This window comes from Salmo salar, chromosome ssa28 (genome assembly GCF_905237065.1).
Source record: "Salmo salar chromosome ssa28, Ssal_v3.1, whole genome shotgun sequence".
In the NCBI taxonomy this organism is placed as follows: Eukaryota; Metazoa; Chordata; class Actinopteri; order Salmoniformes; family Salmonidae; genus Salmo; species Salmo salar.
The window spans coordinates 19,061,310-19,133,398 of record NC_059469.1 but is presented as its reverse complement, the minus strand read 5'-3'; the positions used below and the strand labels follow the sequence as shown (position 1 = coordinate 19,133,398).

The 72,089-nt window shown below is 42.0% G+C and overlaps 3 protein-coding genes across 3 annotated transcripts in view; 2 read left to right on the top strand and 1 right to left on the bottom strand.

The window, feature by feature from the left end:
- The window catches only part of tmem101 (transmembrane protein 101), a 9,532-nt gene extending 2,717 nt beyond the window's left edge, over positions 1–6,815 (bottom strand). The window contains exons 1-2 of the mRNA XM_014179849.2: positions 6,526–6,815; positions 1–39 (exon numbers count right to left, since the gene is read on the bottom strand). The exon at positions 1–39 is cut by the window's left edge and continues 142 nt beyond it. Of these exons, the coding sequence (XP_014035324.1) occupies positions 1–39; positions 6,526–6,656 (170 nt within the window). The 5' untranslated portion in view covers positions 6,657–6,815. The remainder of the gene's footprint in view (positions 40–6,525) is intronic.
- An 8,787-nt stretch (positions 6,816–15,602) lies between these two features.
- gngt2b (guanine nucleotide binding protein (G protein), gamma transducing activity polypeptide 2b) lies at positions 15,603–16,913 on the top strand. Its single transcript, NM_001141004.1, is given in 3 exon segments — positions 15,603–15,681; positions 16,001–16,089; positions 16,462–16,913. Coding segments are annotated over 2 exon segments (213 nt in total). The 5' UTR covers positions 15,603–15,681; positions 16,001–16,005; the 3' UTR covers positions 16,591–16,913.
- A 21,578-nt stretch (positions 16,914–38,491) lies between these two features.
- Positions 38,492–51,579, top strand: si:ch1073-13h15.3 (inactive all-trans-retinol 13,14-reductase). Its single transcript, XM_014179847.2, has 11 exons — positions 38,492–38,785; positions 39,016–39,198; positions 46,395–46,636; positions 46,893–47,088; positions 47,325–47,522; positions 48,636–48,755; positions 48,955–49,093; positions 49,305–49,414; positions 49,526–49,692; positions 49,826–49,985; positions 50,421–51,579. The coding sequence occupies exons 1-11, from the start codon at positions 38,629–38,631 to the stop codon at positions 50,585–50,587; spliced, it is 1,839 nt and encodes a 612-aa protein (XP_014035322.1). The 5' UTR covers positions 38,492–38,628; the 3' UTR covers positions 50,588–51,579.
- Positions 51,580–72,089: the final 20,510 nt, after the last annotated feature.

Below are 72,089 nucleotides of genomic sequence, written 5' to 3'. Positions count from 1 at the left end.
ATGTCAAAGTACAGGTAGGGAACCTGGATGTCAGGTTTCCTGGAGATGAAGAAAAAAAGCACATTTATTACAACGCTGAAATGGTTAAATATTCAAAAATCAATGTTCAAATCAACTAATTGATTACACTCATGGTTAACAATAGCTATGATTTCATACCTCCAAAGACAATGATTTGTCTCACTTAGCTACCTTAAAGTGGAACTGACAGCGTTTTAACTACATTGCAGATATGAAACAAACATACAATCATAAATCAGTCAAAAATATCACATTTCCAGTTTATGCTACAAAACCAACTTTATAAGAGGTTATAAAAAGAGGTTATATATGACTCAATTCCATGACGTACAGTAAGGCATTGTTGGCAGTAGTCTCGGGTGGTTTACTGTGTATACACACACCGGGGTATTTGGAAAAAGCCATGGGATGCTTTTCAATACCGTTGAAACTATTTATTTGAAGTTTAATACATTTTGAATAATTGTAGCTACTTTAAGTAAATACCTGCAGTCAACTTGTGCAATATGTTAGGAGATAAAGAACATTGCGTTCTTCATTTCAGCTGTCACATTGTGAAGTTTACGGTAGTCCCCAGTCAAGCACACGACAAGAGACCGGAGCCTTGTGAGTCACAACTGCTTGCCAGCTAGATATCTTAGAACTATTAAATTAACTGTCTAAAATGTGCTAAATGCTCTGCAGTTGTGCATTTGGTTTGCTAATTTAGTAGCTAGACAGTTACGTGTTTACGTTCTTTCAAATTCAAACATTTGCTTGGTAACAGTAATCACCTTGGCTCCTTGCTGCACTCGCATAACTGGTAGTCAGCCTGCCACGCAGTCTCCTTGTAGAGTGCAATGTAATCGGCCATGATCGGTGTCCAAAAATGCCGCTTACCGATTGTTATGAAAACTTGAAAATCGGCCCTAATTAAAATCGGCCATTCCGATTAATTTGGGCCGAATTCAAGACTACCAGACCTAAGGCTCGTATTTCTGTGTGTTATTATATTATAATTAAGTCTATGATTTGATAGAGCAGTCTGACTGAGCGGTGGTAGGCAGCAGCAGGCTCGTAAGCATTCATTCCAACAGCACTTTACTGCGTTTGCCAGCAGCTCTTCGCAACGCTTCAAGCATTACACTGTTAATTACTTGAAGCCTATCAACTCCCGAGATTAGGCTGGCAATACTAAAGTGCCTATAAGAACATCCAATAGTCAAAGGTATATGAAATACAAATGGTATAGAGCGAAATAGTCCTATAATAACTACAACCTAAATCTTCTTACCTGGGAATATTCAAGACTCATGTTAAAAGGAACCAACTTTCATATGTTCTCATGTTCGAGCAAGGAACTTAAACGTTAGTTTTACATGGCACATATTGCACTTTTACTTTCTCTTCCAAAACTTTGTTTTTGCATTTTTTAAACCAAATTTAACATGTTTCATTATTTATTTGAGACTAAATTGATTTTATTGATGTATTATATTAAGTTAAAATAAGTGTTTATTGTTTATTCAGTATTGTTGTAATTGTCATTATTACAAATATAAATAAATATATATATATATATATATATATATATATATATATAAAAAAATAATATTCAGCTTTTTTTGGTCCTCCAATAATCAGTATCGGTGTTGAAAAATCATAATTGGTCGACCTCTAATCCTGAGCCTTGATGGCTAATATTTGCTTCGTGCGTGTAGAAAACTGTAGTTTGAGTTACTTGTGTAGTTTAGGTCAGAAAATATACAAACATTTTCAATGCAGCCATTAGCATTTTCTATGGGATTTGACATGTACATGTTAGCTTTGCTAACCTTCGGATTACAGAGTATCAGTGGGGTATGAAAACAGCGCCCCTTGTGTTCAGTGCCGGTATTACCAATATCCCGGTATGGCTCAAGGTCGGTATGACAATCTGGATACCGCCAAAGCCTAGTTGGCAGAATAGATGGATGCAGTTCAATGCGTGATTAATATAATTCACCAATACATTCCTTGGTAGTCCAAAAAATATTGCTCTCAGGTTGTAAATCACAGCTGGCCTGGTACATCGTTTGCTGACTCCACCCAGTCAGGATGCACTGTTTTAGATTCAATTACTTAATATTTTGGACAAAAACCGACGAATGTAACTAAGACTGGGAATGGCAATACAAATCAATCTAGCAAGGGCAATGATCACAAGTCAGTCAAAATGTTGCTAATAGGCTAGTGTATATTTATATAATTATTTATTTAGCAAGCTAAAAATCACAGCGCATAACGTTAGCTAGCTAGCTGCTGGGAGGATGTCTTGTTATTGGAGGAGTGGGTGAGTGACCTAATTTTTCCCCCTCATCGTTTTTCAGTGGCTCAGCTAGAGTTGGTTAGCTAGCAAGAAATTAGGGATTTTCTTAAAACTGCATGGTTGGTTAAGGGCTTGTAAGTAAGCATTTCACTGTAAGGTCTACAGCTGTTGTATTCGGCGCATGTAACAAATCACCTGGAAATGTGAATTGCTTTGCTAGCTAGTTATGTTGAACGACTTTTCAGGGTGTGTTCGTAAATTCACTCAGGCCATCTACTTCGATTTCAGAGCACTCTCGGTTAAGTGTGCCAGAGCGCAGAATACCTGATGATTTTACAAACGCACAACATCAACTGAATATGACCGGTGTCAGTAAAGTCTGCACAAAAAGTTATTAAATTGTTGCCAGCAGCAGTTGGTCACTAACACTCTAGATAACATGTAAACAGCCTAACCAGCTCTGCCAGGGCGAGTGAAATGGCCAGAATGAGGTGATCTCTCATTTGTGTCTGGAAGGACTGTTGCTCGCAAGCTAGCCAACTTTAGCCAGTTAGCTAAAGTTGAGTGTCCAGTGTGAATTTATGAACAGACACTCTGACGACGCTCTGAACGTAGGAACGAACCAGAGAGCACTGACACACTAAAGGCAATTTACGACCGCACCCTTAGTCGTAAGTCAAATTTATTTTGGCCTCGATCAAAATGGGCGGGCAGGCAGAGAAGTTCCCATTCAGTTGTCAAAATGTGGGTTGGGACAAGCATGCATGGGCAGGCAAGCTGCAGAAGGGCGAGCAGGCTACTATTCCAAATCGTTTATCGGTGCAATTTTAAAGGCAAACTAACTGAAAGAGTTTGAGAGGGTTTATCTAATGTTCGTTTGTTAGATTTTAGCTAATCTCGCTCTGGCTAGCATTAGCACAATTGAGAGCATCCTGTTGGGCTGCATCACCGCCTGGTACGGCAACTGCACCGCCCTCAACCGCAAGGCTCTCCAAACGGTGGTGCGGTCTGCACAACGAATCACCAGGGGCAAACTACCTGCCCTCCAGGACACCTACAGCAGCCGATGTCACAGGAAGGCCAAAAAGATCATCAAGGACAACAACCACCCGAGCCACTGCCTGTTCACCCCGCTACCATCCAAAAGAGACTGAAAAACAGCTTTCTCAAGGCCATCAGACTGTTAAACATCCATCACTAACACAGAGGCTGCTGCCTAAAAACAGACTTGAAATCATTGGCCACTTTAATAAATGGATCACTAGTCACTTTAAAAATGCCAATTTAACAATGTTTACATATCTTGCATTACTCATCTCATATGTACAGTTGAAGTCAGAAGTTTACATACACCTAGGTTGGTGTCATTAAAACTCGTTTTTCAACCACTCCACAAATTTCTTGTTAACAAACTATAGGTTTTGGCAAGTCGGTTAGGACATCTACTTTGTGCATGACACAAGTAATTTTTCCAACAATTGTTTACAGACAGATTTTTTCACTTATAATTCACTGTATCACAATTCCAGTGGGTCAGCAGTTTACATACACTAAGTTGACTGTGCCTTTAAAAAGCTTGGAAAATTCCAGAAAATGTCATGGCTTTAGAAGCTTCTGATAGGCTTATTGATATCATTTGAGTCAGTTGGAGGTGTACCTGTGGATGTATTTCAAGGCTTACCTTCAAACTCAGTGCCTCTGCTTGACATCATGGGAAAATCAAAAGAAATCAGCCAAGATCTCATCCTTGGGAGCAATTTCCAAATGCCTGAAGGTACCACGTTCATTTGTACAAACAATAGTACGCAGGTATAAACACCATGGGACCACACAGCCGTCACACCGCTCAGGAAGGAGACGTGTTCTGTCTCCTAGAGGTGAACGTATTTTGGTGCGAAAAGTGCAAATCAATCCCAGAGCAACAGCAAAGGACCTTCTGAAGATGCTGGAGGAAACGGGTACAAAAGTATCTATATCCACAGTAAAACGAGACCTATATCCGGCATAACCTGAAAGGCCGCTCAGCAAGGAAGAAGCCACTGCTCCAAAACCGCCATAAAAAAAGCCAGACTACGGTTTGCAACTGCACATGGGGACAAAGATCGTACTTTTTGTAGAAATGTCCTCTGGTCTGATGAAACAAAAATAGAACTGTTCTTTGGCCATAATGACCATCGTTATGTTTGGAGGGGAAAAGGGGGAGGCTTGCAAGCCCGAAGAACACCATCCCAACCGTGAAGCACGGGGGTGGCAGCATCATGTTGTGGGGGTGCTTTGCTGCAGGAGGGACTGGTGCACTTCACAAAATAGATGGCATCATGAGGCAGGAACATTATGTGGCTATATTGAAGCAACATCTCAAGACATCAGTCAGGAAGTTAAAGCATGGTCGCAAATGGGTCTTCCAAATGGACAATGACCCCAAGCATACTTCCAAAGTTGTGGCAAAATGGCCTAAGGACAACAAAGTCAAGGTATTGGAGTGGCCATCACAAAGCCCTGACCTCAATTCCATTGAAAATTTGTGGGCAGAACTGAAAAAGCGTGTGCGAGCAAGGAGGCCTACAAACCTGACTCAGTTACACCAGCTCTGTCAGGAGGAATGGGCCAAAATTCACCCAACTTATTGTGGGAAGCTTGTTGAAGGCTACCTGAAACGTTTGACCCAAGTTAAACAATTTAATCGCAATGCTACGAAATACTAATTGAGTATGTAAACTTCTGACCCACTGGGAATGTGATGAAGGAAATAAAAGCGGAAATAAATCTCTACTATTATTCTGACATTTCACATTCTTAAAATAAAAGTGATTCTAACTGACAAGGAATTTTTACTAGAATTAAATGTTAGGAATTGTGAAAAACTGAGTTTAAATGTATATGGCTAAACTTCCAACTTCAACTGTATATATTGTATTTTATACCATCTATTGCATCTTGCCTACGCCGCTTTGTCATTGCTCAACCATATATTTATATGTAGATATTCTTATTCCATTCCTTTACTTAGATGTGTGTTAGGTAGTAGTGGAATTGTTAGATATCGCTGCACTGTTGGAACTAGAAGCACAAGCATTTCGCTACACTCGCAATAACATCTGCTAACCATGTGTATGTGGCCAATAAAATGTGATTTGTTGATGTGCGTAACTGGTTGTTTGAGCAATAGGACTGAAGTTCCCAAATAGAAGAGGACTCCTGTGGTATTTATATATTTGCAGAAATCTATTAATGTGAATGTGTTCTAATGATCTAAAGTTGCTCTGTTGCTACTTCATGTAAACACACAATCCAGTTCAAAGTTAATGGATGGCAGGCCTATGTGGAAAATGGTTTATTTGCATATAGGCCTATTGTAGCTCTGATTGGATATGGCACACTGGTCTGTATAGACTCCGGCCCTGGACAAGACAGGTGTTTTAATTAGGTTTTATTTACTGCAGTGTCTGTTAAATTGTCCAAACAAAACAGCCACTTCCCACTCTATATTGCTATAGAATTTTCACAAATGCTGTACTATACGTAATTCCCAAATATTCTATGAATTTATGAAAATTACCATATAGTGCTGGCTTGTCAGAAAATGTAACAAAAAACAACACGTAATATTATTCCTGGGGGTGTATATGAACAGATTTTAATACGATTTCATGTTAAAATGCTGTTAGTTCCACTTTAAACTGAATACACTAACTGTAAATCGCTCTGGATAAAGCATCTCCTTAATGACTAAAATATTAAGGACTTGGCATTCTTCGAAAAAAAAACAATACATCAATGAATGGCTTATATGCCATGTGAGAAGATAAGCCACGCAGTCACTGTTACTATATATTTACAGTAGTAGACCATATGACTTGATCAAAGTAAGGTAACTGGAGACTCCACCAGCTAGATTACAGGGTGGTACACTCCTATTTAAAGATTACAGAAATATCACCCTGCCATAACTAGAGCCAGATGGCTCACAATCCCGGAAGTTGTAGCTTCTGTAGTTCTATGTTCTTTTACGCTACTAAATAACCACGTTCATAACCCAGAAAACGGTACCTGGCATAGAAAAGCCACACTAGTGTAGTAAATATGTCTGTCAATAATGTAGCTCAACTAACAAGCAAAGTGACGCTGTAAAGCCAACCCTCAGTTTAGCCGATTAGCGGCTAGCCGACGTCTGCAGAAACGTGACCAGTACTCACATACATATCCACCGCGCTTACCTTTTTACATCCGCGCGCTCAGCAAAGAGCATCAGCATTGTAAAGCAGTTCCAGAAACCAAATCGGGTCAAAATAAAGGCGCCAAATTGACAGAGGCGCCGGAGAACTTGCCTACTGCTAGGGGCTGCCATTATTGTTACTACAGTGTTACGCCAGCAGTGGGCATAAACTTCACAACTTCCTGTCTAGAATTTTCGATAATTTTCAAAATAGAAGTTTACCATATTACATTAAAGGTAGACTCCGCGCAACGCGCATGGGCACGTCCAAGCGGATCACTTTTGTCGCCTATCAAAGTGTGTTGCATTATGGGGATACAAATTGTCTGGCTTGTCGACTGCATGAACTTTACAAAAACCATGTCAAAGGTCATGAAGTTGACCGCAGTCGACTGCAAGTTTCTGCAGTTGCTCTTCACCAAATTCATCCTGCAGCAATTTCCTGCATTGTAGGAGGCTATATAAAAACGGCAGTGGACACATCATAATACCCATAAATCTTAGCGGTAGGTAATGGTTCCAATAATGTTTTCCCCATTAATTTGTGCTTCTGGAATTTTAGAACTACTTCACATACAGTGCATTCGGAAGGTATGCCGACCCCTTCCCCTTTTCCACATTTTGTTACATTAGCCTTATTCTAAAATTGATAAAATACATGTTTTCCATCAATCTACACACAATACCCCATAATGACAAAGCGAAAAGGTTTAGACATTTTTGCACATTTAAAAAATGTAAGTATTCAGACCCTTTGCTATGAGACTCGAAATTGAGCTCAAGTGCATCCTGGTTCTATTGATCATCCTTGAGATGTTTCTACATCTTGATTGGAGTCCACCTGTGATACATTTAATTGATTGGACATGTTTTGGAAAAGCACACACTTGTCTATATAAAAGGTCCCACAGTTGACAGTGCAAAACCAAGCCATGAGGTCGAAGGAATTGTCCGTAAAGCTCAGAGACAGGATTGTGTCGAGGCACAGATCAGGGGAAGGGTACCAAAACATTTCTGCACCATTGAAGGTCCCCAAGAACACAGTGGCCTCCATCATTCTTAAGTGGAAGAAGTTTTGGAACCAACAAGACTCTTTCTAGAGCTGGCCACCTGGCCAAACTGAGCAAATGGGGGGAGAAGGGCCTTGGTAAGGGAGGTGACCAAAAACCCAATGGTCACTCTGACAGAGCTCCAGAGTTCCTCTTGGGAGATGGAAGAACCTTCCAGAAGGGCAACCATCTCTGCAGCACTCCACCAATCAGGCCTTTATGGTAGAGTGGCCAGATGGAAGCCACTCCTCTGTAAAAGGCACATGACAGGCCACTTGGAGTTTGCCAAAAGGCACCTAAAGGACTTTGACCATAAGAAACAAGATTCTCGGGTCGGATGAAACCAAGATTGAACTCTTTGGTCTGAATGCTAAGCGTCACGTCTGGAGGAAACCTGGAACCATCCCTACGGTGAAGCATAGTGGTGGCAGCATCATGCTGTGGGGATGTTTTTCAGTGGCAGGGACTGGGAGACTAGTCAGGATCGAGGGAAAGATGATCGGAACAAAGTACAGAGAGATCCTTGATGAAAACCTGCTCCAGAGCACTCAGGATCTCAGACTGGGGCGAACGTTCACCTTCCAACAGGACAACCCTAAGCACACAGCCAAGACAGTGCAGGAGTGGTTTCGGGACAAGTCTCTGAATGTCCTTGGGTGGCCCAGCCAGAGCCTGGACTTGAACCCGAACAAACATCTCTGGAGACCTGAAAATAGCTGTGCAGCGATGCTCCCCAACTAACCTGACAGAGCTTAAGATGAGCTGCAGAGAAGAATGGGAGAAACTCTGCAAATACAGGTGTGCCAAGCTTGTAGCGTCATACCCAAGAATACTAAAGGCTGTAATTGCTCCCAAAGGTGCTTCAACAAAGTACTGAGTAAACAGTCTGAATACCAATGTAAATGTGATATGTTTTTTAAAATGTATAATACATTTGGAAACATTTCTTAAATCCTGTTTTTGCTTTGTCATTATGGGGTATTATGTGTAGATCAATGCGGGGAAAAAAACAATTTAATACATTTTAGAATAAGGCTGTAACGTAACAAAATGGGGAAAAAGTCAAGGTGTCTGAATACTTTCTGAATGCACTGTAAGGTCTGTGTTTCGTGTAGGATTACCCTGGCGTGACGTTTTGCTAGCAATGTAATTCTCTCTCGGACAAAGTAAATTCTCTATATATTCGCCTCAATTTACTCAAAAATTCTAAATGCTAATTAGCAACAGGGAATCTGGGTTTGGCAGATGCCATGTGAATGCTACCTGCCCCAAATGCAGTGCCAACTAACGTTTTTTGGAGGAGGAATAATGGTCTGGGGCTGTTTTTCATTGTTCGGGCTCGGCCCCTTAGTTCCAGTGAAGGGAAATCTTAATCGTTACAGCGTACAATGACATTGTAGACAATTCTGTGCTTCCAACTTTGTGGCAACAGCTTGGGTAAGGCCCTTTCCTGTTTCAGCATGACAATGCCCCCGTGCACAAAGCAATGGTTTGTTGAGATCAGTGTGTAAGAACTTGACTGGCCTGCACAGAGCCCTGACCTTAACCCCATTGAACACCTTTTGGGATGAATTGGATCACCAGGCCTAATTGCCCAAAATCAGTGCCCAACCTCACTAATTCTCATGGCTGAATGGAAGCAATAAAATGGAAGCAATAAAATGCAAATTAATTACTTAAAAATCATACAATGTGATTTTCTGGATTTTTGTTTTAGATTCCGTCTCTCACAGTTGAAGTGTACCTATGATAAAAATTACAGACCTCTACATGCTTTGTAAGTAGGAAAACCTGCAAAATCGGCAGTGTATCAAATACTTGTTCTCCCCACTGTATATAAAGATGAGTCCTCTATCGCTATTGACTGCTCCTACTGGGGAGTCCAATTTGGCCAACCAGTGGCTTCAAAGCCTCTCATTGGCCAATACATAGCATCAGCAATTTTTATTTATTTCACCTTTATTTAACCAGGTAGGCCAGTTGAGAACAAGTTCTCATTTACAACTGCGACCTGGCCAAGATAAAGCAAAGCAGTGCGACAAAAACAACAGAGTTACACATGGGATAAACAAACGTACAGTCAATAACACAATAGAAAAAAATATATACAGTGTGTGCAAATCTAGTAAGATTAGGGAGGTAAGGCAATAAATAGGCCATACTGGCGAAATAATTGCTATTTAGCATTAACACTGGAGTGATAGATCTGCAAGTAGAGATACTTGGGTGCAAAAGAGCAAAACTAAATAACAATATGGGGATGAGATAGTTGGGTGGGCCATTTACAGATGGGCTGTGTACAGGTGCAGTGATCGGTAAGCTCCTCTGACAGCTGATGCTTAAAGTTAGTGAGGGAGAAGTCTCCAGCTTCAATCATTTTTGCAATTTGTTCCAGTCATTGGCAGCAGAGAACTGAAAGGAAAAGCAGCCAAAGCAGGAGTTGGCTTTGGAGATGACCAGTGAACTAAACCTGCTGGAGCGTGTGCCTCAGGTGGGTGTTGCTATGGTGACCAGTGAGCTGAGATAAGGCAGGGCTTTACCTAGCAAAGACTTATATAGATGACCTGGAGCCAGTGGGTTTGTGACGAATATGGACCAGCCAACGAGAGCATACAGGTCGCAGTGGTGGGTAGTATATAGGGCTTTGGTGACAAAACGGATGGCACCGTGATAGACTACATCCAACTTTCTGAGTAGAGTGTTGGAGGCTATTTTGTAAATGACATCGCCGAAGTCAAGGATCGGTAGGATAGTCAGTTTTACGAGGGTGTTTAGCAGCATGAGGGAAAGAGGCTTTGTTGCGAAATAGGAAGCGGATTCTAGATTTAATTTTGAATTGGAGCTACTTAATGTGAGTCTGGAAGGAGAGTTTACAGTCTAACCAGACACGTAGGTATTTGTAGTTGTCCACATATTCTAAAGTCAAAACTGTCCAGAGTAGTAATATTAGATGGGCAGGCGGGTGCAGGCAGCGATCGGTTGAAAAACATGCATTTAGTTTTACTAGCATTTAAGAGCAGTTGGAGGCCACGGAAGGAGTGTTGTCTGGCATTGAAGCTCGTCTGGAGGTTTGTTAACACAGTGTCCAAAGAAGGGCCAGAAGTATACAGAATGGTGTCGTCTGCGTAGAGGTGGATCAGAGAATCACCAACATCACTGATGTATACAGAGAAAAGAGTCGGCCAGAGAATTGAACCCTGCGGCACCCCCATAGACTGCCAGAGGTCCGGACAACAGGCCCTCCGATTTGACACACTGAACTCTATCTGAGAAGTAGTTGGTGAACCAGGCGAGAAAGTCATTTGAGAAACCAAGGCTGTTGAGTCTGTCGATAAGAATGTGGTGATTGACAGAGTCAAAAGCCTTGGTCAGGTCGATGAAGACGGCTGCACAGGGTTTATATACATCATTGTTCAATGCTCTTAGTTGTTGCGGAAATTGGAGCGGCAGTTAACATGCAACCAATATCATGGTTCTATTTAAAGTTCTAGAAGGATCTACTTGAAGAAAAACAGAGTGCCCCTGGAGGCCAGGGGCGTATTCAGTAGTGCACACTAAAGCAAACTGTAGCAAAGCGGTTTGCAACGGAAACCGTTTGTCACGTTAAAACGTTTTGCGACATGAACCGTTTGCTACGCAGTGCACTAATAACTACGACCCATGGGTCAGCCTTGGCATAGTTACCCTGGAGCAGATTAAGGTTTAAGTTCCCTGCTCAAGGACACAACAGCAGGAGAGGGTATCCAGAATGCACTTCTTACCAAATATTCCCAATCAACCTGATTTCACTACCACCAGCAAAACGATAAGCTCTAATTTTATTAACCAATCAACCTGAGAAGTGACTAAATTACAGCCAACGTAGATAGTTTTAATTGCCTTATGGCAGTAATAAACTTGAGGGGAAGCATTATAGTGCACTGTAGCTCTGCTGCCTTTGAAGCAACATAATACTTTATTGCATTTCACACACTGTGTGGAAGAGCAATTTAGAGGTATCCATATGAATAGAATATATCGTACTTAATTTGTTCGGTTAAGACAGAAATTCTTCCTCTGAAATGCACAATGGAATACACAGTCCAATTCAGAACTGGCTCTGCAGCACAGTCCTAGCTAATCGTATGTTGAATTTACAGTAAAGGTGGTCAGTTAAGTGGTAGGCCTATCTTTTGCCTCACAGGTTCTGTCCATTGTTCAACTCTTACCATGTGGCTTATCAGGTGAATGTCTGCGAAAGACAGACCCACCTGTGGCACATTAAGTCCAGAGTGACGTTGGTCGCACTGCCTAATCTGTGATGGGGGGGCAGGGGAGAAAATGAGACTAACCCAGATCCTGAAATGTCATATGGGCGAAACGAGTGCCAGTGAAGGCTTTTCCAGGGATCAGTGGCGAGAAAGAGAGACAGACGCACAGAGTGAGAGAGTGTGTGAGAGAGAGCTAGCGAGCAAAACCAGGCTACACCAGACTAGTGTAATATGTTGACTGTCAACATTAGAATGTATAACATGCCCGATTGGATATTGGCTATTGATTCTGTGTTACATTTGTTCTTGAAAGGCAATGTAGCTTAATTATATACTGCATTTTACAGTTAGTTGTTCCTCACTATTTATCCGATACAGTCAGGTTGGAAGTAGATTTCATTTATTCCTGTTACAGGAACTCTCAGGGGCGTCATGCACCCCAAAAATCTGAGGGGGCACAAAGTACGTAAGGATGGCTGGGGCGTGGTCCGGAGGGGAGCTATGGCCATAAATTAGAGAATTTTGCATTTTTCAAACAACTGAAACAGCTTTTTCCTGCAGTCTGGAGCCATAATCATTATGCTTAATTCTGTCCAAAATATGTTTATCATCTTAGCAAACCTCTTGAGCTGTCTGTGGTTCTTTTTTTAAAAGCTAAATATGCTTCTCTGCTAAAATCTGGGTAAAAGATATATTCCTTTGAGTCTTATTTAGTAATTACTTGCTTTTCTAGTCTACCAACCTTGCCAGCAGGCATGCCAGCTAAGATAGTTAGACAAGCTAGCTACTCTAACTTGATTGATAGCCTGAAATGGCTTCCTGGTAGCTAGTTATGAGTTTGGCAACCTATCTGGGATAGCTAAAGCCAACTTCATAAAATTGCTAGGTGGCTAGTATTATTAGAGAAACAACAACAACAACAAATTTACAGGACAAATCTGAAGGGGCATGTGCCCCAAAGATTTGGATGGGCCAAATCATAGAATCCCTATTGATTCAATAGGATCTCTGTGGGCCTAGTCGTAAAGATTTGTCATTTACTTTTAAAAACGTTCCCCTTTTATTTCCTGTTATTGTGGAATAAACACAACCAGTCATGATTTCATCTGATTGTTTGACAATCACTTCAAAAAGGGCTCCACTCGCAACATATTTCCAGCCTCCAAACACTGGTGAATGGAGAGAGACATCTGTTACACAAAACACCAAAAAGTGTAATGACATTTGGCCACAATTTATGCGTCAGTGTTCTCATCGAACCACATCGTATTTTGGAGCATATACCACCTGTTTACTATGCCTCTGACATGCGGAAATTATAAATAATGGTGTAGTTCTTTTGATATTTTGTTGGAATTATTGCGATAGTGGCGTACCGCCACTATTTGTTTTACCGGAATGCCGTACTGAACTGGCTAACTTTCACCCCTAGATACAGTATGATCAATACTTGTTGCATAACAGTATGACATTTGATTGGAATATGACTTAATGGAGGTGGGCCCATGATTACACGAATTATAGCAGACTATAGGCTACATCAGGGGGATCTGACATCATTTGGTTGGAATGACAGAGAGATGCGGGGAAAGGATTGGATTGTGTATGAGATCAGATCCTCCTCATGTAGACTGTAGTGTGCTCTAATTGGTGTAATCATGGGCTCACCTCCATGTGTGGCATGCCAAGGGCCTTTGGCATTAAGTGAGGCTAATGACTCAGGGACTGCCAGGGATTGTCATTGTTGACCTGCTCTATGGTACTTCTTTTTAATTTCCCTCTGAAAACAGACAAAAAAGTATTATTATTTATGCTATAGCCTATGTGATTGTAGGACCATATTTGAAATGTTGGTTTGCTGAATTAGAATTAAATCTGATAATATGAAATGTTGTATGAAATTATATACAGTACCAGTCAAAAATTGACACCTACTCATTCCAGGATTTCTTTATTTTTACTATTTCCTACATTGTAGAATAATAGTGAACTCATCAACACTATGAAATAAAATGGAATCATGAAGTAACCATAAGTGTTAAAAATCAAAATATATTTTATATTTGAGATTCTTCAAAAGTAGCCACTCTTTGCCTTGATGGCAGCTTTGCACACTTTTGGCCTTCTCTCAACCAGCTTCATCACCTGGAATGCATTTCAACTTAACAGGTTTGTGTTTAATGTGGAATTTCTTTCCTTCCTAATGCATTTGAGCCAATCAGTTGTGTTGTAGTGGTGGTATACAGAAGATAGCCCTATTTGGTAAAAGACCAAGTCCATATTATGGCAAGAACAGCTCAAATAAGCAAAGAGAAACAACAGTCCATCATTACTTTAAGACATGAAGGTCAGTCAATACGAAACATTAAGAACTTTGAAAGTTTCTTCAAGTGCAGTCACAAAAACCACCAAGCGCTATGATGAAACTGGCTCTCATGAGGACCGCCACAGGAAAGGAAGACCCTGAGTTACCTCTGCTGCAGAGGATAAGTTCATTAGAGTTACCAGCCTCAGAAATTGCAGCCCAAATAAATGCTTCACAGAGTTCAAGTAACAGATATCAACATCAGCTGTTCAGAGGAGACTGCGTGAATCAGGCCTTCATGGTCGAATTGCTCCAAAGAAACCACTACTAAAGGACACCAATAAGAAGATGAAACTTGCGTCGGCCAAGAAACACGAGCAATGGACATTAGACTGGTGGAAATCTGTCCTTTGGTCTGTTGAGTCCAAATTTGAGATTTTTGGTTCCAACAGCCATGTCTTTGTGAGACGCAGAGTAGGTGAACGGATGATCTCCGCATTTGTAGTTCCCACCATGAAGCATGGAAGAGGAGGTGTGATTGTGTGGGGTGCTTTGCTGGTGACACTGTCTAATTTATAATTCAAGGCACACTTAACCAGCATGTCTACCACAGCATTCTGCAGCAAAACGCCATCCCACCTGGTTTGCGCTTAGTGGGACTATCATTTGTTTTTCAACAGGAAAATGACCCAACACACTTCCAGGCTGTGTAAAGGCTATTTGACCAAGAAGGAGAGTGATGGAGTGCTGCATCAGATGACCAGGCCTCCACAATCACCAGACCTCAACCCAAGTGAGATGGTTTGGGATGAGTTGGACCGCATAGTGAAGGAAAAGCAGCTAACAAGTACTCAATATATGTGGGAACTCCTTCAAGACTGTTGGAAAAGCATTCCTGTTGAAGCTGGTTGAAAGATTGCCAAGAGTGTGCAAAGCTGTCAAGGCAAAGGGTGGCTACTTTGAAGAATCTCAAATATACGTGTTATTTCATAGTGTTGATGTATTCATTATTATTCTACAATGTAGAACATAGTAAAAAAAGAAAAACCCTTGATTGAGTAGGTGTCCAAACTTTTGACTGGTACTGTATGTACAGTATATACACAGTTGCATACATGTTATGTACAGTTTATGTACATGCACACATTCTACATGATAGCCTATGTACTGTATGACGCCCCCCTGAACTACACAGGACCCAGTTGCTTGTTATGACAATACCACCCACTCAGTGTCCGAATCCTCTAAGATGGTACATACACATTGATTTTATGTGTGTTCGTCCTCATCCCACTCAGGGTGCTAGTGTTGAGGATTCTGAGGTTTACAGCCCATTGATTGTTTAATTAGATCATAGAGGATTGGTGAAAATCCTGTACCGACCTCTCCCCAAAGCAAAGCCTACCTGGATCAGCTTTGCAGCTGAAGAGGGGTGAGGCGGAAACCCATCAGCAAGTCAGTCAATGCAGTTACTGTCTATCAGAAAGCAGCTTACAATAACCAAGCCCCTAGGAGCGAAGACTCTCTCTGTTGGATACCCCACCATTCAACAGGTAAGAGCTGGGTTACTTTAATTCTTGTGTATTCCTTTTATTTCTGATTTACATTGTCTGTTTAGAGTTGATGTAGTCCGTTTTGGTTAGATACAAATATTTATCAGATGAATGTGCAATAATTAGAGCAACAATATAAACCAAAGGATATGGATTGAAAATGTTGAGGATTTGTGTGAAAGAGAAACTTGAATTGATGAGCCTACATTACTTGATTAGTCTACATGACTTATCTGCCAGTGATGCTCTAGCTGTGTAAATACCACATCTATTCCTGTTTCCCTACTAACCTTTTTCTGGGTCCATTTTCCTTTTAAAGGCAAGATGGCTCGTGATATGTCTGATAAGGAAATCCTGCAAATGGAGCTGGCTCAGCTAAAGATTGAAGTTAGCACAACACGTACAGCTGTGAGTATCTCTTTACAATATTACACCATATCTGAAGTGAAATGGTACCAAATCATAGAACATGTATCATGCTAGATGGCAGTGTAACAGTGTTCTATTTGATTTAGATCGAGATAAATCAATATAAGTTTCACAGAAAGATGGTTACAAGAAGTGAAAGAAACATTTGTAAGAACGTACAGTTAGAATAATATTTCACTGCACACAATCTGCATTTGTATTTCCTGTTGTACTGCAGATGAATGAGAACATTTCATTTTTTATGTAACTGAAAGGAACAAAGGCATTTTTCCACAAAACAAGCAAATAAATCATGGAGTATTCTCTTGCATCAGAAAAGTATTCTCATTCTTTTGCTCTTCACATCACCAGGTGTCAGTAAATTGCAAGGAGACAATGGAATGGGTGGAGGCCCAAACGGAGGGCGACCCACTCATAAAGGGCGTGTCAGATGACAAGAACCCCTACAAGGGAGACAAGGGAGGCTGCATTATAACCTAGAATACACAAACCCAGGGAAAAGAAGCCAAACATTTTGATTTAATGAGAAACAGTGAGGTGCATTCAAACAAATATGTAATCTGATATTTGGACAGTCAGAAAGACAGCTCAGAGACAAAGGACAACTGCAACATTTGTGGTGATGTTGTACTGTTACAAGAAGCCAGATTTCCCTTTTCACCATCTCTGGATATTTTCTGTTGATATCATTGTGTCTCTGTCAAATTGTAAATAAACACATCTAGCTGTGTAAGGCTGTTATCTAGATCATCTTGTGGTGTTATTCACTTTACTCTGCTAAATTAAAAGCACCTTCATTGTGATTAGTCTTCTTGCTGCTTATTGAAACGATAACAAATATTGGGGTATATAGTAAGTATAATAATGTACATGTATACTATGTATGGAAAGTATAGTATGAACAGTCTAGGGACTCGGGACAGTTTCATGATGAGACGATTGAATCTCACAGCAACAGTCACACCATGGAGAAACTGTTTCGTCTTACTAAAACAAAAGACTAAACATGCCCTTCACCTTCTTCTGTGATACCTGGCAGTTGTACATGTAATCTCAGTAGTTCTTAATGTAATGTGCAATAGGATCTATGAGTCAGGACAAGGAGGGGGCCTTCTGGGCCTCTACTTTATAGCTGCCTCCTAACCTCCAAGTACTTAGCTTAGTGCTTCAGCACTGTTTTTCATCCACTTAGACCACATTTCACCCTCTAGAAAACTGTACACACACACACCCGTTCAAAAGTTTGGGGTCACTTAGAAACGTCCTTGTTTTTTAAGGAAAGCACATTTTGTCCATTAAAATAACATCAAATTGATCAGAAATACAGTATAGACATTCGGAGAAACGAAGGCTATTCCATTCGAGAAATTGCCAAGAAACTGAAGATCTCATACAACGCTGCTTAGAAGCATCCCGGTGTCGCCTCTTCACTGTTGACGTTGAGACTGGTGTTTGCATGTACTATTTAATGAAGCTGCCAGTTGAGGACTTGTGAGGCACCTGTTTCTCAAACTAGACACTAATGTACGTGTCCTCTTGCTCAGTTGTGCACCGGGGCCTCCCACTCCTCTTTCTATTCTAGTTTGAGCCAGTTTGCGTTGTTCTGTGAAGGGAGTAGTACACAGCGTTGTATGAGATCTTCAGTTTCTTGGCAATTTCTCGCATGGAAAAGCCTTCATTTCTCAAAACAAGAATAGACTGATGAGTTTCAGAAGAAAGGTCTTTGTTTCTGGCCACTCTGAGCCTGTAATCAAACCCACAAATGCTGATGCATTTTTTTTGCTTCTTTAATCAGAACAGTTTTCAGCTGTGCTAACCATAATTGCAAAAGGGTTTTCTTATGATCAATTAGCCTTTTAAAATGATAAACTTGGATTAGCTAACACAACGTGCCATTGGAACACAGGAGTGATGGTTACTGATAATGGGCCTCTGTACGCCTAGGTAGATATTCCATTATTATTATTTATTTTTCATCAACCGTTTCCAGCTACAATAGTCATTTACAACATTAACAATGTCTACACTGTATTTCTGATCAATTTGATGTATATATCTCATGTGTAAGCTGTGATGCTTTACAATTCTTGTATAAAGAGTTTGGAAACTAGGTAACTGATGCAAAAGGTGTGCAAGTCCACCTTTTCACTCTTTAAATGATAATTTGTCTAAAACAATGACATGTGCAGCTCATCACATGAAGATCTCGAATGCACCAGTCAGAGTTTAGAGAACCTGTCTTGAAAATATAGGAAACCACAGTACAAACACATTGCAATATACTCCAAAACACAACCATTGAACCAATACTTCAACCTATGTTATAACCAGTGTTATAATATAAAAAGGGTAAATGGTCAAGTGGTTCACTTCTGAAGCTGAGAACACCTTCAGCTCAACCAGACTAATTGCTTTAACAGCAACACAACACACAGCTTATTGTAAGCTGTGAATCCTCTGTTAGTGTGTGGCAGTGGGTTAAAGTGTATTCTAGTACTTGCACTGCAGGCACAGGCCTTATAGCAGACCAGCCAACATGGAAAAAGTGCTAGATCAAACAATGATGGGGTGTTAAACAAAGTCAGGCTCAATTGCACGTAAAATGTAGATTTTATTAAGGCAAATTTCAACAGGTTAAAGTGAAAATCTGGTGAAAATGGGCATAATGGGAATAGTAGTAGATTTGGGTCAAAATCCTGAAATTGTCAAACGGAGTGGATTAACAAACACTTAGACTATGGAATGGATGAATTTATAGTTACATTTCATATAGTTATGCTTTAAGACAAGCAAATATACAGAAAGGATGACAATTCTGATGATGTAGACCCTCTTAGAAAACTGTGGGAGACCCAACTGAACCAGGATTACTTAACCTTGTAAGAATCTCACTTTCTGGGCCAGAAATATTGAAACTGTAATGCTGTTTTTAAGGGGTAAAACGTACAAGTAGCCAAATAGGATAGTCAAAAATTCTGAGCAAATGTCTGACATTTGTCACGTCCTGACCAGTAAAAGGGGTTGTTTGTTATTGTAGTTTGGTCAGGGCGTGGCAGGGGGTGTTTGTTTAGTGTGTTGCGGGTTTTTTGGGGCGATGTTCTATGTTAGTCTATTTCTATGTCTGTGTCTAGTTATTCTATTTCTATGCTTAGTTTATTGGGTTGACCTTCAATTGGAGGCAGCTGTTTCTCGTTGCCTCTAATTGAAGGTCTTATTTAATAGGGGTGTTTTTTCATTGGGATTTGTGGGTAGTTGTTCCGTATGTAAGCTGTGTGCCTTACAGGACTGTTTTTCATCGTTGTTTTTGTTTAAGTGTTTATTTTGGTTTTCTTCATAATAAAGAAGATGAGTATACAGATTCCCGCTGCGTTTTGGTCCCATCCTCACAACGCACGTGACAGAACTACCCACCACCAACGGACCAAGCAGCGGGCCTAGGAGGAGCAAGGATCCTGGGCCAGGGAAAGAAGGGAGTGGAGGACGTCATGGACATGGAAGGAGGTAATGGCAGGGGACAAGACCCTGCCATGGAAACAGGTGGAGACAGCGAGGGAGGAACGGCGACAGTACGAAGAGCGAGCCCAACGAGGGAAGCACGAGAGGCAACCCCAATATTTGTTTTTGGGGGGGGGCACACGGGTAGGTTGGCTGGGCCAAGGGTGAGCCCTAAGCCAACTCCCCGTGCTTATTATGGGGAGCAGCGGCTCATGAGAGTGCCGGTCTATGCGGAAGTGCGCACGATCTCGCTCATGCGCACGCACAGTCCGGTGCGAGCGATCCCAGGCCCTCGCAAGTGCCGTGCTAGAGTGGGCATCCAGCCAGGTAGGAGTATGCCTGCGCAGTACATCTGGCCACCAGTACGTCTCCTAGGCCCAGGCTACCCTGCGCCTGCTCTTCGCACGGCAGCCATCAGGCCTCTGCACAGCCCAATTCGCCCTGTGCCAGCACTCCACCCGTGCAGGGCTACTGTGACTACCCAGCCAGGACGGGTGGCGCAGGCTGTGCGCTCCAGACCTCCAGTGCTTGTTCATGGCCCGGTGTACCCTGTTCCTGCTCCTCGCACTAGCCCTGAGGTGCGTGTCTCTAGTCTGGCGCCTCCAAAGACAGCACCAGGCCTCCAGTGCGTCAGCCCAGTCCAGTTCGTCCTGCTCCTGCTCCTCGCACTAGCCCTGTGGTGCGTGATAATAGTCTGGCGCCTCCAAAGCCAGCCCCACGCATCAGGCCTTCAGTGCGCAGTCCCCGTCCAGAGCTTCCGACGACAGTTCCCCGTCCAGAGCTTCCGGCGACAGTTCTCCGTCTAGTGCTTCCGGCGATGTCCTACAGTCTGGAGCCTGCAGAGACGGCCCTCCAGTCGGGAACCGGCGCAGCCAGAGTCGCCCTCCAGTCGGGAACCGGCGCAGCCAGAGTCGCCCTCCAGTCGGGAACCGGCGCAGCCAGAGTCGCCCTCCAGTCGGGAACCGGCGCAGCCAGAGTCGCCCTCCAGTCGGGAACCGGCGCAGCCAGAGTCGCCCTCCAGTCGGGAACCGGCGCAGCCAGAGTCGCCCTCCAGTCCGGAGCTCCCAGAGTCGCCCTCCAGTCCGAGGTCTCCAGCGACGCGCCTCAGCCCGAGGTCTCCAGCGGGGGTGGACAGGTTAGGTTGGGGACTAAGGCCAGAGCCTGAGCCACCTCCATAGTAGGAGGATTGGGGAGGGGGGGTGTAGCACAAGAACCGTCGGTGACGGTGGCCACCCTCCCTTCAGTTTGGGATTATTTGTTTTGGGGTTTAATTTTGTGTTTTTTGTTTGAGGTGCATCCGGGGTCTGCACTTTGGGGGGGGGGTACTGTCACGTCCTGACCAGTAAAAGGGGTTGTTTGTTATTGTAGTTTGGTCAGGGCGTGGCAGGGGGTGTTTGTTTAGTGTGTTTCGGGTTTTTTGGGGGATGTTCTATGTTAGTCTATTTCTATGTCTGTCTAGTTATTCTATTTCTATGCTTAGTTTATTGGGTTGACCTTCAATTGGAGGCAGCTGTTTCTCGTTGCCTCTAATTGAAGGTCCTATTTAATAGGGGTGTTTTTTCATTGGGATTTGTGTGTGTAGTTCCGTATGTAAGCTGTGTGCCTTACAGGACTGTTTTTTTCGTCGTTGTTTTTGTTTAAGTGTTTATTTTGGTTTTCTTCATAATAAAGAAGATGAGTATACACATTCCCGCTGCGTTTTGGTCCCATCCTTACGAACGTGACAACATTAACTGAGAAGTGTCCTTGGTGGTGCTACAGTTGAAAACATTTGAATGTTCATCCTTTCTATATTTGCTGTGTAAACTGTATGAAAACATTGTCATGTGTAGTTGTTCAATTTCTGTATCACCCATGTATAGTTCAAAGTCAACATCTACTTGTTTTAGTACTTCAAAGTCCATGAATAGATTATCAGCTCTTTGCATTTTCTTATCCGTTGGATAAGTGGAGGCTTGTGGGCCTCAATACATAACAATGGAGTGATTTTAGTGTCACCAGAAATTAAATATGAATTTACTCATTCTGAATTGAAATTGTATTCTAAATTCATTATTTTATTGCAATCATTAAATTGAACAATTTAATTCATAAATTGAACTTGAATGAATATTGCATTCAGTTTTCAAACTCAACTTTAATTGAATGTTCAAATTTAAACACACATATATTCAGTTTCAATATGGTAGGTATTTCATTCATTGTCTGTGTATCATTTTAGGCTGGGTTTCTGTACAGCACTTTGAGATATCAGCTGATGTAAGAAGGGCTAAATAAATACATTTGATATCATGTTTACAAATGATCATTTCAAGTTTATCAAAGTATACATTTGAAGTCGGAAGTTTACATACACTTAGGTTGGAGTAATTAAAACTCGTTTTTCAACCACTCCACACATTTCTTGTTAACAAACTATAGTTTTGGCAAGTCGGTTAGGACATCTACTTTGTGCATGACACAAGTAATTTTTCCAACAATTGTTTACAGACAGATTATTTCACATATCATTCACTGTATCAGAATTCCAGTGGGTCAGAAGTTTACATACACTAAGTTGACTGCCTTTAAAGAGCTTGGAAAATTCCAGAAAATTATGTCATGGCCTTAGAAGCTTCTGATAGGCTAATTGACATCATTTGAGTCAATTGGAGGTGTACCTGTGAATGTATTTCAAGGCCTACCTTCAGACTCAGTGCCTTTTTGCTTGACATCATGGGAAAATCAAAATAAATCAGCCAAGGCCTCAGAAGAAAAATTGTAGACCTCAACAAGTCTGGTTCATCTTTAGAAGCAATTTCCAAATGCCTGAAGGTAGCACGTTCATCTGTACAAACAATAGTACACAAGTATAAACACCATGAGACCACGCAGCCGTTATACCGCTCAGGAAGGAGACGCGTTCTGTCTCCTAGAGATGAACGTACTTTGGTGCAAAAAGTGCAAATCAATCCCAGAACAACAGCAAAGGACCTTGTGAAGATGCTGGCGGAAATAGGTACAAAAGTATCTATATCCACAGTAAAATGAGTCTTATATCGACATAACCTGAAAGGCTGCTCAGTAAGGAAGAAGCCACTGCTCCAAAACCGTCATAAAAAAGCCAGACTACGGTTTGCAACTGCACATGGGGACAAAGATAGTACTTTTGGAGAAATTTACTCTGGTCTGATGAAACAAAACTAGAACTGTTTGACCATAGTGACCATTGTTATGTTTGGAGGAAAAAGGGGGGAGGCATGCAAGCCGAAGAACACCATCCCAACTTTGAAGCACGGGGGTGGCAGCATCATGTTGTGGGGGTGCTTTGCTGCAGGAGGGACTGGAGCACTTCACAAAATAGATGGCATCATGAGGATGGAAAATGATGTGGATATATTGAAGCAACATCTCAAGACATCAGTTAGGAAGTTAATGCTTGGTCACAAATGGGTCTTCCAAATGGACAATGACCCCAAGCATACTTCCAAAGTTGTGGCAAAATGTCTAAGGACAACAAAGTCAAGGTGTTGGAGTGGACATCACAAAGCCCTGACCTCAATCCTACATAAAAGTTGTGAGCAGAACTGAAAAAGCGTGTGCGAGAAAGGAGGCCTACAAACCTGACTCAGTTACACCAGCTCTGTCAGGAGGAATGGGCCAAATTTCACGCAATTTATTGTGGGAAGCAAGAGGAAGGCTACCTGAAACGTTTGACCCAAGTTAAACAATTTAAAGGCAATGCTACCAAATACTGTTTAAGTGTATGTAAACTTCTGACCCACTGGGAATGTGATAAAATAAATTAAAGCTGAAATCAATCATTCTCTCTATTATTCTGACATTTCACATTCTTAAAATAAAGTGGTGATCCTAACTGATGTAAGACAGGGAATTTTTACTAGGATTAAATATCAGGAATTGCGAAAAACTGAGTTTAAATGTGCTTGGCTAAGGTGTATGTAAACTTCCGACTTCAACTGTATATTCATATATTAAACTTATCAGATGCGTTCAGATGTAGTTTTTAAATTCAGCTCAAGGTAGAGGAAAATTGGGAAACAGAAGCTAGTGATACCAATGGAGTGGTTTCTAAAGCCAATGTGGCAGGTTTAATAGTTCCCCCCCCTATGAATTGGCTGTAGCATTTCAACAGTTAGAGCCTTACTTTTATGACCCCATTTCTGAACGCTATAGAACATGTTTGTTCCCTCTGTTATGCTTATAAGCCGCATGATGCTCACAGGACTGTCCCAATCCCTTCCAATTTGGCATTATCAAAACACTCTGTTGTAAACAGAAGCTTTATCTCATAGCCCCTCCAGCCTTTCCAATCGATGAAATCTTACGCTTGTGACTGACTGGGTTTAACTAGGTCTCCTGCATGTCACAAGACTGTGTTAGCCCTGTTACTAAACCACATTACTAGTCTTCAGATACTGCTACACTCATTAAGTCTAGGGGTCCTAGGCCTAGCTAAATGGTCTGTAACCTGATTTAATGTGTTTGTTTACCTGAGAAGTCAGGTGTGGTATGCACTTGCCCCAGAAGACAGCAAACTTACCTGGATCCAGGGCGAGCTCCATCTTGACTCTTTAGTTATTGATGTTCAAAGTGATTACCAACAAATAATAGTAACAGCTCTGCAAGCTGCCACACCCTGATCAGCCACACCTGTGCACAATCAATACTTAACAAGACTTCTTTGCAGAGCACAGCACCTGACCCAGTTGCTGGCAACTCTTTAGGTCTCAGACAAATTACTCCTCATGCGAGCGTGGTCACTGAACCACCTGTGTTACACTTCACCCCCCTTTGACCTCTTCCTTGAAGAGACTGATCCATGTCACAGCACCTTGCTCAGCAAGCTAACACATCTTTATTCTATGAAGGAACACAGTCAGTCACATGTTATCCTTATAATGAGTAACCTTACCAGACTCTTGAATACTTGTGTTAGCTCCCCAACTGTATCCCCTAGGGATTTAGCTAAGTGGGCTAACACGGTCTTGTGACATACAGGTGACCTGGTTCAAACCCAGTCAGTCACAAGAGCAATATTTAATAAGGAGTGGAAATGTTATCTTAGGGATATCAGCGAGCTTCTGTTTCCCATATAGAGTGTTTGAGTCTATTAAATCAGCTAATGCTGAATTTAGTTTTTTTTTGTCACAGTCACTTCTTGGAATAGGGACGTAATATTTTTTATAGCTCAAACCATTCAAACAGTAGAGCCCATTCATAGGAAGAAAAATAATTCAACATGCCAAATTGGCTTTTGAAACCGCTCCGTTGGTACTGCTAATTTCTATTTCCCACAGAGAGCGTTTAATTCCATCTGTTCTCCTCTAATTCTGTCTAAGGAAAATGAAGTTATTAAAACCTCTACAGGATCTGTGTCCCGACCTCGGGACGGTTGAGCTAACGTAGGCTAAAAAAAAATCCCAGGACATCTGATATACTTGCTTCAGGTCCTGAGCTACAGGCAGTTAGATTTGGGTATGTCATTTTAGGCAAATTTTAAAAAAAAGGGTCCGATACATGTTGAAGTTAAAATAATGGATATACTGTATTGTATTGTAACGTTATATATGGTGGATTAGGCGCTACAATCTAGCATCCTCTTGGATCGTACTTATGTCATTGGGCCAAAGTTTTAATGAATAAGTTTACAAGTGATAAGGTTGTAATAAGGTTACAATAGGTGACAACCTTATATTTAATTAGTTTACAATATGTGGGTTGGAAGTTATCACAGATACTGTGCCATACCAAACCAGTCTTGATCTTTTCTGAATCTCCCTAAACCAATTCCAACTTGTTCTTCTCTTCAAGCAGGTAGATAAGCATTTAGAAAGGTAAACCCATTTGAACCTGTAGTTGAGGTAATAATAAAGTACATTCAGCAATTTGACTCCATTATTATGTAAATGCTATAGGCCCATAGGCGTATACGATGGGTGTAGTGAAGGTAGCTAGCCTTGCATCACCACTTGGAATACTATAAATTACGTGTCCAAGATAACTTTTAGGCAGTTATTAAGAAGCTGAGAGACAAAGAGATAATATCTTGCAATCAATGTCCTAGTATTAAATTATTGAGTTAACCTTAGCTCAGAGCTGCACGTTTAAAGGCCAAGCATAATACAGTGCATTCGGAAAGTATTCAGACCCCCTTACCTTTTCCACATTTGTTATGTTACAGTCTTATTCTAAAATTGATTCAATTATTTTTTCCCCCTCATCAGTCTACACACAAAACCCCATAATGACAAAGTGAAAACAGGTTTTTGGAAATGTTTGAAAATGTATTACAAATAAAAACATAACTTATTTACGTAAGTATTCAGACTTTGCTATGAGACTCCAACGTGAGGGGGGAGAAGGGCCTTGGTCAGGGAGGTGACCAAGAACCCGATAGTCACTCTGACAGAGCTCCAGAGTTCCTCTGTGGAGTTGGGAGAACCTTCCAGAAGGACAATCATCTCTACAGCACTCCACCAATCAGGCCTTTATGGTAGAGACGGAAGCCACTACTCAGTAAAAAGCACGACAGCCCGCTTGGTGTTTGCCCAAAGGCACCTAAAGGACTCAGACCAAGAGAAACAAGATTCTCTGGTCTGATGAAACCAAGATTGAACAATTTTTTTCTTTTTCTTCTTTTTACTTTTTACCCCTTTTTCGTGATAGTTTTGTCCCATAGCTGCAACTCCCATACGGACTTGGGAGAGGTGAAGGTTGAGAGCCGTGTGTCCTGCTTCTTAACACACTGCTCTCTTAACCCACTGCTCTCTTAACCCGGAAGTCAGCCACACAAATGTGTCGGAGGAAACACTGTCCAACTGGCAACCGTGTCAGCGTGCACGTGCCTGTCCCGCCACAGGAGTCGCTAGAGCGCGATGGGACAAATACATCCTGGCCGGCCAAACCCTCCCCTGACTCGGACAATGCTGGGCCAATTGTGTGCTTCCTCATGGGTCTTCCGGTCGCGACCGGCTGCGACACAGCCCCAGATCGAAACCGTAGGGACGCCTCTAGCACTGCGATGCAGTGTCTTAGACCACTGTGCCACTCGGGAGGTCCAAGATGGAACTCTTTGGCCTGAATGCCAAGTGTTACATCTAGAGGAAATCTGGCATCATCCCTACTGTGAAGCATGGTGGTGGCAGCATCATGCTGTAGGGATGTTCTGCAGCGGCAGAAACTGGGAGACTAGTCAGGATCGAGGGGAAGATGAACGGAGCAAAGTACAGAGAGATCCTTGATGAAAACCTGCTCCAGAGTGCTCAGGACCTCAGACTGTGGCGAAGGTTCACCTTCCAACGGGACAACGACCCTAATCACAATGCCAAGAAAAATGCATGAGTGGCTTTGGGACAAGTCTCTGAATGTCCTTGAGTGGCCCAGCCAGAGCCCGGACATCTCTCGAGAGATCTGAAAATAGCTGGGCAGTGACGCTCCCCATCCAACCTGACAGAGCTTGAGAGGATCTGCAGAGAATAATGGGAGAAACTCCACAAATACAGGTGTGCCAAGCTTGTAACCTCTTACCCAAGGAGACTCAAGGTTTTAATCACTGCCAAAGGGGCTCCAACAAAATACTGAGTAAAGGGTCTGAATACTCATCTAAATGTGTTATTTCAGTTTTTATTTGTAATACATTTGCTAAAATGTCTAAAAACCTGTTTTTACTTTGTCATTATGGGATATTGTGTGTAGATTGATGAGGATTATTATTTTTGAAATCCATTTTAGAATAAGGCAGCAATGTAACAAAATGTGGAAAAAGTCAAAGGTTCTGAATACTTTCCGAATGCACTGTATGATAAGTGTAGTGTAAACAGTTATCAATAGACCTACTAAATTACGAACATATTGTCAATCAAATAATTATTCTGTTAAATGAGGAATGCATTTACTCAATTCAACTAATAGGATTGATTAGACACTAAATAATTAACACTCAAACATTTACAGTGTACATGAAATACACGATACATTACAGAATAACACAGAGTAAATTACTATCACCAATAGCCTAAGACTTCAGTTCAGAATTAATCTCTAAGACAAAAAACGGTGTGTCTGATACACACAGGAGCACGCTAACAAGTACTCAATTAAACCATTCTTCTTCTTCTTCTTCTTCTTCTTCTTCTTCTTCTTCTTCTTCTTCTTCTTCTTCTTCTTCTTCTTCTTCTTCTTCTTCTTCTTCTTCTTCTTCATTGGGGCGTTATGGTGGTGAGCATACCAATATTAGGTGCATTACTGCCACCTACCGGGCTTGAGTGTGATGGAGATAATAGTCAAAAATGGTTTTAACTAACCCAAAATGTTTCCAATGGGAGCAAATTAGTCATAGTGGGCAGAACAAGCAAGGATGTGGGTAGAGCAAAGCATGAGCTAACAAGATCCTATTGGCGCGTTCTAGCATGTATTTGCATATTTCCATTAAGGAACGCCTACTCTGTAAAGTGCGCATGTGCAATAACTCAGTTTGCCCTTGCACTCCTTCTAAACAACACACTTTAAATTTTTGGGGGGCAAAGAGTAAAGTCTACAAAACCTTGCCCTCTCTGTTCATAACATATTCTGTTATTTCTTTATAACTAAAAATAGTCAATGAAGTTGTCTCTTTTAGTATGGGGGTCAATGGGAAAGAATGTTTGTTTTCCCCAATTTGTGGATGTGGTCAAGGGGAATTCCTTGTTATGATGTGAATATCGACTCGGAGTATGGAGGTGTTCTAGATTCAGGTCTAGTCTACATAAATGGAGGAAGGAAATTATTGCTCTCTGAATTACAATTTGTTCTGGACAGGTTTTGAGTAAATTGGGGAGGGTGAAGCTTATTCCCAGTGATGTGATTGTTCATCTGAGCATTTGCCTTTGATGTCCGTAGGTTTGACAGTGAACGAGGACATGATCTGTAAGTTCTGCTGCTGGACAGTTGGGTCATGAGGCTGTGTTGTGTTTTCCAATCTATTGGAGAGAGTGGTTGAGGCCGTTGTGTCCTATTTGCAGCTGATGGATTAGGCACTGCCATAAAATGTTATAATCTAGGATCCTCTTGGATTGTATTTATGTCATTGGGCAAAGTTTTATTTAATTAGGTTACAATAGCTTACAACCTTATATTTAATTAGTTTACAATATGTGGGTTACCAGTGATCATAGATACCGTGCTATACCAAACCAGTCTTGATCTTTTCAGAAATGCTTTAACAACTGAAGTGCTGTCATAAATGAATAAAACAGAATACTTTGTGTTTAAATGACCTTTTCTGATAATGGAACATTATCTCTCTAAACCAATTCAAACTTGTTCTTCTCTTCAAGCAGGCAGATAAGCATTTTGAAAGGTAAGCACATTTGAACCTGTAGTTGAGGTTAAAATTGCGTTTAATAATAAACTTCATTCATCAATCTGACCCCATTATTATGTGAATGCTATCGGCCCACATGCATGTCCGATGGGTGTACATTTTTACATTTACATTTTAGTCATTTAGCAGACGCTCTTGTCCAGAGCGACTTACAGTAGTGAATTTCATACATACATGATAACGGAATTTTGTATCTTAATGATAATAATCAACAATCAATAAGCCTTGACTAATTCCCAAGGTTTGTAAGACAATGGGTTAAATAATTAGGCAAGGACTCAGCTTTCTGCAAAAGGTTCATTCGGCTTTATTCATGAGAACGTTCTGAGGTCCGAATAACAAAGATGTTCATTTTATCCTCTATCTCCGATACGCACACACATCCACACGTAGATAACCTATGCACACACATACAGTAGGTGAACAGTAATCTCTTCCTTGACCTGCTACCACTGTTCCAGCACTACCTGTTCCTTTCCCCATAGATTAGGAGGACCTTGAAGTTGTTACTCCCAGTATCTCTAAATACACACAAACATCCAGCCTCTACTAGACCTTTATGAGACTAATGTTCAGTACATTAATTATTAATGCTCCATAACTACTAATTAATGATGGATTATTGATTCATTTACCCTTATTGGATAATTCTCTTATCAATACATTTCATTCATTTTTTTTTCTCCCTACTGGTCCCCCTTGGGAATCGAACCCACAACCATGGCGTTGCAAACACCATGCATGCTCTACCAACTGAGCCACACTGGTTTTGTAGTCAAGGTAGCTAGCCTTGCATCACCACTCGGAATACGTTACAGTACGTGTCCAAGATAACTGTTTTGCAATTATTAAGAGGCTGAAAGACAAAGAAAAAATCAAAATGTCCTAGTATTATGTGATTGAGTTAACCTTAGTTCAGAGCTGCACAGTTAGAGGCTAAGCATATATGATATGTGTAAGTTACCACAGTTACCAATAGACCTACTAAATGATGAATGTATAGTCAATCATAGGTGGCTCCCGAGTGGCGCAGCAGTGCTAGAGGCGCCACTACAGACCCTGGTTTGATTACAGGCTTTATCACAACCGGCAATGATTGGGAGTCGCATAGGGCAGCGCACAATTGGCCCAGCGTCATCCAGGTTAGGGTTTGGCCTGGGTAGGCCGTCATTGTAAATAAGAATTTGTTCTTAACTGACTTGCCTAGTTAAATAAAGGTAAAAAAAGATATACTCTGTAAAATGAGGAATGCATTTACTTAATTCAACTAATAGGACTTATTAGTCACAAAATAATTAACACTCAAACAATTACAGTGTACATGAAATACACGATACATTCCAGAATAACAAAGAGTAAATTACTTTCACCAATAGGCTAAGACTTTACCAGTGGAGGCCCCTCAGAGGAGGAAGAGGAGGACCATCCTCCTCAGTGAATGTCATAAAAATAGTGAAACATTTAAAAAGTGATCAATTTCAGATACAACGATACTAAGTATATTCACATGTCACCAATAATTGATTAAACACGCTGTTTTGCAATGAAGGTCTACAAGTAGCCACAGCAGCACTCTGTAGGGTAGCACCATGGTGTAGCCGAGGACAGCTCCTTTCTGTCCTTTTCTGGGTACATTGACTTCAATACAAAACCTAGGAGGCTTGTGGTTCTCACCCACTTCCATAGACAGTAATTATGATAACTTCCGGAGGATGTCCTCCAACCTATCAGAGCTCTTGTAGCATGAACTGACATGTTGTCCACCCAATCAAAGGCTCAGAGAATGAATAAAGTACTGAATGCATAAGCTACAGCTAGCTAGCACTGCAGTGCATAAAATGTGGTGAGTAGTTGATTCAAAGAGAGAGAAGGACAATAGTTGAACAGTTTTTAACAAATTAATTTCTTCAAAAACGAGAGAGAGAGTGAGATATTTTGTTGTCTTTTTTCACTTTCACCCACTTAGCTAGCAAATGCAGGTAGCTAGTTTAGCCTACTCAAACACCCGGCTCAAACAAAGAGGGATGCTATGTTAGCTAGCTTGCTATAGCTATCCAACACTTGAACTCTTCCAAGTCAAGGTAAGCTTTTGATTTTCTTAATTTTGCCAGTGTAACTGCTAAACTACTTGCTGAGTATACATTGTAGCGGGTTTACTAGTTTACTAGTGCGTTAGTTCTAGTAGCTATGTTGACGTTGTAGGCTGTCTGTAGCAGTTAGCGGTTATGACATGAAGGTTTGGCTTGGAAAGATTTTTTTTCCTGGTCACAGACAGCTGATGTGTTGTGCCCTGAAGACCTCAAGTGAAGAGAAAAGGATAGAGGAGGAGAGTGAGTAGATGCAGGAAGGAATTATACAACGATCAAAGTGATCAGGCTGTTTGTATGTGGCTGCTATGAAAATGAACTGTGTTTGAGTGTGATCAGGGGTGTATTCATTCTGCCTATTCGGTTGAAAAACATTTCTTAAACGGAAGCAAACGGGGAAAAATATACTTGAATTTGTCCAATAGAAACTCTTGTTTGAAACTGTTGGACTAATTATTACACCCTAGATCAGCTAGGTCCAGGCATGAGTGTGCAAGGCAGTATTGAATGTGCCAATGTCTGTCACCATTATTACTCAAATTTCTCTCGACCTGTACCCCTACATTGTAACATTTAATTCATAGGCTAGGTTGTAGCAACCTCATGATGGGTGTAGGGAACATTTTAGTATCATGTAGTAGCCTAAACTTAGCAATGGCAGGCGTCACAAACACCAGGAATCTTCAACTTCAATTTCTCCACCTCCACACTTAACGCTACCCCAGAAATCACTTCTCTCAATGGCACCCTGTTCCTAAGACCAAAGCAAGATACAGATCCTGAACCAAGTTGCGTCGCACGGAGCGCATACTTCCTCTGGGTGGAAGAAACGCAAACAAACATCACATGCCACATGTACCTTCACCGACTCAACAGCACCAAACATATTTTCCATCCAACCTAATACTACATATGGATCAGCCAAAAGGCCTGGATCCCCTTTGTCCAAAAGCCTCACTACCACTGAACCAAATATTTCTTTATCATAACCATGTCCCTCGATGCAAGGCTCGGCCTCCAATCCCCTCACCACACCTTGCACCTCACTTAAATCTCCCTCATTCACTTCCATTTCATCTCCAGAACTCGGTCTGGCGTCCAGCTCACTATGTTTGCACTTGACCATAGTCTTCTTCGACACACCATCTCCCCCTCTATCGCTATCTCACTGGCTCCAGGTCATCTACAAGACCCTGCTAGGTAAAGTCCCCCCTTATCTCAGCTCACTGGTCACCATAGCAGCACCCACCTCCAGCAGGTATATCTCTCTGGTCACCCCCAAAGCCAATTCCTCCTTTGGCCGTCTCTCCTTCCAGTTCTCTGCTGCCAATGACTGGAACGAACTACAACAATCTCTGAAACTAGAAACACTTATCTCCCTCACTAGCTTTAAGCACCAGCTGTCAGAGCAGCTCACAGATCACTGCACCTGTACATAGCCCATCTATAATTTAGCCCAAACAACTACCTCTTCCCCTACTGTATTTATTTATTTATTTTGCTCCTTTGCACCCCATTATTTCTATTTCTACTTTGCACTTTCTTCCACTACAAATCTACCATTCCAGTGTTTTACTTGTTATATTGTATTTACTTTGCCACCATGGCCTTTTTTGCCTTTACCTCCCTTATCTCATCTCATTTGCTCACATTGTATATAGACTTATTTTTCTACTGTATTATTGACTGTATGTTTGTTTTACTCCATGTGTAACTCTGTGTTGTTGAATGTGTCGAACTGCTTTGCTTTATCTTGGTCAGGTCGCAATTGTAAATGAGAACTTGTTCTCAACTTGCCTACCTGGTTAAATAAAAGGTCAAATAAAATAAATACAAATCTCCATCAGACTCAAACTCAACCTCTGCTTCCCTCATTCTCTTCAACCTATTTTTCCTCTTCCTCCATTCCTTCTCAGAAACCCACCTTTCCGTAACATTGTCCCAATATTCATCTTCTCCATACTCTGGTACTGCAAAGTCTTCACTTGTCGATACGAGACTTTGTAGATTCCTCGCTTGGGCTGTTCAGCTGCTCTAGGGTGGGCACCGGCATCTTCTCAACCTTAACGCACACGCTCTTCTTCGTCCCTCCCATACCTCCACTAACCATTTTCTTGTCCACCTCTGTGTTGAATGCTTTTCCCAAGGGGCTGCGCCCTTATAGGTTCATCACTTTTAATTCCAGTCAAATGTCTCTGTGTACACTTTTATTCTCCCGTGTGTCTCTTCCTTGTTTAGGTGTGTCATCACTTCCTTGTTTGGTCATAGATAGCTATTACCAGCTTATTGCCCTCTACTGTCCCAGGGTTATATTGCTCTTTTTTTGGTTTTTCAAGCAAATGTCTTTTAAGGGAGTATGTGAGCATAGGCGCCAGATGAACTGAAGCATGCTGACGCCTTTAATAATTTATTTGTTTGCAACTTAGTAGTTACTATATTCATATGTGATGGCTTTATAGGTTACTTTTGTTTGATGTACAGTATACAGTGCTAGACAAAATGTAATGGCTCTTGGTAAGACACAAATAATAGTTTTTTTCCTATGCATAGTGCATATGGCTTAGTCAATCTGAATGTATAGATGTGTGTGTGTGCTATGAGTAAAGTCATTGCTTTGTTTCTCACAAAATGGCTATAGAACCTTCACCATTGGTATGCTAATGTTGGGTGCTGTAAACTGCTTTTCAAATTGCTTGTGAAACCGTTCTTACCCTATCATATTAAATACAGTTGAAGTTGGAAGTTTACATACACTAAGGTTGGATTCAATAAACCTTGTTTTTCAAACCACTCCACAAATTTCTTGTTAACAAACTATAGTTTTGGCAAGTCGGTTAGGACATCTACTTTGTGCATGACACAAGTCATTTTTCCAACAGACAGAATATTTAACTTATAATTCACTGTATCATAATTCCAGTGGGTCAGAAGTTTACATACACTAAGTTCACTGTGTCTTTAAACAGCTTGGAAAATTCCAGAAAATTATGTCATGGCTTTAGAAGCTTGTGATTGGCCAAATGACATCATCTGAGTCAATTGGAGGTGTACCTGTGGAAGTATTTCAAGGCCCACCTTCAAACTCAGTGCCTCTTTGCTTGACATCATGGGAAAATTAAAAGATATCAGCCAAGACCTCAGAAAAAAATTGTAGACCTCCGCAAGTCTGGTTCATCCTTGGGAGCAATTTCCAAACACCTGAAGGTACCACGTTAATCTGTACAAACAATAGTACGCAGGTATAAACACCATGGGACCACGCAGCCATCATACCGCTCAGGAAGGAGACACGTTCTGTCCCATAGAGATGAATGTTCTTTTGTGTGAAAAGTGCAAATCAATTCCAGAACAACAGCAAAGGACCTTGTGAAGATGCTGCGGGAAACAGATGCAAAAGTATCTATATCCACAGTAAAACCCGTCCTATATCGACATAACCTGAAAGGCTGCTCAGCAAGGAAGAAGCCACTGCTCCAAAACCACCATTAAAAAGCCAGACTACGGTTTGCAACTGCACACGGGGACAAAGATTGTACTTTTTGGAGAAATGTCCTCTGGTCTGATGAAACAAAAATGGAACTGTTCTTTGGCCATAATGACCATCGTTATGTTTGGAGGAAAAAGGGGGAGGCTTGCAAGCCGAAGAACACCATCCCAACTGTTAAACACAGGGGTGGCAGCATCATGTTGTGGGGGTGCTTTGCTGCAGGTGGGACAGGTGCACATCACAAAATAGATGGCATAATGAGGAAAGAAAATTATGTGGCAATATTGAAGCAAGATCTCAAGACATCAGGCAGGAAGTTAAAGCTTGGTCGCAAATGGGTCTTAAGGACAACAAGGTCAAGGTATTGGAGTGGCCATTACAAAGCCCTGACCTCAATCCCATAGAAAATGTGTGGGCAGAACTGAAAAAGCGTGTGCGAGCAAGGACGCCTACAAACCTGACTCAGTTACACCAGCTCTGTCAGGAGGAATGGGCCAAAATTCACCTAACTTATTGTGGGAAGCTTGTGGAAGGCTACCCGAAACATTTTGTTAAACAATTTAAAGGCAATTCTACCAAACACTCAATTAGTATATGTAAACTTCTGACCCGCTTGGAATGTGATGAAAGAAATAAAAGCTGAAATACATCATTCCCTCTACTATTAATCTGACATTTCACATTCTTTAAATAAAGTGGTGATCCTAACTGACCTAAGACAGGGAATTTTTACTAGGATTAAATGTCAGGAATTGTGAAAAACTGAGTTTAAATGTATGTAAACTTCCGACTTGAACTGTATATTTTGAGTTGCTCGAAAGTTGTTTTGATTTAACTTCAGGAATTGTTCTTTGGAGAGTTTTTTGGAGAGTTTTATTTTCCTTATGATGTAGTGATCTTTGATATCTTTTGTATTCATCTGACTGACTTGATAAAAACATCTGAAGTTATCCAATCGGATAAACAGACTATTTTCAAATCAAATCAAATGTTATTGTCACATACACATATTTAGCAGATGTTATTGTGGGTGTAGCGAAATGCTTGTGTTCCTAGCTCCAACAGTGCAGGAGTATCTAACAATTCACAACAATACACACAAATCTAAAAGAAAAAGATTTGAATTAAGAAATATATAAACATTATGACGAGCAATGTCGGAGAGGCATTGACTAAAATACAATAGAATACAGTATGTAAATATGAAATGAGTAAAGCAGTATGTTAACATTATTAAAGTAACTAGTGTTCCATTATTAAAATGACCAGTGATTACATGACTATGTACATAGGGCAGCAGCCTCTAAGATGCAAGGTTGAGTAACCGGGTGGCAGCCGGCTAGTGATGGCTCTTTAACAGTCTGATGGCCTTGAGATAGAAGCAGTTTGTCAGTCTCTCAGTCCCAGCTTTGATGCACCTGTACTGACCTCGCCTTCTGGATGATAGCGGGGTGAACAGTTCGTGGCTCGGGTGGTTGATGTCCTTGATGATCTTTTTGGCCTTCCTGTGACTTCGGGTGCTGTAGATGTCCTGGAGGGCAGGCAGTGTGCCCCCGGTGATGCATTGGGCAGACCGCACCACCCTCTGGAGAGCCCTGTGGATGAGGGTGGTGCAGTTGCCGCGGCTAGGGATGCTGTCTGGGCTGGCAGCCTTGCGAGGGTTAACACGCTTAAATGTCTTACTCACATCGGCCACGGAGAACGAGAGCCCACAGTCCTTGGGAGCGGGTGGCACTGGGTTATCCTCAAAGCAGGCAAAGAAGGTGTTTAGCTTGGCCAGAAGCAAGGCGTCGGTGTCCGCGACATGGCTGGTTTCCCCTTTGTAATCCGTGATTGTCTGTAGACCCTGTCACATACGTCTCGTGTCTAAGCTGTTGAATTGCGACTCCACTTTGTCTCTGTACTGACGTTTTGCCTGTTTGATTGCCTTACTGATGGAATAACTACACTGTTTGTATTCAACCATATTTCCAGACACCTTGCCCTGGTTAGATGCGGTGGTTCGGGCTTTACATTTTACGTAAATGCTGCCATTTATCCACGGTTTTTGGTTTGGGTAAGTTTTAATAGTCACAGCGGGATCAACATCCCCTATACACTTCCTGATGAACTCAGTCACAGTGTCCGTGTATACGTCAACGTTATTCTTTGAGGCAACCCGGAACGTATCCCAGTCCGCGTGATCAAAACAATCATGAAGCATGGATTCTGATTGGTCAGACCAGTGTTGAATATACCTTAGCACGGGTACTTCCTGTTTGAGTTTCTGCCTATAGGAAGGGAGGAGCAGAATGGAGTCGTGATCTGATTTGCCGAAGAGAGGGCGGGGGAGGGCCTTGTAGGGGGAGTAACAATGGTTGAGAGTCTTTGAAGCACAAGTATTACAGTCAATGTGTTGATAGAACTTCAGTACCATTTTTCTCAAATACCTTTGTTAAAATCCCCAGCTACAATAAATGTGGCCTCAAGATATGTGGTTTCCAGTTTGTACAAAGTCCAGTATAGTTCCTTGAGGGCAGTTGTGGTATCGGCTTGAGGGGGAATATACACGGCTGTGACTATAACCGAAGAGAATTCTCTTGGGAGGTAATACGGTCTGCATTTGATTGTGAGGTATTCTAGGTTGGGTGAACGAAAGGACTTGAGTTCCTGTACATTATCACATTCACACCATGAGTAGTTAATCATGAAACATACACCACCGCCTTTCTTCTTCCCGAAGAGTTCTTTATTCCTGTCTGCACGATGTACTGTGAACCCAGCTGGCTGTATGGACGTGGACAGTATATTCGGAGATAGCCATGATTCCGTGAAACAGAGTATGTTACAGTCCCTGATGTCTCTCTGGAAGGAGATCCTCGTCTACTTTATTGTCTAGGGACTGAACGTTAGCGAGTAATATACTCGGAAGTGGTGGATGGTGTGCACGCCTCCTGAGTCGGACTAGATGTCCACTCTGAATAACTCTTCTCCATCGGCTGCATCTTGGAGCAGCCTCTGGGATAAGTTCCATTGCTCTGGGGTCGTATTTTTGGTAATAATGCTGATGAGTTACCGCCGATCTGATATCCAAAAGTTATTTCCGGCTGTATGTAATAAAACAAAAAACGTTCCGTTCTGGACTAATGTAAAAAAGAACACACAAAAAAACTAAATATTGCAAAGTTGCTTAGAAGCTAGAAGCAGAGCTACCATATCTGCCAGCACTTACTATTTTATCTTAATTGAAATGTTGAATTCATTTGTGATTCATTTTTGATTTTGTGATGTACCTTCAGTTCTGGGTTTTTCTCTTAAAGAATAGAGCATTCCTTTCTAGCTTGCATGCAGGAAGCTTTTACCTAAGGTCATTTGCATGTCTAATGAAGGACAATGGTTTGTGTTGTCTCAGGAATGCTGCTCTCCAACCCACATTGTTTCACCTCTCTGGGTAGCTAAGGTTCTGTTGTGAGAACACCCTGTAGATCTGATATCTGAGTGGAAGTTAACTCAACAGTAGTGATATTGGTCAAAACTCAGTTTTGAATCCAAACAACTCAGATGTTATAACAGGCTCTTAGATTCATTGTCTCTTTCTATTTGTTCCTGACCTGCGCTGGTGAGATTCTCTCTTTCTCTCTCCACCCGAGGGACTCTTCCAGGCTATGACTTCTCTCCTCTCTGATCATGCCTAGAGTAATGCCTTGCAATGCTTGTTAATGCTTTGTAACGTATGCCTTGCATGTGATTTTATTTGTTTTACAAAGTAATTAAATACACTTGTTTTTAGAATTCCATTCTCAGACCTTTCTTGCATATTGCTAAATCATCTTTATGGTGTGGCGGTACAGCCCTGCTCCACCACAGGGTCTTTCACATCTTGATCTTTATTGTCAGTCATAGTCATAACAAGATAATTGAATGTTGCACAAACTCATTTGCTTATCACTTTCCATCTCAGACCTTTAGCACTTCCCTCAATAAAAGGGTCCTGTAAATGGTATATGTGTTTCAGAAACGTCAAGACTCTGCTGTCAACTCTCCTTCCTCCTGCCTTATTGACAGGCAGAGAATTCAGTGCTTGATTGCTCTGTGCAGTCTTTATCATGTGGTTATTGATATTCTTAGCCTGGTTGGTGATATGGGCTGGAGGGACGTACTGGTATCTTTTCAGCAAGCCAAGCCCTTTCTCTCTGGAGTCAGTGAGGCCTCTGGGACCCCGGGAATTTGACCAGAGGAAGAGGGACAAAGTCATCAAACAAGGTAAGGTAAAGCTCTGGGTTGATTATTTGACTATGACTGTGATTGTGGGAGCATTCTACTCAATATCTGAGCGATAGAAGAGATATCATGTATGTATTGTCATCTAGGAACAAAGACAAGGAATGCCCCAATGAAAATGAAATTTAGATGCCTTACGTTTATGACCGTTAGAGGAAGATGGGTAATTTATGACAAACACTTTTTGATCTTGAATTTGGTTTTCTGTCCAGGTTTCAGTGTTGACAAAGTGCCCCAGAACCTGGATGCCATAGTGATTGGTAGTGGCATTGGGGGCCTGACGGTGGCGGCCACATTGGCCAAAGTGGGGAAGAAGGTCCTGGTCCTGGAACAACATGACCAGTCAGGAGGCTGCTGTCACACCTACGTAGACAAAGGATTCGAATTTGATGTTGGTAAGACAGAGTTCTTGTTCATTTGTATTTGTATTTATTAAGGATTCCTGGGGTCCAGCAATATTAAGGCAATTAGAGTGCATTCGGAAAGTATATAGACCCCTTGACTTTTTCCACATTTTGTTACGTTACAGCCTTATTCTAAAATGTATTAAATTCATATTTTTCCTCATCAATCTACACACAATACCCCATAATGACAAAGAAAAAAAAGGTTTTTAGAAATGTTAGCAAATTTATTTAAAAAAACCCCTGAAAAATCACATTTACATAAGTATTAAGACCCTTTACTCAGTACTTTGTTGAAGCACCTTTGGCAGCGATTACAGCCTTGAGTCTCCTTTGGTATGATGCTACAAGCTTGGCACACCTGTATTTTGGGACTTTTTCCCATTCTTCTTTGCAGATCCTCTCAAGATCTGTCAGATTGGATGGGACGCGTTGCTGCACAGCTATTTTCAGGTCTTTCCAGAGATGTTAGATCATGTTCAAGTTCGGGCTCTGACTAGGCCACTCAAGGACATTCTGAGACTTGTCCTGAAGCCCCTCCTGCATTGTCTTGGCTGTGTGCTTAGGGTGTCCTGTTGTAAGGTGAACCTTCGCCCCCAGTCTGAGGTCCTGCTCTGGAGCAGGTTTTCATCAAGGATCTCGTGATGAAATTTACTTTGCGCCGTTCATCTTTGCCTCGGTCCTGACTAGTTTCCCAGTCCCTGCCGCTGAAAAACATCCCCACAGCATGATGCTGCCACCACCATGCTTCCCCGTAGGGATGGTTCCAGGTTTCCTCCAGACGTGAAACTTGGCATTCAGGCCAAAGAGTTCAATCTTGATTTCATCAGACCAGAGGATCTTGTTTCTCATGGTCTGAAAGTCTTTAGGTGCCTTTTGGCATTCTCCAAGTGGCTGTCATGTGCCTTTAACTGAGGAGTGGCTTCCGTCTGGCCACTCTACCATAAAGGCCTGATTGGTGGAGTGCTGCAGAGATGGTTGTCCTTCTGAAAGGTTCTCCCATCTCCACAGAGGAACTCTAGAGCTCTGTCGGAGTGACCATTGGGTTCTTGGTAACCTCCCTGACCAAGGCCCTTCTCTCCTGATTGCTCAGTTTGGCCGTGCAGCCAGCTCTAGGAAGAGTTGTGGTGGTTCAAAACTTTTTCTATTTAAGAATGGAAGGCCAATGTGTTCTTGGGGAGGCCACTATGTTCTTGGGGACCTTCAATGCTGCAGAAATGTTTTGATACCCTTCCCCAGATCTGTGCCTCGAAACATTCCTCTCTCGGAGCTTTACAGACAATTCCTTCAACCTCATGGCTTGGTTTTTGCTCTGACATGCACTGTCAACTGTGGGAGCTTATATAGACGTGTGTGCCTTTCCAAATCATGTCCAATCAATTGAATTTACCACAGGTGGACTCTGTCATGAACTGGCTCGAAGTTCGTAACAAAAGGGAGACAACGTGGAGATAAAGAATAACAAAATATATTTATTAACTGAAGTAAAGTAAATACAATTAACAATGATGTGTGTAATCAGTAGTGTAAGTGAGTGGTTGCGTGTATACATATGATAATGAGGGGTGTTGAAAGCTGCCAACGCAAACAAACAAAACATCCACAAAAATGCCACAACCTAAATCTGTAAGTGTGTCTGCATGGAGAGAGTCTCCTCATTGAATGGGGAAGAGGTGCATTTATCCTGGTGTGTCCCATTTCGCTGACGACCCTCCCAGCCCCGCCCACTGACATCCTATCAAGGAAAACAAGAGCAAAGAGAAAGAATTCGGCAGACAGAGTGGGAGGGTCGTCACAACTCCAATCAAGTTGTAGAAACATCTCAAGGATGATCAATGGAGAACAGGGTGGAAAACAATGGCAAAGGGTCTGAATACTTATGTAAAGAAGGTATTTCTGTTTTTTATTTTTAATACATTTGAAAAACCTGTTTTCGCTTTGTCATTGTGGGTAGATTGCTGAGGATTTTATTTATTTAATCCATTTTAGAATATGGTTGTAATGTAACAAAATGTGGAAAAAGTCAAGGGGTCTGAATATTTTCTGAAGGCACTGTATATACAATTTAAAATATTACATGACATTGCATTTCATAACACTTTTCACAACACATTAAGTGTGTTCCCTCAGGCCACTACTTTACTTCCATAAATCTACAATACAAAATCTAGGTGTACGTGTGAGTACAGTCTTATCATGTGTATGTGTGTCTGTGCCTGTGTGTGTCTTCCAAGTCCCTGCTGTTCCATAAGGTGTATTTTTATCAGTTTTTACAAATCTGATTCTACTGCTTGCATCAGTTACCTGATGTGGAATAGAGTTCCATGTAGCCATGACTCTATGTACAGTAGTACTGTACGCCTCCTATAGTCTTTTCTTGACTTGGGGATTGTGAAGAGATATTTGGTGGAATGTCTTGTGTGGTATGCATGCGTGTCCAAGCTGTGTGCTGGTAGTTTAAACAGACACCTCAGTGCATTCAGCAAGTCAACACAGACTTCTCCCCATCTTAGCTACTATTGTATCAACATGTTTTGAACATGACAATTTACAATCCAGGGTTACTCCAAGCAGTTTAGTCACCTCAACTTGCCTCAATTTCCACATTATTTATTACAAGATTTAGTTGAGGTTTAGGGGTTAAGTGAATGATTTGTCCCAAATACAATGCTTTTCATTTTAGAAATATTTAGGACTAACTTATTCCTTGCCACCCATTCTGAAACTAACTCCAGCTCTTTGCTAAGTGTTGCAGTGATTTAACTTGCTGTAGTAGCTGACAAGTATAGTGTTAAGTCATCCACATACATAGACACACTGGCTTTACTCAAAGCATGTCATTAGTAAAGACTGAAAAAAGAGAGGGACCTAGACAGCTACCCTGGGGAATTTCTGATTCTACCTAGATTATGTTGGAGAGGCTTCCATTAAAGAACACCCTCTGTGTTTTGTTAGACAGGTAACTCTTTATCCACGATATAGCAGGGGGTGTAAAGCCATAACACATACGTTTTTTCAATCAGCAGACTATGATTGATAATGTCAAAAGCTGGGTTTCTGTACAGCACTTTGAGATATCAGCTGATGTAAGAAGGGCTATATAAATAAATTTGATTTTGATTTGAAATTTGATTTGAAAAGCTGCACTGAATTCTTAACAGGACAGCCCCCACAATAATTGTATCATCTATTTCTCTCAGCCAATCATCAGTCATTGTGTAAGTGCCGTGCTTGTTGAATGTCTTTCCCTATAAGCGTGCTGAAAGTCTGTTGTCAATTTGATTACAGTAAAATAACGCTGTATCTGGTCAAACACAATTTTTTCTCAAAACTTTACTAAGGATTGGTAACAGGCTGATTGTTCAGCTATTTGAGCCAGTAAAGGCGGCTTTACTACTCTTGGGTTGCATAATTACTTTTGCTTCCCTCCAGGCCTGAGGGCACAGACTTTCTAGTAGGCTTAGATTGAAGATATGGCAATATTGTCCTCAGTAATCTTCCATCCAAGTTGTCAGACCCCGGTGGCTTGTCATTGTTGATAGATAACAATACTTTTTTCGCCTCTTCCACACTCACTTTATGGAATTACAATGCTTGTCTTTCATAATGTTATCAGTTATACTTGATTGTGTAGTGTCAGCATTTGTTGTTAGCATGTCATGCCTAAGTTTACTAATCTTGCCAATTAAAGAAATGGTTAAAGTAATTGGCAATATCAGTGGGTTTTGTGATGAATGAGCCATCTGACTCAATGAGTTTGAGTTTGCTTTTTTGCCCAAAACTTCATTTAAGGTGCTCCAAAGCTTTTTCCTATAATTTTTTATGTAATTTATCTTTGTTTCATAGTATAGTTTCTTCTTCTTTTTATTCAGTTTAGTCACATGATTTCTCAAATCACAGTACATTTGCTAATCGGTTGTGCAGCCAGACTTATTTGCCATTCCCGCTCAACCATAAAATGGTTCAATTCCTCATCAATCCACTGGGATTTAACAGTTTTACAGTAATTTTCTTAATGGGTACAAGCTTATTAGTAACTGAAATAAGTAATTTCATGAACGTGCCAAGGGCAGTTTCTGGTTGTCATCATTACAAACCACAGACCAACAAGTATCCTTAACATCAACAAGATAGGAATCCCTACAAAACGTATGTTTGACCTCTTATGCACTATATAAGGCCTAGCCTTTCCTAAATATGGCTACTATATTGTGATCACTACATCTGATGGATTTGGATACTGCTATAAAGCAAATTTCTGCTACATTAATAAATATGTGATCAATATATGTTGTTGATTTCATTATGATCCTATTTGTAACTACCCTGGTAGGTTGACTGATAACCTGAACCAAGTTTCAGGCACTGGTTACAGTTTGAAGCTTTTTCTTGAGTGGGCAGCTTGATGAAAGCCAGTCAATATTTAAATCACCCAGAAAATATACCTCTCTGTTGATATCACATACATTATCAAGCATTTCACAGATGTTATCCAGATACTGACTGTTAGCACGTGGTGGTCTATAGCAGCTTCCCACAACAATGGGCTTTAGGTGAGCTTTTACTTCAACAGTATTTAACATGAGATCCACTCTAAGCTTTACAGGAATGTGGTTATAAATATAAACAGCAACACCTCCACCATTGGCATTTCTGTATTTTCTGTAAATGTTATAACCATGTATTGCTACCACTGTATCTTCAAATGTATTATCTAAGTGAGTTTCAGAGATTGTCAGAATACGAATGTTATCTGTTACTAGCAAATTATTGATTTCATGAACCTTGTTTCTTAAGCTACATATGTTAACGTGGGCTATTTTTAGCACTTTTTTAGGATGCTTGATTGTTTTCATTGCTTTACTGGGAAGCTTAGCAGGAGTAGACATGCTCATGTTATTTATGTTAGTGCAGGGTGAGCTGCACACAGTGGACTTCCTACTAGGTCACACTGCCTCAGTGCTAACAGTATAAGTCTTGTTCATAGGCACATGATTACTGCATACAATAGCTGTAGGATCAGCAGAGGCATTCAGTGCAGTTAGATTACACTGCGTGCACAATTATTAGGCAAGTGAGTATTCTGATCTTATTGTTTCTATTCACATTTTTGAACTCCAAACCATATAACCTTGAATGCTTATTGGATTTAATCATTTTTCAGGTGATATGTATTTGTGTAATGAGGGAGGGTGTGGCGAAAGTGAATAACACCTTATATCAAGGTGTGCATAATTATTAGGCATCCTCATTACCTCAGGTAAAATGGGCCAAAAAATAAATTTAACTGACACTGAAAAGCCAAAAATGTAAAATGCCTTTCAGACGGATGCGACGCTCTTTAAATAGCTAAACTATTGAGGTGTGACCACCGGACATTCAAACATTTTGTTGCGAATAGTCAACTGGGGCGCAAAAAACGCATGGGGAAGAAAAGGCGCAAATTAACTGCAAAAGACTTGAGAAGAATTAAGCGTCAAACTACCAGGAACCCATTATCCTCCAGTGCCACAGTATTCCAGAACTGAAACCTACCTGGAGTGTTCAGAAGTACAAGGTGTCAAGTGCTCAGAGACATGGCCAAGGTCAAGAAGACTGAAACAAGACCACCACTGAATAATATTCACAAGTTGAAGCGTCAAGATTGGGCAAAGAAATACCTGAAGACAGATTTTTCAAAGGTTTTATGGACAGATGAAATGAAAGTGACTCTTGATGGACCAAATGGATGGGCCCGTGGCTGGATCAGTAATGGACACAGGGCACCACTTTGAGTCGGGTGCCAGCAAGGTGAAGGAGGGGTACTGGTATGGGCTGCTATCATTAGGGATGAGGTAGTTGGACCTTTTCGGGTTGAAGATGGACTGAAATTCAACTCCCAAACCTACTGCCAGTTTCTGGAAGATTCTTTCGTCAAACAGTGGTACAGGAATAAGTCCTCAGCATTCTAGAAGGCCATGATCTTTATGCAGGACAATGCTCCATCACATGCATCCAAGTACTCCACTGCTTGGCTAGCCAGCAAGGGCCTCAAAGATGCCTGAATAATGACCTGGCCCCCTTCCTCACCTGACTTAAATCCTATTGAGAACTTGTGGGCCCTTCTCAAACGTGAAATTTACAGTGATGGAAGACAATACACCTTTTTGAACAGCATTTGGGAGGCTGTGGTTGCTGCTTCAGCGAAAATTGATCGTGAACAGATCAAGAAACTGACAGACTCCATGGATGGAAGGCTCATGGCAGTTATTGAAAATAAGGGTGACTATATTGGTCACTGAATATTTTTGAAAGGCCAAAAATGTTATATAATTGTCATTTTGTGTTACTTATCTGTTACACTTACTCTAAAAATTGAGAATAAACAAGTGAGTTGAGAGAAATTATTTTTGTAATTTAGTTGCCTAATAATTCTGCACACTAATAGTTGCCTAATAATTGTGCACACTTATATTTCCCTGAGAAAGACAAAACTCACTTTTCCTATGTTAAACATTCAGGTTTGAGGTTCAATAACATTTTGGATTGACTGAGAGCATTGTGTTTGTTCAACAATAAAATGAATCCTGAGGAATACAATTTGCCTAATAATTGTGCACGCAGTGTAGTTTACTTACATTACTTACATTTTGTCTACCAACGCTCATGGGATAATGTACATTTGCTGAATCATTATGACAACTCAGCGACACAATGGTAGGGATTAACCAAGCTGGGCTTCGGTCATTGTTTTGGCATTCTCACACTGATATTCAATAGACTACATGTCATAGAATGTTTACTATGACATATTCCAAGTATTCAATGTATCATGCATTGCTTTGGAGTGAACACATTTGAAATGAGCACAAATGCCATCTAAATGTAATTCATTCACAAACAAGAAGCTGTGTTGAGAATAAGGGCCTGCTTCTTTCTCTAAAAGCTAGATGGGCAAGTGGCAAAGTAAAAATTGGCTATATCATGAAAATGTACATTGGTCTTAATTTAAGGTTAGGATTAGGCTCATGTTTGCTTAGCAATGTGATTAAGGTAAGGTTTAGGTTTAAAATCTTTAAGAAGATTAATTGTAGAAATAGGCGGGTTTGTTTTTGCCACTTGCCCAGATAGTGGCGACCCAGTCAATGGCTTTGTGACCTGATGTAACATCTTATTGGAGCATGATTTATCCCCATTGTCCCATCCAGGTCTCCACTTCATCGGCCAGCTCCATGAGAACAGTCTGCTGCGTATTGTCTTCGACCAGATCACCGAGGGCCAGTTGGAGTTTGTGGAGCTGGACCAGCACTTTGACACCATCCAGATCGGTGAGGGAGAGGACAAACGCGAGTACACCATCTTCTCTGGCAAGACAGAGATGGAGGCTCACCTGAAAAATCAGTTTCCAGACGACGTCACTGCCATTGAAACTTTTTTCAATATCATGAAGGTACTTTCTTTTTTTCAGTTCAGGGGTTTTGTTGGTAATGAGAACACTGAAGTGATCAAATGAGTATCAACAGTATGGTAGTCACCTCAACCCATCACCTAGCGACCTCATCAAGAGATTTGGATCTCTTGGTGTAACAGCTGAGGCGTTTGGTTGACAGTCCTAAGGTCTTAGGTTCAAGCCCTGGTTGGGACTACCCTCTCTTCACTACAGTATAATAACTTTTTACCTCAAATGTCCTTTAATATCATGCCAGGTGTCAGCCAAGAAGACTCACTATCTGGCCTCTCTGAAGCTGATCCCCCAGTGGCTGGCTCTGTTTTTGCTGAAGTCCGGCATCACAAACCTCTGCTCCTCCATCTTTACCCTCTCTGGTACTGGAGCTACAGACCTGGTGAGCACCTTGACCACCAACAAGGACCTTCACGTCATCTTCAGTTACCTCTTCTACGGTACTTGGTCTTAACGTTCTAGATTCTATTGTATTGTATTCTATACTAAACTATACTATTCCATTCCATTCTACTATTTCAGTATTATTCTATATATTCAGAATGATATTCTATGCCTGGAAATAGCCCAAGACAAAATGAGCCACAACTGTACTATGGCAACCAGGGAATATCTGTCATAATTCATGAAATAGAACTGAGGTAGCTAATAGTTTATTTTCTGTCCCCCCCCCCAGGTGTCCCCCCCAAGGATTCCAGTGTTATGATCAATGCTCTTCTGTTGCACCACTACAAGAGAGGAGCGTACTACCCTAAAGGAGGAGCCAGTGAGATCTCCTACCACATCATCCCTGTCATCCAGAAGTCTGGAGGCAACGTCCTGGTCAGAGCACCTGTCACTCAGATCCTGGTCAACAATGACGGGGCAGCATATGGTGAGAATACAGATATCGTCCATATCCGTTTCACAATGGACAAGTTTTAATACTCACCACTGCATCAAAAGGTTGGATGGTCCTCATTGAAGTCCTGTAGATCACTTCATTACTTCCTTTCAGTTTACAAAGCTCTACTACACAAGTTTCCAACTGACTTAACTTCATTGCTGAAGTATAAAAGAATGAGCTACCAAACCCACTTGCAGGGTTGGTTAACTCTTGAGGTCCCTCTGGTCTTGACCAATTTAGGTAAATTCTCCTTTAGTTTTAGTGCCCCCCACCTGCAAAATTCCTTGCATCTTGATTCCCTGGTGCCACTAGGGAAGTTTAGGACTCTGGTGTTAAATGAATTAATTGAGGATTGCAGATGTTTTGATTGATTGTAATGGTTTATTTGTTGAAATTGTAGTATTGTAATTCTACCTTGTAGGTTTTTTATTCTTGTTTTATTTGGAATGTTCACTTTCTTGATTGTAAATATCTTTGTACTTAGGGCACCATTGTGAATGATACTCTGGTCTCAATTGGGCTCCCCTAAAAAAATTAAAGTAATTTTTTATTTATTTTTCCTTTATTTAACTAGGCAATTCAGTTAAGAAAAAATTATTATTTACAATGACGGCCTACAGCGGCCAAACCCGGATGACGTTGGGCCAATTGTGCACCGCCCTATGGGACACCCAATCACAGCCGGTTGTGATACCCTGGTTCGATTCCAGGCTGTGTCTGTACTAACACCTCAAGCACTGAGATGCAGTGCCTTAGACCGTTGATCCACTCGGCTGACAATCACGATATGGTCCATATCCGTTTCACAATGGACAAACAGAGTCCTATTGTATTGATTCAGTCCCTAAAACATAGGACAGATGTGAAAACTCTATAATAACAGCCCAAAGACAAATGACATGCACATTCCACACAGTCTCCCCTTGTTGTGCTGAGAGAGTAAGTGTCCCATCGCTTATTTCCGCATGCAAGAATTACGAAGACTTAAAGAAGCTTGTCCTATTTCTAATCACAAAATATATTTCCATGAGGAGATCATGTTGATATTTCAAAGGCATACCATGTCTTTCTGAGTCTTCTCCTGTTTGTTTCCATTGCCAGGTGTAAAGGTGAGAACGATACAGCAGGAGGTGGAGGTACATGCTCCTGTGATCATCTCCAACTGTGGTGTGTTCACCACCTTCCAGAAATTACTGCCCCCTGAGACCCAGACCAAGCCAGGTGAGTTACACTGACAAACTAACAGTATATAGGATTTCAATCAGTTGATTGATTGATTGATTGATTGATTGATTGATTGATTGATTGATTGATTGATTGATTGATTGATCAGTCGATATGAGTTGCCTTATGATGTTCTATCTTACTACTGTAAAGTCTTGCTATGGGTTGATGGTAAAACACTTTTTTTTGCTAACAGACATCCAGGAACGTTTGGACATGATGAAACATGGCAGAGGATCATTATTGGTCTTCTCTGGCTTTGATGGAACCCAAGAGGAGCTGGGTATTGTCTCCACCAACTTCTGGCTCTTCAAAAATAATGATATGGATGGCTCGTAAGTACCAGGCACCGAATCCTCTTTCAAAATTGAAATGAGATGATTTTGCCCTCTGTACTCACAAGGTGGCGCTGCTACATAAACAATGAGTAACAGCAGTTACTATGGCATCACCACATAGCCTACAGTCGTATATGGAGATTAGTTTCATTGATGCATCATCACTCCAGCATTCTTCAGATGTTTACAGCCTTGTTGTTTTGTGTAGAATGGAAGGGTTCTTTGCCATGAGTAAAGAGGATGCACCTGATAACATCCCTATGATGTTCATCACCTTCCCCTCTGCCAAAGATCCTACAGCCAAGACGAGACACCCAGGTAGGATAATGTACCAATGAACATCGAAGATAATGTAGCGAAGAGTGTGTACTTCTTTGTGCCACAAATACGCTGCAGATGTGTCGGATGTATACCATGTTACATTTCCAGGGAAATCCTGCATGACGATATTGACCATGGTGAAATACGAGTGGTTTGAGGAATGGGCAGATACCTCAGTAAGGAAAAGGGGAGATGACTACACCAACTACAAAATGAAATTCGCAAACAATCTCTTTGACTGGGCATGCACCCTATTCCCCAAGCTGAGGGAAAAGGTATGAAGAAAGGTTTTTCAATTAACATATGGTAGTGTATATTGTCTCTCTCTCTGTGTCTGTCTGTGTTTGGGGCTTTTTAGAGGTTAATCCATGTTAATTGATAACGTCTCTATGCTCTGTTTGTTTCCAGTTGGTGTTCCAGGATGTTGCGACCCCCCTGACTAACATGCACTACCTGGGAGCCCAGCGCGGGGCCATGTACTCTGCTGAGCACAACCTGGACCGCTTCCATGCTGAGGCTGTGGCCAGGAACCGCTGCTCCACCCCTGTCAAAAACCTCTTTATCTCAGGTAACACTCCTGGAACTTCTCCTCTAATGCTTCTCCGTCAAGATTAAATCATTTATAAAGTGAGACAAAATGTGCATTAGCCGCAAAAGTCTATTTTGTATGAGCTATATAGTCAAATTTTGTGAAGAATATTTACAGTTACAAACTCTTGTTTGATTTTTTTTTTTAAATGTACTGGGTGGAAGATAGCCTACTGGTTTAGTGCATTGGGCCAGTAACTGAAAGGTTGCTGGTTTGAATCCCCAAGCTGACTAGGTGGAAAAAATATGTTGATGTGCCATTGAGCAAGGCACTTAACCACAATTGCGCCTGTAAGTTGCTCTGGATAAGAGTGTCTGCTAAATTATGTTAATGTACTGTATGTGAGGGAGCTTGCATGTCTTCAGCCAATTTTTCCCTTATCTTGTATAGTTTGTGTGGATGTACCTTTTCCAGGGCAGGATGTGTTCAGCTGTGGGATAGCAGGAGCGTTGCACGGGGGTCTCCTGTGTGCCTCCACGGTCCTGGACCACATCGTCTACATCGACCTCCTCTTCCTCAAGAAGAAGCTGAAGAAGCAGAAAGCCAGAAAGATGGCCAGGCTGGTTAAGAAGCTCGAGTGAGGAGACTGCACTCCATTTCTACGCTCCGGAGCGAAGTCTCCCCTATAATTGAACTTTCCCCTCCCCCCAATCCTAACCTAAATCATTAGTTGGGACAATTTAAAACTGACTCAAGATCAGCGTCTAGGGCCAGCTTCACCCTACACACTACTTCTACAGTAAGGTAGGCTATGCAGGGTCGAAAAAGAAGAAACCGTTAACATCCGGTTTTCAGGGATACAGCATCTTCAACATAGCTTCCGTTTCCTCTGAAAACCACATGTAGGGACCACAGGAGGTTGGTGGCACCTTAATTGGGGAGGACGGGCTCGTGGTAATGGCTGGAGTGCAATAGGTGGAATGGTATCAAACACAACAAACACATGGATTCCATGTGTTTGATGCCATCACATGCGCTCCGTTCCAGCCATTATTGTGAGCCGTCCTCCCCTCAGCAGCCTCCACTGGTAGGGACTGCTCAAGAGGTTCTTTTACGCTTGCTAGGTTAACAGTAAGGCTGCTCTCTACTTCCTCCGCAGGACTAAGTCTGAACTGCAGGTTTCATTCTGATACTATGACATCATAACAAGCTGAGGAGATGGAATCCCAACAAACCATTTCTGGTTACCTCTTCATTCCTAGAACATTAGTATGAATGTTCTAAGAGGGGTAAAATGGTTAAAACATTTGACAGAGTTTCCCAGGGATATATACATATTGTATGTCATTTTACAATTACAGATTGATTTGTAAATACAGAATCTGCCAATGGAAAGTAATCCTTGAATATGTATGCACCACTTACACTGTGTCAAAGTTTTTAATGTTTTAATGTGAATCATTTAATATTGTATTATTGTAAACATGTAACATGGTCAGACCAGGTGCCAGCATAAAGTGACTAAGGGGACAGTTGAAATCGGTTATCGGGCACAATTTTTGGGTTCTTGCATTGGAATTATATTGAATTCTGCTTATATCAGGTTATACCACAATAAACAGTTCAAAACCGACACTCTGAGTTCAGAGTGCTATTGAAGTGACAGGTTGGCGCGAAATCTGTAGCCTATCTCAGCTGTGCTGTATCAGCACAATGGACAGCGCCCTAACACACTAAAGCAAGGCCGTTTTGGTAATGAATATAGGCTACAAGATAGACAGGGTAATTCACCTATTACAAACAGCCTATGTGAATGCAGTCTTACACACCTCTGTCTTAACAAAATAATGCTAACTAAATGCTGAAAGTAGTAGCTTAGTTATTCATGCATGCATGCAAAAACACTGAACAGCAGTTTGGCTTAGAATACCGACACAACTGCGAATGCGAACGAATGAATGAGAACTGAACAAAACAGCGGTACCAAGTAGTAGGTCTAGAAAACTAAATATCAGATCGATAAAAAACGATCGGAGTTCCGGAACTCCAATTTGAGCAGCAGCAGCTGAAAAATGAGCTCCTACAAATATTGAAATTTACATGGTTTTTAGAGTGAAGTACATCGGAAAAAAGCAAAAGAAAACTGCAAGACTGAATAGGAGAAAAAACAAGCAACAAACAAAGAAGATAGGCTTTTGAAAATAACTATTTTTCATAAAATTGTAGTTATCTTAGCAAGCTGAATTGTTTACCAGTTGCTAAGCAGTTGCTAGGGACTCTTTTGGAAGAAGCTAGCTAGCTAACGAAGAACAACAAAGAATATCTAGTTAACAGAAGAAAAGAAAGAGAAAATCAGGACAGAAGAAAAAGGATATCAAAGTGAAACAGTTCTCTAAAGACACAGGCGACAATAATACAAGAAACAACACTTCTGTAGCTTGTCAACTATGTGTCTGTCTATCCCTGTTCTCTCCTCTCTGCACAGGCCATACAAACGCTTCACACCGCGTGGCCGTTGCCACTCTAACCTGGTGGTCCCAGCGCGCACGACCCACGTGGAGTTCCAGGTCTCCGGCAGCCTCTGGAACTGCCGGTCTGCAGCCAACAAGGCTGAGTTCATCTCAGCCTATGCTACCCTCCAGTCCCTAGACTTCCTGGCGCTGACGGAAACATGGATTACCACAGATAACACTGCTACTCCTACTGCTCTCTCTTCGTCTGCCCACGTGTTCTCGCATACCCCTAGAGCATCGAGCCAGCGGGGTGGTGGCACTGGAATCCTCATCTCTCCCAAGTGGACATTCTCGCTTTCTCCCCTGACCCATCTGTCTATCTCCTCATTTGAATTCCATGCTGTCACAGTTACCAGCCCTTTCAAGCTTAACATCCTTATCATTTATCGCCCTCCAGGTTCCCTTGGAGAGTTCATCAATGAGCTTGACGCCTTGATAAGTTCCTTTCCTGAGGATGGCTCACCTCTCACAGTTCTGGGTGACTTTAACCTCCCCACGTCTACCTTTGACTCATTCCTCTCTGCCTCCTTCTTTCCACTCCTCTCATCTTTTGACCTCACCCTCTCACCTTCCCCCCCTACTCACAAGGCAGGCAATACGCTTGACCTCATCTTTACTAGATGCTGTTCTTCCACTAATCTCATTGCAACTCCCCTCCAAATCTCCGACCACTACCTTGTATCCTTTTCCCTCTTGCTCTCATCCAACACTTCTCACTCTGCCCCTACTCGGATGGTATTGCGCCGTCCCAACCTTCGCTCTCTCGCTCCCGCTACTCTCTCCTCTTCCATCCTATCATCTCTTCCCTCTGCTCAAACCTTCTCCAACCTATCTCCTGATTCTGCCTCCTCAACCCTCCTCTCCTCCCTTTCTGCATCCTTTGATTTTCTCTGTCCCCTATCCTCCAGGCCGGCTCGGTCCTCCCCTCCTGCTCCGTGGCTCGACGACTCACTACGAGCTCACAGAACAAGGCTCCGGGCAGCCGAGCGGAAATGGAGGAAAACTCGCCTCCCTGCGGACCTGGCATCCTTTCACTCACTCCTCTCTACATTCTCCTCTTCTGTCTCTGCTGCTAAAGCCACTTTCTACCACTCTAAATTCCAAGCATCTGCCTCTAACCCTAGGAAGCTCTTTGCTACCTTCTCCTCCCTCCTGAATCCTCCTCCCCCTCCCCCCTCCTCCCTCTCTGCGGATGACTTCGTCAACCATTTTGAAAAGAAGGTTGACGATATCCGATCCTCGTTTGCTAAGTCAAACGACACCGCTGGTCCTGCTCACACTGCCCTACCCTGTGCTTTGACCTCTTTCTCCCCTCTCTCTCCAGATGAAATCTCGCGTCTTGTGACGGCCGGCCGCCCAACAACCTGCCCACTTGACCCTATCCCCTCCTCTCTTCTCCAGACCATTTCCGGAGACCTTCTCCCCTTCCTCACCTCGCTCATCAACTCATCCTTGACCGCTGGCTACGTCCCTTCCGTCTTCAAGAGAGCGAGAGTTGCACCCCTTCTGAAAAAACCTACACTCGATCCCTCCGATGTCAACAACTACAGACCAGTATCCCTTCTTTCTTTTCTCTCCAAAACTCTTGAACGTGCCGTCCTTGGCCAGCTCTCCTGCTATCTCTCTCAGAATGACCTTCTTGATCCTAATCAGTCAGGTTTCAAGACTGGGCATTCAACTGAGACTGCTCTTCTCTGTGTCAAGGAGGCTCTCCGCACTGCTAAAGCTAACTCTCTCTCCTCTGCTCTCATCCTTCTAGACCTATCTGCTGCCTTTGATACTGTGAACCATCAGATCCTCCTCTCCACCCTCTCCGAGTTGGGCATCTCCGGCGCGGCCCACGCTTGGATTGCATCCTACCTGACAGGTCGCTCCTACCAGGTGGCGTGGCGAGAATCTGTCTCCGCACCATGCGCTCTCACCACTGGTGTCCCCCAGGGCTCTGTTCTAGGCCCTCTCCTATTCTCGCTATACACCAAGTCACTTGGCTCTGTCATATCCTCACATGGTCTCTCCTATCATTGCTATGCAGACGACACACAATTAATCTTCTCCTTTCCCCCCTTCTGATAACCAGGCGGCGAATCGCATCTCTGCATGTCTGTCAGACATATCAGTGTGGATGACGGATCACCAGCTCAAGCTGAACCTCGGCAAGACGGAGCTGCTCTTCCTCCCGGGGAAGGACTGCCCCTTCCATGATCTCGCCATCACGGTTGACAACTCCCTTGTGTCCTCCTCCCAGAGTGCTAAGAACCTTGGCGTGATCCTGGACAACACCCTGTCGTTCTCCACTAACATCAAGGCGGTGACCCGATCCTGTAGGTTCATGCTCTACAACATTCGCAGAGTACGACCCTGCCTCACACAGGAAGCGGCGCAGGTCCTAATCCAGGCACTTGTCATCTCCCGTCTGGATTACTGCAACTCGCTGTTGGCTGGGCTCCCTGCCTGTGCCATTAAACCCCTACAACTCATCCAGAACGCCGCAGCCCGTCTGGTGTTCAACCTTCCCAAGTTCTCTCACGTCACCCCGCTCCTCCGCTCTCTCCACTGGCTTCCAGTTGAAGCTCGCATCCGCTACAAGACCATGGTGATTGCCTACGGAGCTGTGAAGGGAACGGCACCTCCATACCTTCAGGCTCTGATCAGGCCCTACACCCAAACAAGGGCACTGCGTTCATCCACCACTGGCCTGCTGGCCCCCCTACCTCTGAGGAAGCACAGTTCCCGCTCAGCCCAGTCAAAACTGTTCGCTGCTCTGGCACCCCAATGGTGGAACAAGCTCCCTCACGACGCCAGGACAGCGGAGTCAATCACCACCTTCCGGAGACACCTGAAACCCCACCTCTTTAAGGAATACCTAGGATAGGATAAAGTAATCCTTCTAACCCCCCCTTAAAAGATTTAGATGCACTATTGTAAAGTGGTTGTTCCACTGGATATCATAAGGTGAATGCACCATTTTGTAAGTCGCTCTGGATAAGAGCGTCTGCTAAATGACTTAAATGTAAATGTAAATGTAAATAAAAGAATGACACAATCTAGATTTAGGTTAGTTACATTAACAGTAAACAAAAGGCTAAATGGAGATCCAAATAACCAAAACCTAGCCTACAACCTACTATAGTTAGATGTAGACATGCACAGCTGTCTTGCCAAATAAATAGGCCTATAGGCCAGCTTCAAACATGGAAAATCATGCCGATCATGAGTTTAGCAGCACCTTGTGAAATGGCACAATACACTTCAGTGAATCAAATTTGACCCATATAATCAATTAAACAATGCCAGCCTACCATAAACACGTTTCCAATACTACAGTTCCATTTACAACCACGAAAATCAATCAAAACCATAATAGAATGTATCTATTTCTATGATGAAACATACCAAATGTAGCTATTCCCAGGGGCGTCATTTGGGTCATTGCAATGGAATTATATGCAATTCTGCTTATATCATGCAATAAGCATACATTCAAATGCTTTTGGCCAAGAAGTGACAAGATTTTTATGAAAACCAACCAGCTAGATTGTTTCTTACCTTTTCAGAAGAGTTGCGGCCTCCTTGATGCTCTGTGGAACTTCCTGAGTAATCGATCATTCCGTTCCGTTCCCATTGCCAATAAATTGTTTAACTTGGGTCAAATGTTTTGGGTAGCCTTCCACAAGCTTCCCACAATAAGTTGGGTGAATTTTGGCCTATTCCTCCTGACAGAGCTGGTGTAACCGAGTCAGGTTTGTAGTCCTCCTTGCTCGCACACGCTTTTTCAGTTCTGCCCACAAATTTTATATAGGTTTGAAGTCAGGGATTTGTGATGGCCACTCCAATACCTTGACTTTGTTGTCCTTAAGCCATTTTGTCACAACTTTGGAAGTATGCTTGGGGTCATTGTCTATTTGGAAGACCCATTTGCGACCAAGCTTTAACTTCCTGACTGATGTCTTGAGATGTTGGTTCAATATATCAACATCATTTTTCTTCCTCATGATGCCATTTATTTTGTGAAGTACACCTGTCCCTCCTGCAGCAAAGCACCCCCGCAACATGATGCTGCCACCCCAGTGCTTCAAGGTTGGGATGGTGTTCTTTGGCTTGCAAGCCTCCCCCTTTTTTCTCCTAACATAACAATGGTCATTATGGCCAAACAGTTCCATTTTCTTTTCATCAGACCAGAGGACATTTCTCCAAAAAGTACGATCTTTGTCCTCATGTGCAGTTGCAGACCGTAGTCTGACTTTTTTTAATGGTGGTTTTGGAGCAGTGGCTTCTTCCTTGCTGAGCGGCCTTTCAGGTTATGTCAGTATAAGACTCGTTTTAACGTGGATATAGATACTTTTGTACCTGTTTCCTCCAGCATTTTCACAAGATCCTTTGCTATTGTTCTGAGATTGTGTCACGCCCTGACCTTAGAGATCCTTTTTATTCTCTAGGTCAGGGTGTGACTAGGGTGGGTACTCTAGTTTTGTATTTCTATGTTGGCCTGATGGTTCCCAATCAGAGGCAGCTGTATCTCGTTGTCTCTGATTGGGGATCATATTTAGGAAGCCTTTTCCCACCTCTTGTTTGTGGGATCTTATTTTGAGTCAGAGCATGTAGCACATCTGTCACGGTTTGTTGGTGGTTTCTTTTTTTTTTTGGTTGTAAAGTTTCAGTAAAATAAAATGTGGAACTCAGAGCACGCTGCGCCTTGGTCATTCTCTACACACAATCGTGACAGATTGATTTGCAGTTTTCGCACCAAAGTACGCTCATCTCTAGGAGGCAGAATGCGTCTCCTTCCTGAGCGGTATGATGACTGCGTGGTCCCATGGTGTTTATACTTGCGTACTATTGTTTGTACAGATTAACGTGGTACCTTCAGGTGTTTGGAAATTGCTCCCAAGGATGAACCAGACTTGTGGAGGTCTTGGCTGATTTCTTTTGATTTTCCCATGATGTCTGGCAAAGAGGCACTGAGTTTGATGGTTGGCCTTGAAATACATCCACAGATACACCTCCAATTGACTCTAATGATGTCAATTAGCCTATCAGAAGCTTCTAAAGCCGTGACATAATTTTCTGGAATTTTACAAGCTGTTTAAAGGCAGTCAACTTAGTGTATGTAAACTTCTGACCCACTGGAATTGTGATACAGTGAGTTATAAGTGAAATAATCTGTCTGTAAACAATTGTTGGAAACATTTCTTGTGTTATGAATCCAACCTAAGTGTATGTAAACTTCCGACTTCAACTGTACATAAAATGATAGGGTAAGAACGGTTTCACAAGCAATTTGAAAAGCAGTTTACAGCACCCAACATTAGCATACCAATGGTGAAGGTTCTTTAGCCATTTTGTGAGAAACAAGGCAATGCACAAAGAGGATGTCCTAACCAACTTGCCAAAACTATAGTTTGTTAGCAAGACATTTTTGGAGTGGTTGAAAAACAAGTTTTAAAGATTCCAACCTAAATGTATGTAAACTTCTGACTTCAACTGTAAGTCCTCTTATGGGGTTAGGATAAGATCAGAGGATAGGATCATATCACCTCCACCTTACCTGCCACCCTAGACCCACTTCAGTTTGCATACCACCCCAACAGGTCCACAGACGATGCAATCGCCATCGCACTGCATACTGCCCTATCCCATCTGGACAAGAGGAATACATATGTAAGAATGTGTTCACTGACTACAGCGCAGCATTCAACACCATAGTACCCTCCAAGCTCATCATTAAGCTGGAGGCCCTGGGTCTCAGCCCCGCCATGTGAAATTCGGTCCTGGACTTTCTGACAGGCCTCACCCAGGTGGTGAAGGTAGGAAACAACATCTCCACTTCGCTGCCCCTCAACACTGGGGCCCTACAAGGTTGTGTGCTCAGCCCCCTCCGGTACTCCCTGTTCACCCATGACTGCATGGCCATGCACACCTCCAACTCAATCATCAAGTTTGCAGACGACACAGCAGTTGTGGGCTTGATTACCATCAACGACGAGACAGCCTACAGGGAGGAGGTGAGGGCACTCGGAGTGTGGTGTCAGGAAAATAACCTCTCACTCAATGTCAACAAAACAAAGGAGATGATCATGGACTTCAGGAAACAGCAAAGGGACCACCCCCCTGTCCACATCGAAGAGACAGTAGCGGAGAAGGTGGAAAGTTTTAAGTTCCTCGGCGTACACATCACGGACAAACTGAAATGGTCCACCCACACAGACAGTGTGGCGAAGAAGGTGAAACAGCACATCTTCAACCTCAGGAGGCTGAAGAAATTTGACTTGTCACCTAAAACCCTGACAAACTTTTATAGATGCCAATCGAGAGCATCCTGTCGGTCTGTATCACCGCCTGGTACGACAACTGCACCACCCTCAACCGCAAGGCTCTCCAAAGGGTGCACAACGCATCACCGGGGGCAAACTACCTGCTCTGCAAGACACCTACAGCACCTGATGTCACAGGAAGTCCCAACAAATCATCAAGGACAACAACCACCTGAGCCCTGCCTGTTCACCCCGCTACCATCCAGAAGGCGAGGTCAGCACAGTTGCATCAAACCTGGGACCGAGAGACTGAAAAACAGCTTCTATCTCAAGGCCGTCAGACTGCTAAACAGCAATCACTAACTCAGAGAGGTTGCTGCCTACATAGAGACTCAAATCACTGGCCACTTTAATAAATGGATCACTAGTCACTTTAAACAATGCCACCTTAATAATGTTAACATATCTTACATTACTCATCTCATATGTATATACTGTACCTTATACCATCTATTGCACCTTTCCTATGTTGCTCGGCCATCACTCATCCATATATTTATATGTACATATTCTTATTCCATCACTTTAGATTTGTGTGTATTAGGTAGTTGTTGGGAATTGTTAGATTACTTGTTAGATATTACTGCACTATCTGAACTATAAGCGCAAGCATTTCGCTACACTCGCATTAACATCTGCTAACCATGTGTATGTGACCAATAAAACGTGATTTCATTTCATTATAAGTGACCATTTTAAATTCATTGTAGCCTACTGTCAAAGTGGATATTTGTTTCAGCATAAAACAGAATGTATCTCTGTATTACCAATACAATATCATATAATAACAATGAAACTGAACACAAATCCATTTATTTTCTACAATGGACATGATCATATTGAGATGAAAATAGACATGAATACATAATGGTTCACTATGGGACATTTACAGGTCAGAGGACAAAGCTATTGAGGAAAATCCACACAATTGCAATACTATATGTGAATTGAGACGTTTAGAAAGATTTTGAAGTTCAACTGCTTTGGCCTTTCAAACCAAGGAAATATTCACTTCAGAAAATACTTAATTTTCCTCCTTCAGTGATGTCATTGTGACATTTCACCAAATTCCTCTACTAATGACAACATCGGTCAAAGTTGAACAAAGTTGAACATGCTAGTGTCTCTCTCACTACACACTCGTCCCTCCATCCATCTATGCTTACTGTATGTATCCCTCATCTGCATCTAGGCCTGCTGTTCAAACCTAGAGTAAATGATATTTATTGCAGAAAAATAAAGTGAAAATCACTCTAAAAGTGCCCAAAAACAAAGCAGAAAATATGCAATTGGGTTTGAATTCTGGCCTTATTGCTTCAATTCAAACCTGAGAATCACATTTTAGGACTTTTAGGAGTGTAAACTCCCCTCAACCCGGGACACACTGCTGTCCAAATCACTTCAGAAAATACTTAATTTTCCTCCTTCAGCGATGTCATTGTGACATTTTACCAAATTACTCTACTAATGACAACAAAGTTGAACAAGTTATTACACAAAAAAAGCTATTAGATTGCATCCCAAATGACATTCTCTGTGTAGTGCAGACAGTTTGACCTTGGCCAATATGGACATATGCTAACTTAGGACCCAAAACAAACCGTCACTACAGCAATAAATACACCTGAAAATTCACTGTGGTTTTGGGAGCCATTGCATTGGTACAGTAACAACTCAACCACAGAAGACAATTAAGTTCTTTAAAAGGTAAATTATGTTAAATTTATCTTGTAGACCCTATTCGGCCTACCACTACTATTCTCACCTATGTTGTTATAACCTGTGCAACAACCCGTTTTTTTGGACTAGACCTGGGCTTAATCCCAAGTGGCATCCTATTCCTTATTTATTTAGTGCACCACGCTTGACCAGGGCTCATAAGGCTCTGGTCAAAAGTATTGCACTATATAGGGTTCCATTTGGAACGCATTTCTGAACTCCAAGGTGTGGGAAACCACAGACTTCCTGGACTAAATTAACATTTCCTCCCCGACAGATTGGTGGGCATGCTGTGGGTTGGTAATGGAGGTAATGGCGGACTGGGGAATCTGACCCAGAAGGACAATGCCTTCTCTGTTAGGGTCGGCTCAGGCTGTGGGATGCTAGTGCCTCTCTCAATTCACACTCGTCCCTCCATCCGTCTATGCGTACTGTATGTATCCCTCAACTGCATCTAGGCCTGCTGTTCAAACCTAGAGTAAATTATATTTATTGCAGAAAAATAAAGTGAAAATCACTCTAAAAGTGCCCAAAAACAAAGCAGAAAATATGCAATTAGGTTTGATTTCCTGCCTTATTGCTTCAATTCAAACCTGAGAATCACGTTTTAGGACTTTTAGGAGTGTAAACTCCCCTCAACCCGGGACACACTGCTGTCCAAATCAAACACGCATTAAAATGCATTACCCCAAATGTCAGATGTGTTAAGATTGGATTCCATCCTGAGTGTCAGGATACAGGAGTCTGGACAGAGGACTGGGAATGAGATATGTTACATTTACATGTAATTCTTATTTTCCTAAAGAGCACTAGTCTGAGAATTAAAATAGGCAGGTCAGTTGAGGATGAAACCTACCATAAAGAATATGGTTTGTGTGTGCACAAATGCATTTTTTTTTAGTAAGGAACAGTGTCTTCGGGAAGTGTTCAGACCCCTTGACTTTTTCCAGATTTTGTTACGTTACAGACTTGTTCTAAAATGGAGAGAAAAAACGAATTCCCTCCTCAATCTACACATGATATCCCATAATGACAAAGCGAAAGCAGATTTTTAGAAATGTTTGCAAATATATTAAACAGCAAAACAGAAATACCTTATTTACATAAGTATTCAGACCCTTTGCTATGAGACTCAAAATTGAGCTCAGGTACATGCTTTTTCCATTGATCATCCTTGAGGTGTATCTACAACTTGTTTGTCCACCTGTGGTAAATTCAATTGATGGACATGATTTGGAAAGGCACAAAACTGTCAACATAAGGTCCCACAGTTGACAATGCATGTCAGAGCAAAAACCAAGCCATGAGGTCAAAGGAATTGTCCGTCGAGCTCCGAGACGGGATTGTGTTGAGGAATAGCTGTGCAGCAACGCGCCCCATCCAATCTGACAGGCCTTAAGAGGATCTGCAGAGAAGAATGGGAAAAAGTCCCCAAATACAGGTGTGCCAAGCTTGTAGCATCATACCCAAGAAGACTCCTGGCTGTAACCGCTGCCAAAGGTGCTTCAACAAACTACTGAGTAAATGGTCTGAATACTTTTTTTTAATATATTTGCAAACATTTATTAACACCTGTTTTTGCATTGTCATTATGGGGTATTGTGTGTAGATTGATGAGGGGAATTTAAAAAAAATCTATTTTAGAATAAGGCTGTAACGTAACAAAATGTGGAAAAAGTCAAGGGGTCTGGATACTTTCCAAAAGCACTGTATACTTAAATGTAACGCCCCCACTAAGCCACGCCTCTAATATTTTCCCAGTATGTCTTGCCTTTTCGATTGAATTGTAGAGTTACCACCCATGACTGTATTTGTCACTTCTCGAAGTGTGTTCCTAGGCCAATATTATCATTATAATTTAACCGTTACATATATCATAAGGTCTTATACAGTGGCCTTAAACTCATAGTTTACAGGCCACATCAGGCCTTCTAGTAGGGTTGCAAAATTCCACAAACGTTCCCCCAAAAAATTCCAGTAATCTTCAAACCAGTATTTCTGGAAAAACCTGGGAAATTGACCAGAATTTGGCAACCCTAACTGTAGTTCACATTATACTGGCTTGCAAAGTGATGTGTAATTCCTATTGGAATCTAGTCAGCGTTAGGCTATCCAACAGTTGAAATTTGGATTCAACCGCAACCGGCATTTATAATGACTGCCAGGGTAAAGAGTAGTGGGAGGAAACTACCTAAGCCATTTAAACTGGAACAACCATTTCAGTCATGGGTGCAAAAATTAAATGATTGGATTAGTTTAGAAAAAAAATATTTATCTTTGTGTAGCATAACATTTAATCAGTCAATGTACGTGCAAAAATACAGATATTAAAAACAATTCCACAAAAATCCACCTGTTGTCACGTCCTGACCATAGTAAGTTGTTATTTTCTATGGTAGAGTTGGTCAGGGTGTGACAGGGGGTGTTTGTCAGTTTTTGTATTTCTATGTTTAGTTTCTAGTTTTGTATTTCTAGGTTAGTTTTTGTTTGGCATGACCTCCAATTAGAGGCAGCCGGTTGTTGTTGCCTTTAATTGGAGGCCATATTTAAGTTGATGTTTGTCTCACTGGTGTTTTGTGGGTGATTCATTTTGTGAGTAGTGTATGCCTGCTCTGCGTCACGGCTTTCTTGTTTTTGTATTTCAAGTTTATTGTTTATTGCATTAGTTTCACGACTTAATAAAAGATGTGGAACTACGATCACGCTGCGTATTGGTCCGATCCTTCGGAAAGCCCTGACACCTGTAGTAGAGCATGCTGGGATTTTCATCATATCTTAAAATAAATGAGTTGGTGTGACTTCTCATTTAGTCTTGAGTCAGTACCACAAACATTTTAAGTAATAATGATGTTTCATTAACTTTGAGTTCAACTTACTAGAAGTATTTGAGTTAAAAATGCCTTGGGGTTTTCCATATGCGTGTGGTATTACTCTCGAGAAGAAGTCTTTTAAAACTGTAAAAGTAATCAACTCTGTAGGAAGATAATTGGACACTAACTTTTTCCAGGCCATGTATGGGGCAGAGGAGGCAGTACAGTGTGGTAGTAATTAAAGATGAATTAAACGTCCTGAATGAATAAGCTTGAACGTATTCATGAAGGCAGTGATACAAATAACTAATTTGGTACTGTACAGCACCACTTTATCAGAGTATTATTGGATAGGCAGACCTCTTCTATATCCTCTGCCCCATTACTGCTATGGGCTGTAAGCGATATGTCGAGGCACGCTCTTGTATCAAGGGAGAGCAGTGGTGTGGTTTCTCTTCAATGGGCACTGTCCATTGCTATGGTTGGTCAAAGACCTAACAGATTTTGCCTACTGTAGACATAGGGATATCATCCGAATTATGATTGGCCTCTATTGTTTAGTTAATTATTCAATGTTGTTGAGAAGTAAATCCCTTCTTTGAAAATGTTGAATAATGGAATAGACCCCAACCCCCAACCCCTTTACAGAATTCAATTTAATAAGTTCCCAGAATTTATTTTCGACTCCTCCTTCTGACTAACTCGGCAACATGGTGATCTCCCATTGGCTCAGAGCAGCAGCAGCGGACAGAGAGAACAGACTTGTTGCTGGGGTCTCTTTTGTTTCACCACTTCACTTTCTCCTTCCTTGGTTCTAGAGACTTGACTCCTCCCCTGGGCTTGCCAGACCCAGCCTCTCTCTCCGCAGCACTGTGTGTGTACGTGTGTTTCTCCTCAGCGCTGTACTGCAGCCAGCATCCACAGCTGGTTCCAATCTGAGGGCCCTGAGCAGACAGCCGAGACGAGAGGAAGGCTCAGTCAGAGCAGCGTGGAGAGGACACCAATGGATTACAGACCCAAGTAGAGGATCAACCAGTCGTAATAATGATGGTTCTAAAGAGTGGGGAGTGTCACATCCAAACTGACAAGCCTTTTCACCTATTCCCTCCATCTCTCAGAGCAGTCTCTTGGGATTTCACATCTCAACCATTTACCCGCTTTTTGTGTGATTCTGATTTTCCAGACATTGAGTGGGTGTGTGCGTGCATGCGTGCGTGCGAGTGCGTCTACATTGTTCTGCCAAACCATGTAAATCTGTAATAAATAAAAGTGAGCAAACACATTTTTCTCCATGTCTGTGTTTCTTTCTGTGGAGGAAACCAAACCAGACTGTTCTTTTTTGGGCTCTGTTGAAATGTTTCTATTTGACTTTGGCAAAACTCTATCGACTGTATGTTTAGCTAGCCTAGATGGAAAGTCCCGTCCATTGAAAGTGTCCAGTCCAACCATTTTCACTCTTTAAAAGGCTCAATAAATGTAAAACACTGCTACTTTCCTCTTTCTTCCACGTTGCATATGCCAGGTTGAAAACACACACAGACTGTTCAGATTAGCTGTGCATCAGAAGAACAGATGATTATTTGGAATGGAACTCATCTGACTTGGGCCTTGTCAAGTATCAGGCCCCAAGTCAAGATGAGTTCAACATTGTCTGTAACTTCACCTTCTTCATTCCATCCAGAGAGAAAAACACAGACAGGTCCCAGTCATAGGGTACGTCCGTAATGGCACTAATGCACTAAATAGGGAATAGGGTGCCACTTGGGACATAGAACGTTCTCTCACGGCACACATAGTGGAGTTGAAGATGCCAGCTCCCTGTAAAAGTGTGGGAAAGACTTAGATCACCTCAGGCCCTCCATTTTACTGCATGGCAGGCTGTATGGTAGCTAGGGGAAGTTAGCTAGTTGTTTATGAACATTCCAACAATCCTGCTAAAATAATGGGCACATCCAAGCTTGACCAAAAAACTAACTAGGGCAGACTAGTAGGCTACATCGCACTATTTGTTCTATAAACCAGTTATGTGTTTATGAATATATAATAGTCATTATGCATTAATAAAAGCTGTTATAAGGAGCCATGGGCTGTAATAACAGCCTGTTGTAGATGTTACCTTAGATGATTCCAACAGTTGTAAAATAATTTTGTCTTCATATTTCCTATATAGTGCACTACTTTTGACCAGATAATAGAGTTCCATTTGGAACACAACTTAAGAGAACTGAACCCTGAATACACCTTTGTGTTTTTCCTCTCCTATTTTACTCACAACCTCTGCAACAGTACCTGTCTGGACTGGGCAGCATGCTTCATGCTGGCGTTCCAGGGATCTGGCAGTGGCGTCCTGTCACTTTGGAGGAGTCTCTAATAGCTCCCCTGAGCTTTACGTCTGACTCAAAGCAGAGGAATGCATCTTGGCAGCTCCTCTCCTTTCCCTTTTCAGCAGTCCCATGCTTCCTGTGGGACTGCTGCTCATTTTAAATTATGTTTCATGTTCTTCTCTGGAGGAGGAGAGTAGTATGAGAGAAAGAGACTGAGGCTTGGAGAGGAGAGGAGTATAGGAGGCCACAAAAAGGAGAACAGTTGGTGTATGCTGTGGTTTGTGTAAACCAAGGCAAGGTCACTTCTTTGGAGATGTTTGGAGGAAGGTTTTTCCTTTCTGTTCAGTTAGTGTGAACATTGTGGACTCTTTCCGAAACAATTTTTGTGTTGCATTTGACATGTCACACAGTTTAGTCACATTGTTAATAGAGATACATCAACCATTGTTTTTCCATTCCACCGTCCACTGTAATGCGGCTGTAAGAAGAGTGTAGAGGCTAGAGGTGATCTAGTGCTTTACTCAATCTGGATGACTGAAGCGTTACAGAATGCGTGATAGAAATGTAAAGGTCATTTCCGATTGAGCCAACATATGCAGTGTTTACCATGAATGCAGTCTCCGCTAAAGTGGGAACACTGCCTTTAAACTTCAATCACACTGTAACGCTGAACTTTCACGATACGGATTGAATAGAGCCCGTAATCTGAGTATGTGTTCTTTAGAATGTGTATACTGTAGAATTTGGTAGAGTGCCTCAAGTCTCTTCTGTTCTATGTTTCAGGCATGAGATTCCTGCACCTGGCAACAACAACTGTCTGACCCTTGCCCTCCAAACCAAGCCCAGGAATGGGGAGATGGAGGTGGAGGAAGCCGATGCAGTTACAGTACCTATAGGAGTAATAATTTAAGTCAAAGTAGAGGAACGAGTTGGAGCAAAGACAAGCCCCTGTTCAGCATGCAATAATAGAGTGTAAGACCTCCAAAAGAGGAGAGCAAAAGACATACAGTACTTCTCTCTAAACCCTGATGAAGGTCTACTGACCAAAACACTAGTTTAAGATCCAACATTGAGGAGCATACAAGAGTGTCCAGCGTGCTGCCGAGAGTTTGTTTTTCAATCTCAAACTGAGTGACACTGACAGATCATAGCCGCAGGGAGAAACACATTCCATCTTGCCACATGAAAACAATACAAATCACTACCTCCAAAACCACAGTACCACAATCTATTGTGTGTTCCCAACTCACATTATAGATCAAAGTAGCAGGAGGATAAGCATATTTGGTTTGTTTCCAGTGCTGAAAACTGATGAGTGGAGAAGTTGAGCTTGCTGATTTCCCTTTGTTCTCAGAATTTTAGATGTACACAGATGAAAAAAGGAGAAAGATCAGCACACTTATGTAATCGAGATGTATCTTTTGAGATGTATCTGTACAGAGATGTATCTTTCTGTTCTAATCTATGCCATAGACAGAGTTGGGTAAGTTACTTTCTAAATGTAATCCGTTACAGTTACTAGCTACTTGTCCAAAATTGTAATCAATAACGTAACATTTGGATTACCCAAACTCAGTAACGTAATCTGATTACATTGTTACTTTTAGATTACTTTCCCCTTAAGAGGCATTAGAAGAAGACAAAAATGTATGTTACCAATTGAACAACATCTATTGCAGGATAAATCAATGTTAAAGTTTACATAGCTGGCCATATATGGATGTTACATTTTACTTTATGGGTTGGTTATGTAGGCTTCTTCTAACCCATCACTTTCTACTACATATAATAATACGATTCAATTATATGTTTACCTTAAAAACAAAAGTCTATCAGAATTCCAGTCATTCCAATAAATGTTATACCCCTTGATCTTCAAGAATAGGACTTGGAAATATGGAGGTATAGACTAGCCAAATTGTTTTACCTGAGCATAGCCCCAAAACTAAGGAGTTATCAGCCAGCCCCACTCTGTTGTTTATGTCATGGAGGACTGATTTCGCTCATTGATTCGAGTTGAAAAAGAAATGCTGCGCTCACGGAATGGCATGCTTTGAGCAATACTGAAAAGTGCTATTTACATTTGAAAAATGAATGCCATATACTGCATTTGCTATAGGCCTATTGTTTACGTTTTTGTTGGTGACACTTTGATATCTTGATAATATGCAGCTGTTTAAAGGGCAAATCCACAGATGAAACAATAACAAAACGATCACCCTGCCTCTGATTTGGTAAAAAGCTGAAGGATGGGCCTGGAGAAATGTAACCACTCTCAGATTAATAGACAGAGCAAGGACTGACCATCCATGATATCAACATTATTGTTGTAATCATGTTGTGAGGCTATATATTGTTAATTTACATTTACAATGTTTACAAACATTGGAGAAAAACAAGCTTATATTTTGGGTTCTCATGGAGTATGACAGTTGAACTAAGCTCATGAGGCATTTATAAATTATAATGTTCAAGAATCAATGAATATACAGTACCAGTCAAAAGTTTGGACACATCTACTCATTCAAAGGTTTTTCTTAATTTTTTACTATTTTCTACATTGTAGAATAATAGTGAAGACATCAAAACTATGAAATAACACATATGGAATAATGTAGTAACCAAAAAAGTGTTAAACAAATCAAAATATATTTTATATTTGAGATTCCTCAAAGTAGCCACCCTTTTCCTTGATGACAGCTTTGCATACTCTTGGAATTCTCTCAACCAGCTTCACCTGGAATGCTTTTCCAACAGTCTTGAAGGAGTTCCCGCATATGCTGAGCACTTGTTGGCTGCTTTTCCTTCACTCTGCGGTCCAACTCATCCTAAACCATCTCAATTGGGTTGAGGTCGGGTGATTGTGGAGGTCAGGTCATCTGATGCACATTTTACATTTACATTTACATTTAAGTCATTTAGCAGACGCTCTTATCCAGAGCGACTTACAAATCATTTTACACAGCCTGGAGGTGTGTTGGGTCATTGTCCTGCTGAAAAATACAATTATTGTCCCACTAAGTGCAAACCAGATGGGATGGCGTATCACTGCAGAATGCTGTGGTAGCCATGCTGGTTAAGTGTGCCTTGAATTCTAAATAAATCACAGACAGTGTCACCAGCAAAGCACCCCCACACCATCACACCTCCTCCTCCATGCTTCACAGTGGGATTCACACATGCAGAGATCCTCCGTTCACCTACTCTGCGTCTCACATGGTGGTTGGAACCAGAAATCTCAATTTTGGACTCATCAGACCAAAGGACAGATTTCCACTGGTTTAATGCTTGTGTTTATTGGCCAAAGCAAGTCTCTTCTTATTATTGGTGTCCTTTAGTAGTGGTTTCTTTGCATCAATTTGACCATGAAGGCCTGATTCACGTAGTCTCCTCTGATCAGTTGATGTTGAGATTTGTGTTCGTTACTTGAACTCCGTGAAGCATTTATTTGGGCTGCAATCTGAGGTGCAGTTAATTGCCATTTTCTGAGGCTGGTATCTCTAATGAACTTATCCTCTGCAGCAGAGGTAACTCTGGGTCTTCCTGTGGTTTCCTGTGGCGGTCTTCATGAGAGCCAGTTCCATCACTTTTGCGACGGCACTTGAAGAAACTTTCAAAGTTCTTCACATTTCCAAATTGACTGACCTTAATGTCTTAAAGTAATGATGGACTTTCGTTTCTCTTTGCTTATTTGAGCTGTTCTTGCCATGGTCTTTTACTAAATAAGGCTACCTTCTGTATACCAACCCTACCTTGTCACTACACAACTGAGTGGCTCAAACGCAATAAGAAGAAAAGAAATATCACAAGTTAATGTCACGACTTCCGCCGAAGTCGGTCCCTCTCCTTGTTCGGGCGACGTTCGGCGGTCGACGTCACCGGCTTTCTAGCCATCGCCGATCCACTTTTCATTTTCCATTTGTTTTGTCTTTGTTTTCTACACACTTGGTTTCTATTCGCCAATTACATGTTCATTATTTAACCCTCTGTTTCCCCCATGTTTGTGTGCGTGTTTGTATATAATGTTCAGGTCGTTACTTGTTGGCTGGTACTGTTTGCCGGGTTCGTTGTTACGCCCGTTATTTACGAGTGACCGGTATTTCACGCACCTTTAGTATTTGTTTTATACTGGTGCTGTTCGTGGAATAAATGACCTTGTACACTCATCTCTGCTCTCCTGCACCTGATGCCATGCACCAGTTACCCACAGCCTGACAATTAACTTTTAACAAGGTACACCTGTTAATTGAAATGCATTCCAGGTAACTACCTCATGAAGCTGGTTGAGAGAATGCCAAGAGGGTGCAAAGCTGTCATCAAGGCAAAGGGTGGCTACTTTGATGAATCTCAAGTATAAAATATATTTTGATTTGTTGAACACTTTTTTGCTTACTCTATGATTCCATATGTGTTATTTCATAGTTTTAATGCCTTCACTATTATTCTACTATGTATAAAATAGTAAAATAAAGAAAACCCCTTGAATGAGTAGGTGTGTTCAAACTTTTGACTTGTGCTATATAAAATGTACAAGTCCAAAAATGGATGTAGCAACTACAGATTGCCCCTTTAAGTCTATCAAACGTGTGCGAGTTTGAGCATGTGTCCATTAGACTTATGGATGTATTTTTTTGATCAGCATGAATTACATTGAGCAATAAAAGCCTCACTTTTATTCCATAGACTGGGATCTGCACTATGCAGCTGTTGTATAAGCACATTTTTCACTGTCTTTCCACTGGCTTCAAAAACAATGATTGATAGGCAGCTTAAACTTCTTGAATTCAACCATTATTGTGTTAAAAAAAAAAAATGATTTGTGAACAGCCATCCACAAGAACCACAATCCGTAAGGCACAAATAGTTAAATGAGAGAGCAGCAGTGTGATTCACATCAATGCGCTATGTAGATATCAATAATAAGTGACGTCCATATCACCGTAGACTACACCACTGCTGTCATCCTTACCTCCAAGCATTTATTAAAGTTGGACAATCTTTGGATGCCGACAGCAGTCACACTATTGAAAGACATAGCTTGGACTGTAGCCTACAAAAGCCTATTGCTGCTCTTTTCCCGCGATCCATCAAACACATTTGGTGTGTCATCATAGTGGTCTTTCATTTATGGTCAGACTCGCTCACGTTGAACAAATTTATACTTCTTCCTTTTTTCAATGCTGATTTGAATGTCATTGTCACGCTTATCGACGGTGAAGGAGGACCAAAACGCAGCAGGCATGTGGTTGTTCATTTTGAACATTTATTCACTCCAAAATGAACACAAAAATAACAAAAGAGAACGAACGATAAACTGACAGTCCTGTAATGTTGACATACACTAACACGGAACAATCTCCCACAAATAACAAACACAAACATACCCTAATATATGGGACTCTCAATCAAAGGCAAGTAGACAACACCTGCCTTCAACTGAGAGTCCCAACCCCAATTAACCAAACATAGAAACAGACACACTAGACTAAACATAGAATACATGAAAACCAAACAGTGCCCAAAAACCCCGGAATACTTAAATCAAATGCCCCTTCAACAAACACACCACCCCGAACCACATAAAACGAATACCCTCTGCCACGTCCTGACCAAACTACAATACCAATTAACCTTATACTGGCCAGGACGTGACAGTACCCCCCCCCCTTAAAGGTGCTAACCCCCGGAAGCACCTTAACAAAAATAACCCCAAGCAACACCAAAAAAGAAAAATTCCCCCCTACTAAAGGGACGGAAGGGAGGGTGGCTGCCATCAACGACGGCACTGTGCTACACCCCCCCTCCCCAACCCACCTATCTCTGGAGGTGGCTCCGGCTCTGGCCGTTCCAGGCTGTCGGGGCAGTCTGGCAGCTCGGGGCAGTCTGGCAGCTTGGGACCGTCTGGGCAGTCTGGCAGCTCGGGACAGTCTGGGCAGTCTGGCAGCTCGGGACAGTCTGGGCAGTCTGGCAGCTCGGGACAGTCTGGGCAGTCTGGCAGCTCGGGACAGTCTGGGCAGTCTGGCAGCTCCGGCAGTTCAGGGCGGTCTGGCCACTCCGGCAGTTCAGGGCGGTCTGGCCACTCCGGCAGTTCAAGGCGGTCGGGGCCACTCCGGCAGTTCAAGGCGGTCTGGCCACTCCGGCAGTTCAAGGCGGTCGGGCCACTCCGGCAGTTCAAGGCGGTCGGGCCACTCCGGCAGTTCAAGGCGGTCGGGCCACTCCGGCAGTTCAAGGCGGTCGGGCCACTCCGGCAGTTCAAGGCGGTCGGGCCACTCCGGCAGTTCAAGGCGGTCGGGCCACTCCGGCAGTTCAAGGCGGTCGGGCCACTCCGGCAGTTCAAGGCGGTCGGGCCACTCCGGCAGTTCAAGGCGGTCTGAAAACAGATAAGTGTCAAAGATTTTTTTTCGCAAACATCGTTTCTGAATTTAAAAGTAATCCTCAAAGTAATTATCCAGTTTTTTTTTTTAAG

Bases quoted from the DNA above. Each gene is read 5' to 3' on its own strand.
- si:ch1073-13h15.3 (XM_014179847.2), top strand. From the start codon at position 38,629: ATGTGGTTATTGATATTCTTAGCCTGGTTGGTGATATGGGCTGGAGGG. The intron at 49,415-49,525 runs GTAGGATAATGT...TTACATTTCCAG, and splicing joins AGCCAAGACGAGACACCCAG to GGAAATCCTGCATGACGATA. The intron at 49,693-49,825 runs GTATGAAGAAAG...GTTTGTTTCCAG, and splicing joins TCCCCAAGCTGAGGGAAAAG to TTGGTGTTCCAGGATGTTGC.